General features: G+C 49.1%; 1 protein-coding gene across 2 annotated transcripts; it reads right to left on the minus strand.

Moving 5' to 3' along the window:
* Positions 1-13,445: 13,445 nt before the first annotated feature.
* On the minus strand, positions 13,446-49,603 carry Slc25a37 (solute carrier family 25 member 37). Of its 2 annotated transcripts, XM_026397562.2 has the most exons (4): positions 49,261-49,603; positions 19,033-19,261; positions 17,081-17,137; positions 13,446-14,626 (listed from the first exon to the last, which is right to left on the minus strand). In XM_026397562.2, the coding sequence occupies exons 1-4, from the start codon at positions 49,474-49,476 to the stop codon at positions 14,106-14,108; spliced, it is 1,023 nt and encodes a 340-aa protein (XP_026253347.1). In that variant the 5' UTR covers positions 49,477-49,603; the 3' UTR covers positions 13,446-14,105. The 2 variants fall into 2 exon arrangements, with proteins under 2 accessions (XP_026253347.1, XP_026253348.1); XM_026397563.2 differs by lacking the exon at positions 49,261-49,603 and having other exon boundaries at positions 18,625-19,121.
* Positions 49,604-60,948: the final 11,345 nt, after the last annotated feature.

The raw sequence follows: 60,948 nt of genomic DNA on the forward strand, positions 1-60,948 counted from the left end.
AATCAAGAATCAATAAATGGGATGGATTCAAATTAAAAAGCTTCTTCTCAGCAAAGGAAACAATAATGTGAGGAGAGAGCCTACAGATTGGGAGAAAATCCTTACCACATGCACCTCTGATAAAGCATTAATCTCTAGGATATATAAAAACTCAACAAACTTAACAGCAAAAAAATACCCAATCAATAAATGGGCTAAGGAACTGAACAACACTTCACAGAAGAAGAAATACAATTGATCTACAAATATATGAAAAAGTGTGCAACATCTCTAGCAACTAGAGAAATGCAAATTAAACTACTCTAAGATTTCATCTCACTCCTGTCAGAATGGCAATCAAGAATGGAGGCAACAATAAATGGCGAGGATGTGGTGAAAAAGGTACACTGTGCAATACATTCCCCACAATTTGCTGGTGGGACTGCAAATTGGTACAACCACTATGGAAAGCAGTGTGAAGATTCCTCAGAAAACTGGTAATGGAAACCACCATTGGACCCAGCTTTCCCACTCCTGGGTTTATACCCAAAGGGCTTAAAGTCAGCATACTACAGTAATGCAGCCACATCGATGTTTATAGCAGCTCAATTTACTATAGCTAAACTATGGAACCAACCTAGGTGTCCCTCAATAGATGAATGGATAAAGAAAATGTGGTATATATACTCAATGGAATATTACTCAGCTTTAAAGAAGAGTGAAATTACGGCATTTTCCAGTAAATGTTTGGAGTTGGAGAACATCATGATTGTCTTATTGAAATAAGACAATCCAACAAAACCAAAGGCCAAATGATTTCTCTAATATGTGGATACTAATTCACAATAAGGAGGGGGACACTAAGGAACAATGGTGTTACCTTAGATTAGGTAGAGGGAAGTGACGGGAGGGGAGGGAAGGGGATGTGGGGATAGGAAAGATAGTAGAATGAAACAGACATTATTACTATATGTATTGTATATATGTGACTGCATGACCAATATGATTCTGCAACATGTACACTCAGAAAAATGAGAAATTATATCCCATCTATGTGTGATCTATCAAAGTGCATAAATGCATTCTTCTGTCATTATAACTAATTAAAACAAATAAAAAATTCTAAGAATGATGCTTTAAGAGAAATGAATACCATTGGATACACATATTAGAAAAGAAGAAAGGGCTCAAATCAATCATCTAGCCTCCGCCTCAAGAAACCAAAAAAAGAAGAGCAAGTTGAGTCCAGTTCAATAGAGGGTTTGGATAAAGATGACAGCAGGAATCAATGAAGTTGAAAAACAGAAATCAACAGAGAAAAATCAGTGAAACCAAAAGCTGATTGTTTAAAAACTGAGAAGCAGATAGCCAGTTAACTAAAAAAAAGAGGGAGCAGATAAATTACAAATGTGAGAGATTTAAGAATGGCCATCACTCCAGATCCCATGGACATTAAAAGGATAAGAAAGGGCTGCTTTGAAAAACTGTATGCCCCAAAATTTGATAAATGGATGAGTACCTTGAAGACACAATCTACCAAAACTCACACAGGAAGAAACAGATAATAGACCTCTGTCTAATAAAGAACTTGAGTCAATAATTAACCACCTTCTAAAAGAGGAAGCCCTAGGCCCTGAGGAATTCACTGGTGAATTCTACCACATGTTTAAGGAAGAAGCTATATTAATTTTCTATAAAAACTTCCAGAAGTACAAACAGAGGGAATACTTCCAATTACATTTATAAGGCCAGAATCACTCTAACACAAGAACCAGAATAAAAAAGAAAAAAAGAAGAAAACTACATAAACACAGGTGCAAAAATCCAAACAAGTTATTAAGCAAATGAAATGCAACATTGTATAAAGTGAATAGACACCATGACCAAGTATGTAAGACGGCTCTCAAAAGTCATTAATGGAATCAATCACATCAAAGCCTAAAGAAAAAAAAAAAGCACATGATCACATCAAAAGATGCAGAAAATGCATTTGATGAAATCCAACAATTATTCCTGATAAAAATTCTCATCAAACTAAGAATACAAGGTAGGTTCTTCAACTTGATAAAGAAAATACTCATGAAAAAAAGTTACAGCTAACATCAAGCATATTGTTGGAAAACTAAAAGCTTTCCTGATAAGATCAAGAGAAAGGCAAGCGTGTCCCAGGTTCTTTACTCCTTTTAGCATTGCACTGGAAGGACTCAGCTAATGCAACAAGATGAGAGACGGAAACAAAAGCTACAGTGGGAAGAAAGGCAAGACTGTTTTCATTTACAGATGACATGTAAAAAAAACATAGATTTTTGTCTATGTGAAAAAATCCCAAAGAACTGAAAAAACATACTCAAAAGACCGTCCTGGAACTAATAGCAAGGTTGCAGGATATAAGGCTAATAATATACAGAACTCAATCGTCTTTCTATAAACCAGCAAAGAACAAAGTGAAATTTGAAATTAAATACATGAGGCAATTTACATTAATTACATTTAGTTCATCCAAAATAAAATATTAAATAAATAAAATACTTAGGTATAAGTCTATCAAAATACATATAAGAGCTTGATGAGGAAAACCACAAAACTCTGAGTAATAAATCAAAAAAGAACTAAGGGAAAAATTTAATGGAAAAAAATTAATAGAAAGCTATTCTATGTTCATGGATAAGAAGATCTAACATTGTCAAGATGTCAATTTATTTCCCACTTGAACTATAGAGTCAATGCAATCCCCCCCAAAATCCCAACAAATTATTTTGTTGATATGAACAAACTGACCCTTGAGTTTATTTGGAGTGAGAAAAGATAGAGAATATCCAACTCAATATTAAAGGGAAAAAATAAAGAGGACTGATACTATCTGACTCCAAGACTTACCATAAAGCAACAATAATCAGGACAGTGTGGTACTGGTAGAAGAAACAACAAATAGAATCAATGGAACAGAATAGAGAGTCCCACCACAGACCTGTATAAATTAGTCAATTGATCATTGACACAGGAGCAAGGCAATACAATGGAAGAAATTTCCATTACAACAAATAATGGAACAACTGGACATACACACACACACACACACACAAAAAAAAAAAAAAAAAAAAACAAGAATCTAGCACAGACCTTACACCCTTTACAAATATTAACCCAAAGTGGATCCGAGTCCTGAATGTAATATGCAAATTATAAAACAGCAAGAAAATAACAGAAGAAAATCTAAATGACCTTGGGTTTGGAAATAACATTTTAAATGTGACACCAAAGATACGATCCAAGTAAAAAAAAAATAAGTTTGACTTCATTAAAGTTAGAATTTCTGCTGTGCAGAAAGACATTGTCAAGAGATTGAATAGACAAAGCCACAAACGATTAAAACTCAACAAGATGAAAGTGAACGATTTTAAAATGGACTAGCACTTAAGAGATACCTTACCAAGAAGATCTACAGATGGCAATAGACACGTGGAAAAGTGCTTTGCCTCATATGTCCTCAGGGAAATGCCAATTAAAACAACAGTGAGATACCACTACACACCTCTTAGAATGGCTGATGTCCAGAATGCTGACGACATCGAATGCTTGTGAGACTTGTGAGGCAACAGGAATTCTCATCCATTGCTGGTGGTGATGAAAATAAATGGTGCACACTTTGGAAGATATTTTTTCCAGTTTTTTACAAAACTAAACATACTCTCACCATCAAATCCAGCAATTGCACTCCCTGGTATTTACCAAAGAAATTAAAAACTTGTGTCTACGCAAAGAGCTGTACACAAATGTTTTCAGCAGCTTTATTTATAATCACTAGAATGCAGAAGCAACCAAGGTGTATTTCAGTAGGCAAATGGAGAAACTGTGATCACAGCCAGACCAGGGAATGTTACACAGCTCTAAAAAGGAATGAGTCATCAGGCCACAAAAAGACATAAAGGCATCATCAATGAAAGAAGCCAATCTGAAAAGGCTGTCTACTGCAAGATTCCAATTATATAGTATTATGGCAAGATAAAACTATGGAGAAAAAAAAATCAACAGTGGTTGCTAGGGGTTGAGGGTTTGGAGGAAGAATAGATGGAGCATAGAGAATTTTTAGGACAGTGCTAGATATTCTGTGCAATACTATGATAGTGGATACCTGCAATGATACTTTACATGAACTCTCAGAATGTACACCAAGAGTGAACGCTAATGTAAACCATGCAATCTGGGTGACAATGATGTGTCGGTGTAGGTTCCTTGATTGTAGTCAGTGTGCCAGTCTGTTGGGGAATTTTGATAATGGGGGGGGGGCTACGTACATATGGGGACAGGAGCTGATGGGAAATCTCTGTGCCTTCCTCTCAATTTTGCTATGAACAAAACTGCTCCAAAAGAGAAAAGTATATATATTGTAAAGTTTAGCCGTGTGGATCTGTGTTAGCTTAGCATTGCTGTGACCAAAATATCTGACTTAACAACTGAAAAAAAGTCTATTGGGGGCTCATGGTTTCAGAGGTTTCAGTCCATAAATGGCCAGCTCCATTGCTCTGGGCCTGAGGTGAGGCAGACGATCATAGCAGGAGGGTGTGGAGGAGGGAAGCTGCTCTACTGAGGGCAGCCAGCAAGCAGGGGTTGGGGAGAAAGAGGCCGCAGGGAAGATGCACCCTTCCAGGGCAGCCCACAGTGACGCTCCTCCTCCAGCCACCCCCACCTCCCTCCCTCCCCACAGTTACCACCCAGTGGGGCCATTCAAACTAGATGGACTGATTGGGTGGCAACTAGATGAACCTAACCAGGCTACAGTTCTCTCAATCCAATCATTTCACATCCCTGCATTAGCAGGAGATTTGGGAGGACACCTCATATCCAAACCACAGTAAGATTCTATGATAAAAAGTTGCCACAGAGAACAGTTGTGTCTTCCTTTAATAATAGTCTATGTGAAAATGAGAGCATGACATTCCTCAAGCAGCAGAAACTGAGCTTGGCCCGTCCTGCTCTGGTGCTGTTCTCGAGGGCCTTAAGTGCCCAGGACAGCAATGGTTCCCATTCTGAATTCAGACAGAAGTACAGGCAAATTAATGAATTATAATTGCACACAGGAGTGTAGCAATTAGGAACATATAAAAGAGGAGGCTCTGAAATACATCCACCACCTCCCTATGCCAAGTTCATGGATTTTTCTATTTGTAGAATAGTCTGAGAAGTAAGGAGTGAAGCAAAATGATAATGTGTGATTCTTTATGGCAGGTAGGCTAAAAGGCCTGCAGGACTTTCCTTCTAATCTCATATAGAAAGCATATAATCACACTGTAATTACAGACTGGATAGAGCCTGCATTATCTGGACATTATCATAGCCTGTGGCAGCTGGAGGAGCTAATACCTGTCATCTGGCCCAACCCTTTCATTTTGTAGATAAGGAAACTGTAGACCAGAGAGGTTAAATGATATACCCAAGGTCACTCAGGACCGCCCAGTCAGTGACCTCCAGGACTAGCTCCCAGGCCTCTGAACCTAGTGACCCATCCCATGTGCTCAATGGTTAAAATGGGCCACAGCATATAAATATCCTCATTTTATTAAAAAATGAAAAAGTCTTCTTGAATTGGAATTCACTAGCAGGTAACTGAGTTTTCAAAATTGGATTTTAGAAACTTGCTGATCTTAAATACTAAAATTATAGAGGCAAGGTGGAAATTCAAGATAGTATCAATCAGCAAACATGGTGATCTAAATCAACCATCAAAATCATCTCTTCACAACAGGAAGTTGGATCAGTGAGGCATGACGGGAGGATCCAGGAACCCTCCGCCACAGGGTGCTGTGCACCTACCTCCCTGCTTCATGGGAGCCCCAGGAGCCTAGGAATCCCGTGTTCTATTTAGTGTGAAGGAAGTTTTCCTACCAGCTCCAGGTTTGGTTCGCTCTTCATCTGAAGATCATTCATTTCCTCCTGGCTGCTCTCCCCTGAGAGGCTGCCCTCTCAGTACCACTGGTCATGACACCCTGATTGGGCCATTTCTCCACATTTCATGATGCCATCGGCCTGGGGGGACCCAGGAGAGGGAATCATGTGTGACTGTTTGTCCTCAGACCCTCGGCCCTGCCTGAAGATGGCCAAATGATCACAAGGTTTTGTGGTTACAAACACTGAACCTAGATAAGATCGCTAGAACGGTTACATAATAAGAAGGACTACAGGAAATTTCTCACACTCAGGCTCTACCAGTTTCCAGGCTGGTGATGTTTTTCTTGGACCAAGACCATTGAAGCAGGAGCTCCGCCTGCAGTCCTTGGGTATTTCTGCTGTCATTTTGGACCTTTAATGCCAACAGTGTTTGCAGAAAGCAACACCGTTGGAAACCTCCGGAAGCCCAGAGCTGTGGCAGAGGAGTGGTGGATAATCATAATCATTTTTATTAAAATCTGCACGATTTTATTTCAAACTTTACACAGGTACAGGCAGAGAAAGGGAGAGGATATGCTGCAATTTCTCAGCTGGTGACACTAGACTCTGATCATGATTTTGGGGATAGGTATTTATCACCTGGAGCCCAAGCTAAAGGCATCCACCAAGGGAGTATTTTCCCTCGTCAGCAAGCCGCTGTGATCTGCTTGCACACACCCACATACAGGTGAGAACACCCTGGAACCACTTTCTACTTCTTCATTAATGGTGTCTTCCCTCATGAGGGCCAGAGTGACAGGGACAGGGAACCCAGGTGTCCACATTCCTTTCTGCAGCTCTGGGCTTCACCAGGTTTCTGAGGCTGCTGAGCCTCTTCGATCTGGTATCCTGACAACAGCAAAAATACACAAGGTCTCCACGGCAACACCCAGGCTTCAACCGTCCCAGGTGGAAGACTGAATGTCATCCGTGTGGTCTTGATGGACAGTTTTTCCTCTCACTGAGGAGTTTCCAATGACCGTGGACGTAGGCTGAGCTGGCCCTGGTGTCCTCCCAGCTGCAGTGCTGGTGGCTCTTCCCAGAGGGACCACTCACTATGGAAAGTGACACCTTGTGACCACCATAGGTAAATAAGGAAACAGTGAAGGAACCATCTTTTCTTTTTAATATTTTTTAGTTATACCTGGGCACAATATCTTTATTTATTTTTTATGTGGTGCTGAGGATCGAACCCAGGGTCTCACACGTGAGAAGCGAGTGCTGTACCGCTGAGCCAAAACCCCCGCCCCTGAAGGATCCATCGTCCAGGAGCCATGCCAACAGGAACCTGGAATTCCAGAGTGTTCTATCCAGGGCTCACAAGAGCCAGCTCAGGTGTTCCCCAGGGCAACGTTACCTTTGGGAGTCAAGGCTAGAGGAACAGGCAAGCTTGGACGTACTCTCAAATTTGGTCAATGCATGAAGTCCAGATTTTAAACATGAAATCTGGCTGGAGACCCTGATGAAACTTTCCTTTCTGCGAAGTTCCTGGAGAGCTTGGGTGTTCTAGAAGTCGTTTAACTTCTTGATACCAAGTTTATTTCCCAGCTGTCCACTTTCAAGCCTGATATGTGCCCTCATGAGGACTTGTCCACTTTCTGCCTTTGCGTGACTCCTAGAATCTCCTGTTACCTTAGGAGGGTGCAAGAGGAAGGCCACTGAACTTGATGATGGTGGGATTTAAAAGGGAATTAAAAAAAAAGAGAGAGAGAGAGAAAGAAAGCCAAGGACAAGGGGAGAAAACACAAACCAGGGACGGAACACAGCATCCAGGAGAGACACCCTAGGACTTTTAAAAACAGCTCGAGTTTCTTTGACTTTCCACCCATGCCAATGGAACTGACACCACCTTCTCCATTAAGCCTCGGCCCCTGGCTTCCTTCACCATTCTCTGGCTTCTCTCTTCGCTATTAGGTGGAAGCATTCCACAAGGTTCTTTCTCTCTCCTGGGACTCTCACCTGTGCCCTGGCTTTACCCATTAGACCCCAGAGAGAACGGCTAACCCTGAGGTCAGCCCCAGACTTTTCTTCTGAGCACCCACATGACTTTCCTTTTAGGTGCATGCACCTGCACATCCCACAGGGTTTCAGGACTTTTCTAAATACAATTAATGACTGTTGCTCTCATGCAGAGGGGGAGATGTTGGGCTGAGAAGACTGAACCAAGTCGTCCCTCTCTTCACTGGGCAGACATTCTGGGTGGAAGGCAGCAAAACCGCAGAGAGGCCCCCACGCAAGGGGAGGCTACAGAGAGCACATCTGGTGGGAGTCAGGAAGTGCCATCCTCAGGGTGGCCTTGAAGACAGGACTTTGGTGGGCAGCCAGGGGAGATGGAGAGGAGGAACGAGAGGGAGAAAGACATTCCAGTGAGAGCAAAGGTCCAGAAGGAATGTGGCACTACCCACTCAGAGGACTCTGCACCTCTCCTGGTTTCTCTTCCCGGATGCAGGAAGCTGGGCAGCACCCTGTGTAACAGAGCCTATTCTTAAACTCAGTCAGCAATCGGAGCCCTTGAAGGTTTTGAGCAAGTGGATAACATGGTAGGTCTCTGCCAGCAAGGAGAGGCACAGACTCTGGAATGTGGAGGACAAGTTTAAATCTGGGAGATCTCCTGCAGGCCACGGGGCACTTAGATGTGGTGCTTAGGAGAAGAGTGGGAGTGCTATGTGCCCACATCTGAGAATCATCTCCCCAGAGGTGGGTGGATTAACACCTAGAGGTTGTGGAGAGACAGGGGCAAAACCTTTCCGAGCAGAGGAAGCAGCTGAAGCTAGCAGGGGACCAGAGAAGGTAGTCACAAAGGCAGGGATTGGGAGGAGGGCAGGGAATTGGAAGCCAAGAGTGAAGCAGCCCTCCAGCCTTGAGAACATGGGGCGGGAGAGGAAGGAGACAGGTGCAGGGCATGAGATGGGCACCTGTCACCACCTGCTGGTCCTCGTACCAGGTCTTCCTCCCTCTCAGATGTGGATTCCAAGTCTACCCTCTCCTCTGTCATTCTTCAGGACAACCTCACCGTGACACCAAAGCAACCACCTCAGTCTCCCCTGGTGCTCCTCCCCCACTGGGTCCTGTGCGCCTCTGCTGGGTGACTTTTTCCAATCATGGTATGCTCTCATGAAAGACCCTGGATGACTCCCCATAATCGACAACTAAAAGGTCAGGCTTCTTATAAAGGCAGGCAAGGCTCTTACGCAATAGCAGCTTCCTGTGAAAGTATCTCCCCCAAAACTCTTAGGGCTACAAACCAAGCTGTATTCCTCCAACTGCACTGATTACTCTTAAGCCACTCCCCATATTCAGCCTTAGACCAGACACACTGCTTTCTTCCCCCATAAGCAATAATCCTCCACCTTGGTTCCCTCCTACCGGTGTCTCTCCCTCTTCTACAACACTGCGGTTATTATATTCTTCCCGAGGTGCTACTATTAAGGCCACTCCTGTGGGCCGGAGGGAGGTCTTTCCTGAGAAGGGTGGCTAATCTACCAACGGCCTTGGGGACTCAAGACAGTAGGGAGAGATCGCCTTTATTCATGGATTTTCTAGGGCTGGAATTGAGTTTGAAGACTGAAGAGGGCTCCAGAGAGGAGGTGGCAGGCTCCCAGGCTGAAGATGAGCTGCCACATCTGCTTCCCTGCAGACCTTCACTGAACACCTGGACACACCAAGCACTATGCTACTCTTAGAGAAGCAATGGCCTTGATTAGTAGGTGCACACCTGTTTCTGTGGTGTAAGTATCCTCACTGTTGTCAATTTCAAGTCACCCATGTGACATTACCCCACGTGAAGCTGGGAAGAAATGCACACCATCAGCACCAAAGAGCTGAGGCAGGGGCAGCTCCAGCCCCCAGCTGATGGGGATAAAGCAGTGACCTGGAGGACAAGGGGACCTAAAGGAGCCTGGGCCAACAGGCAGGATGCTGCTGTTTGAACTTCACTGCCAACTTGCGGGGAAGGGGCCAAGATGTGACTGTAAAGAAAATCCATGTGGGCGTCAGACAACCCCTCACCTCCTGCCTGACTAGCACCTCCACCAAGGGCTTCAGTGGCTGTGCTGACAGGAGGTCTCTGACCTTGACTCTTGATTTTTTTCAAAGGGGCTCCCCAACTCCTACCTCCAGTTTATATTTTCCAGCTTAGACTGTAATCTTTGGGGAACATGGCCTCTGGTTACTCTCAGGGACTTCTCCAATCAGAGGGTCCTTACAATCTTTGCAGAGGGGTGCGTGAGAGAGGAAATGAGAAGCCATAGCATGCTCTAGGCAACACAGGCAGCTTGCCACACTCAGGCTCCCTCAAGAAGAAAAGCCACCACCCTCCCAAGATGGGGAGTGAGGTGAGCAGGAAACTCCCAGCTGCTGCCCTGCTGTGACACCCCAAGTGCCCTGGTGCTGGCCAGTTGGGGCCCTGCTTCCAATCTGGGAAGAGGGCAGTTCCCATCCAACCTGGTGATGCCCGTCTTTCGTGAGTCAGATGGAACATGCACAAGCTCTGCCCACACCATCTCTCCTGGCCGCCCACCTCTGTCACCTCGCTATTCCCACCACAGAGCCCACAACACTTCCAGGATCAATGCTTTATTTTCTGTAGCTCCAGTGATACAACTGTAGCAGCATATCAGCAACATTCCCACGCATGAGTGCACATTTCTCCGCTTCTCTGAAGAGTTGGCGGCAACTGTGAAGCAGAGACCATCTTGACTGCCAAAGACACTTAAGTAACACCTTGTCCCCCTCTTATCACATACACACACCATGCATCTTGCAAGTAGGAAGCAGCAGTACATTTCTATTTCATAGACACAACCATCCTTAAATAAAAAAATACAATCTCAAGGCATAACAATGTGTTGGAGATGCAGCTTTAGGGGCCATTGGAGGGTGGTGGTTAGACCGAGACATCAAGCATCAGAAAACAAAGAAACAGAATAGCTAGATTCAATCCAAAGGAAAAAAAGTCCTGGATGGATGATTCTCCCATTTGGAAAAAAAAAAAAAGTTTTATTCTAAAACTCTGATGTACAAGTGATTGAACCTCCAATCAGGGTCTGAGCAACAGCTAATGCACGTGACACACACACACACACACACACACACACACACACACAGTTAAACTATGAGTACTGCACACTTTGCCAGGCTGCGACGTCACTCCAAAGATGCTCGTGACCAAGAATATGCCGTGAGGAAGGTGGTCACTGGGAGGGGGCAGCATTCTCCTATTTCACACTTTACTATGTCAAATCACAGTCAGCACATGGGCTACCGTCTGCATGGGCAAAAATAATAACAACTTTCAAGCTTAGGGTAAGAGGGAAAAATTGCTACAAAATTAACAAACACTTTTATCTGTTTAGTGCTTCATGACTTGAAAAGGCATCTACTCACTCCATGACGACCTGGTGGGGCAGGTGGGATAGGAGACTAACCTCTGACAACCCCCATCCACCATTACAGTGAGGGGAGGGCCAGGACAAGAGCCTTGGACCACCAACCCACAGAGAGTCAAGTCCCAGCCCTGCCTCTCCACCTACATCCCCTAACCAAAGAGGCTCTTCTGGGAAGCCAAGAGCTTCTGGTGTCAATGTATCACTGAGAACAAAATCCTATAGGAAGTAGGGAGTACCTTGCAGCAAGGTGGTGTACTGAGTGGATAAAAGGGGTGGTCGCAAGCATTTGTTAAGGATTTGATTTAAATTCTACTTTAGGATCTACCATCTGATTTCCTCCTCCACCTGCAGCACTGAGCACTACTTCACATTAACCCAAGGCAGCCCCAGAGGACAGATGTGCACATTTCCGGCAGCAGCCCTATGAGCACAGAACACTGCTGCAAGGGGTTTCTATGGAGGTCAGGGGTGTCACCTCAAAGAGGGGGCAGGTCAGCAGCCAACGTGCTCATGGGCTACACATGGAAAGTCACTAAAGTGGCCGTCTCTCCTCCTTGATCTGAAAAAGTGTGGGGAGCCATTCTCACACGTGACTGGGCACCTCCCGGATTGGGTGTGAGGTGCTCTGGCTAAACTGTGTCGGAGCTTTCCCAACCCTCTCCTGGTGCGAGAGCCTGTCTGTGTGGGGGTGTGACTGACCACTGACCCTGGGGCCAATCACCAATCACTGACCCTGACCTTGGAGTGCTGCCCCCCTCAACCTTCATTGGGTGGAATTCTCCCCTGAATTTCTTGTTCCCCAATAAAAGGCCACTCCCTGGCGTGCTCTCTCTCTCTCTCTCTCTCTTGCTGGCCCTAAGTAATCCTTGCTCCCTATCGGGTGGTTCGAGGTGGGAGCCAGAGCGGGAGCCGTCTCGGACCTGGTCATAGAAACAGGTAATTGAGTCTGTGTGTTTATTTTGATCTCACTCGCTAACTTTTATGCCAAGAACCTCTTTCATGAAACCAGTGTGCTGGTCGCATGGTGGAAAAAAAGGAAGTCAATTCTTGCATTATACAACTTCTCATAGCTACTGGGACAAAACCTACACCCAGAGGCACTATGTGCATGGTCCCAAGGTGACGCTTCTCCAAGTGCAACCCGATTCCCAGACGGTCACGCCATCCAAAGGAGCCCAGGCAGAGCCTTCTGGCGAGAGGCGCCGCACTGGCTATTGGCAGAGCAGCAGGTGAAGACCTGGTCCACCAAAATGAAGACGCACATGCTTCCTGCTCACTTGTAGTCAGGCTGAAGAGCGCTAAAGAAAACTTCGAGGCCATCCAAGTCGTCCCATGAGAGTGGTCTGGAAGCATGTGGAGTGCTGTGGCCAGAGGAAACAGGCTTGTATTTTCTCTTAGCAACAATCTGACTCCATTTCAGAGAACAAGGTAGCAGGGCCTGGTGTTCTCAGGTGCCAGGAACCAGTCCATGCTGAAGAATGGATCTGGGGAAATCCTTTAGCTTGCAAGTGAGGGTCCAGGTCAGGGTTCAGCAGTAGGGTCCCTTATGGATGGCCGGTCTTGTCACTGTGCATTGAGAGGCTGTGACAGGGGAATTGATGGTTGGAACAGGGCAGGTGGGTGGACAAGGGCCAGAGATATGCTGCCTCTGTTTCTTTTTAAAACAGATTAGGAGGAGACTTGGTCAAAACACATAGAGACCAAGTAACCTGATGTGCCTGAGAAAAATGGCTGACATAGAAATAAGTCTGGGATAAAGGTAGGATTTGTCCCAATGACCTGCTCAACCTAGCCAAATGCTGGCTTGTCAAGGGCTTCTAAGTGCTGACCCAGGGAGGCAGAGCCACACCACTCACAAGGAAGGACCAGTCTCAGCAGGTTTAAGACTAGTCAACCTAATGCTACTGAAGCCACCAACCTGCAGTGTGAGCAGCCCACCGCCCCATATGTGTGCGTGTTTGTACACAGTGGGAGAAAAAGTGCCAGGGCCTGATCTTTGGTCCTGGAATTTTTAGGAAAAACAAAGAAAAAGGCACATGAAGGTGATTGATTAGGTTTAAAAAAAAAAAAAAAAACTGCAAGTAATATATATCATTATTTTGATCTTTTTTTTTTTAACGTACCTTTTTCCCCCAGTAAAAGAGAAATTCAAAATATTAACTTAATATTTATTATTTTACATTCAAGTGAAACTTCTATCTGAGGGTGCTACACAGTTTCAGGCCACACTCAGCCATTTATTACTTTGGTGCCTCTGAAATGAGCAGGATGGAAGAATTCAGCACTCTTCTTTTTTTTTTTAAAAAAAAAAACAACGCGATCATCCCAGCTGTAACACTATTTATGGACACGCACAAGCACACACACAAATTCAAAAACTTCTACGTAGAAAAATAAAGGATAAACATTATCCACCTATTTTAGACTGTAATGGAACCTTTATATACATAAACTCTTCCTTTAATGTGACTGGTCACTGCGCTTCCTCTTCCCTGCTGTGTGATCTAAGGATCTACGGAGGAGACTGTCACAGTGAAGCAGAAAAGCTACATTCCTTTCGGGGCAGGAGGAGAAAGTCTTTTCTCGCATCCCTTCCAAAAGTCCTTCCCAACCACTGCCTCCTTGGATGTCCCCAAGGATGTCCCCACGGACAGCCATCAGGTCAGCGGGTGTCCGGTCCTCCCCTATTTCTAAGGGCCTGCCGGGAGCACCCTGCAAGAAAGGACCTGGGTGTGAGGGCGAGGGGACTGAGGCAGGCAGGAGAAGCCTTCTGAGAACAAAAGATTCTGGAACCACTTCCCACAGCCTGTTCCTTTAGTATGGAGTTCGAGTCTCCAGCTGGCGCTTGGTGAGGAAGTACTTGAAGAACTCGTAGACGGACCAGGAGATGGCAGTGGAGGGGATCTGGTAGATGACGCGTGCCTGGATGCCTTTGAAGTAGCCTGCCAGCCCGTTGAGCTGGTACACCGTCCGGAAGGCATTGACCATGCCCGACAGCCGGCCGCTGACATTGGCCAGGGAGAGTGCCATGTTCTCCTGCGTGTTGAGGAGGGTCTTACAGACGTCCAGGGGGGTTGTGGCGGCCGCAGCCAGGGCCCCAGCCAGCCCTCCTGAGATGATGTGCGACTGTGGGTTGTAGTCCCGGCGAGGGTTGACCTGCTCCTGCAGGAACTCGTAGGTGATAAAGTGGATGGACTGGAAGGGAATGTTCATGGTCAGCTGCGTGGTATAACTTCGGTAGAAGGCCCCCAACCCCTCGGTCCTCCACACGGTCCGGATGCAGCTGAGGGCTGACTGGTGCTGCGAGTTGTACATCTGCAAGCGCTGTTTCACCACTGTGTTGAGGCGGGGCGGGCCAGACGGGCAGCAGTGGACAGGTGGTAGGTTTGGCCCCACCCCACGTCGGAGTGAAATGGGAGGCCAAGCCAATAAAGAGAAACAAGCATATTAGACTTACTGGCAATAAGTAGGAAGAACGAGCACTCACAGCCCAGCCCGAGAAGCCACAGAGGGTGGATCCTGGTGTGACACTTTATCTCCAGGACCCAGGGCCAGGAAGACTAGTTCCTTAAGTGTCTCCTGCCAGAATCTTGAGTAAGGTCGTCCCCAACCCAGGCAGCTGCTTTAGGCCAGATGAGCCAAGCTGAGCTGCCAGGTCCTGGCTTCCAGTACCTCCTGCACCCACCACAGATCCAAAGCCTTCCCCGAGCTCACTCCAATGGTCATTTTAGCTTCTATGTCACGGTGCACTTGGGACAACACTGGAATTACATCTGCCCAAGTTCAGTGACAATCTCCAGGGCAGACCCTGGCTTTATTAATACAAAAGTAATTAGTGGGTCACAGGCCAAGAGTGAATGAGGCCGTGCTCCCAAGACTTCAGAGTTTTAACACTGTCTTCCCACTGCCAAATGAACACATATGACTCGCTTCACTTTAAAATAAAGACCCTAAATCAACAGTAATGACAAGGGGAAGGGCAAGAGTTGAGTCTCACTTTTTTCTCCTTTAGAAAGGATAAATCCTCCCTCAGTTAACACAGGCTGACTGGTAACTGGCTAGGTTCCTTCATGAATCGTCTTAAAATTTTTTTAAAAGGAAGCATAAGACAGAGAGTTGGCCCTCCACACTATCTAGATTAACATCTGCAGACTCAACCAACTGTGTACCAAAACATTCAAGGAAAAAAACTGTACTGAACAGGTACCAACTGTTTTCCTGTCCTTATTCCCTAAACCAGACAGTACTACAACTATTGACAGAGCGTCCACATTGAATTAAGTCTTATAAGTGATGCTAGAGATGATTTAAAGGTGGGAGGACACTCGCGAATACTCCACCATTTTATATAAAGGACTTCAGCATCTGTGGATCCTGGTGTCCAGCCAGCACCAGTGAACACCAAGGAGTGACTGTAGTCGTGTTTATCTATTTGAAGATTTGGAGTTGCCTCTAAACTACTTCCTGCCAGCCCAAGAAGACCTCTTTCTTGACCTCAGAGGATCTGCCTTGAACAAATCACAGGATAAGCCACAAGGACAGGTAAATAGACTTCAGGATATTCCACCTCTGGAGAAAGTGTGTGAGAGATAAACTGGACACAGGCCACCTTCCGAGCTCTCTGCTTTCCAAATACACGTGAGACCCCGGTGCCTGTCACTCAGCATGCCTCCCGCTTGCTCATGGGGAGGGAACCAGCATAAAAGGAGCCTGCATCATTCCTCCCACACCTGTTGCCCTCAGCAGGGTTGAAAGACTCCTGCCCCGCCTCCCACTGTGACCCAGCCTAGCCCTAGGGTAGGAACAAGCCCCTGTCTGCTGAGACATGAGAAGCAGCTGAGAGCAAGTGAGAAATTCCTTCAAAGACAAAAAAAAAAAAAAAAAAAAAAGACAAATTCATCACCTAAGACTCAAATTGCTAAACTTCTCTCTCAATTCTCCCTTCTGGCAAGGGATCATTCTCAGGTGTGCAGTATGTGTGTGTGTGGGGGGTCTGTATGTCACCCGAGGCCACCACCAAGCAGGGAATGACCCAGCTGAAGACACAGCCAGTATCAGGCCCCATACTTCCTCACTATTCTGACTGCTGTTGGCCGAGGACACAGGGATATACAAAAGAGCTAACAGAACTCACGTCTGCATGGCTGTTTACTTTAGAATACTCCAAAACCCAAATGAAAAAAATAAATAGAGCCCAAACAAAATGGCTGACTGCTAATTTTTGAAGCAGAAGCAATGGATACACAAGGATTCATAATACCATTCCCTCTTCAGTCACCCATGCCTGAAATCTGCCATCATCAATTCAAAGTTTTTAAAAAGCAAACTGGACAAAAGGCCTAATAGATGCCCCCCTAAAATTTGTCTAGGGTTGATAAAGGTTAACAGGGGCCAGGTGGGTGTGAGCATGCACCTTTGCACACACCGGTAGCCACACGTGCATGTGTGGAGTCCCCAGGGCACTTATTCCAATAGACACTCAGTCCTTTCCAAGGGGCTGGCTTCAGTGGGCCTGAGGTAGGTCCTGAGAATCATCATTTCTAATACCTCCCGGGTGGCTGCGGGTCTGGGGACCACACCTCCGGTATTTTCCACCGCAGGAAGACCACAGAGCTCCAACGCTCCTGCTCCTTCTTGAAGTCTGATGGACCGAGAACCCAGCGCTCCTTCTGGCTCTGGTGAGGGCCAGGAGGCCCTGGCGCACTCTCTACACCCCCGTTCCCGCCCACCTGTTCTCCTGCCCCTCTGTACGTCCCCTACTGTCCCTCTGTGGAACCATGGAACATTACCTTCTGCCGGATTCATTACCGCATCGTGGAGCAGGGTGGCCAAACTCCCAGCTATCCCTGCAAAACAAACTCCAGAAAATTACACTCTGGCACCAAGTGTTCCGAGGAAGTCCCTGGAACTCAGGGGACCCTAGCACGCTAAGGAGCGAAATCTGCTGACTCCACTCAGTGAGCACTGAGGCTTCACACCCTGAGCCAATACCAAGGTCACTGGCGATTTCCAATTACTTGGAAATGCTGAGTACAATGGGGAAGGGTGACACAGGCAGAGGTCCCCCCTTGCAGAAACCTCATTCCTTTTCTTGTCCTCAACCCTGGGAAAAGGCTAGACCTGCTCACGTTGTCGGTGTTCAGAAGCCACACCTCACAGTTTTCTCCACTGCCAGTTTCTCTTGTCCCTCGCCTCTGTCTGCATTCTAGCTGACTGTACCCTCAAGCTAAGCTCATCTAAGGGGATAATATGTCTGTGGTTGACAGGGGAAGACAGCAGAAGGGAAATCACTTAGGAAAAAACTTTTAGTGATGCCCAGGTATTTTTAGGCAAATGAGTAAGAGAAGAAGTTAGGAAGACTGGCATCTAACAGAGTTCCAGGGTCTCCTGAATGACCAACCCTACCTGAGGGTCTCCTCTGGTCAGGCTTCAAGAACCAGGAATTTCAAAAGTCTAGACTCATGCCTGGAATTTTGCTTTTGGCTTTGCATTTCTTCCCTCTGCAGGGCCACAGCCTGGTAATCAAAATGACCCCTGGAAGCTGGGGGGCTGAGGGACGGACAGCAGGCTCCCTCCTCAGAAATGCACATAACAAGGCCCTTCCCCTGTGTACACACTTCCAATTATCCCCCAGAAAAGCCAAAATGCGACCACAGCGTAAACCATGATGCTTTGGGGACAGCGCAGGGCAGACGTGGGTCTTAACAAACCTCCCTCAAGGAGCTAAACCAGTCCATAAGGCACCTAGGGTCAAAGGAGGGCCCAGTGTCCTGGGCTCAGGGGAGAACCAGGGCGTGGCTCTTAGTGACCTTCTCAACAAATGCAATGGAGGGCCAGTCATTTACAAGCCAAAGAAATGATTGCAAACCCCGCCTGGTGCCCTTATTTCCAAGGCTTACTGATGGGAGGAATGCATTTTGGGTCTCTAAGAACAAAAAGAAGGAGGGGAAAAAAAAAAAACCACATTATTACTGGCCCTGTCTCTCTACTGCTGAAAAATGAACTGTCAAAACAAGCACACTTTAAATTGATATCCACGGTGCCCCTTCTACACCCAAGCAAAAAAACAATGGAAGGTGACACCACGCGACAGGAGCAGGAGCCTGTCGAGCGGCACAGTACCGCGTGCCCTGCATAAGAGCTGCCCGCCACCACGTCACCCCACCCAGCCCTGTCTCCCTCGGATCAACCACGCAAAACCATCTCGCTCGCAGAGATGCAACTCGGACACACGGAAGGGTGGGGGCAGAAGTCCCCGAGTCTCCCGAAGCTCAGAGTGGGAAAGGCCCTCCGCAGGGGCACAAGTCCTTTGTCAGCCATAAAACTTCTTGACCTTTTAAAGCTTAGTTAGATCTTGGCGCTGTGGAGACCTGCAGTACCAGTTTTTAAACAGTCTCAAAGGAGCTGTCCACATAACATTTGCTTTTTTGAATCCAGCATTCAAAGGTTTTGTTTCTATTCGGGTTTTTTTTTTTTTTTCCTAGGTCTGATCATTAATTGTTTTTGGAAAAAAAAAAAAAGAAAAAGCCAAAAACCAAAAAGAGCCCACAACAACGAACACCGAAACACACTGCCACCGGCTTCCCCCGGCTTCAGAGCGCGAAGGAGCGGACGGGACAGCGGCTCCCTAGAGTCCTGTGCTGCGCCAGCCGCTGGAGACGAAGGCTGCGGGGTCCCGGGAGGAAGGCCCCGGGAGCATGTTCAGTAGAGAGCTAACTCCACACAAATGCTTTCAAAATACCATTGGCTAGGTGGCTGTTTCCTTGGTGGTTGAAAACATCATTTAAAGTCCTTTTCATGTTTTCATAGCAGGCAAAATACATGGCGTGGGCCGGCCCTGCGCCCGTCATCATCACATTGAGGCCCCGCAGGGGCCTCCAAAAGCCTTCCGTCTGCATGATTTTCTTGAGGGCTCCGTAAATACTTGTGTACTGGGCTTTGGGATCTGGATACAAACTCTGCATTCGGGTCTGTGGAGGAACAAGAAAACATAAACCGCGCTCGTTAGTAAGGAGGCCGAGAGAAGAGGACCCGGGACCCAAAGCCGCGGAGGAAACGGCATCACTGGGCTCCTGGTAGGAGGTGTGTTTACTCTCTCCCCCCTAAAGTGCCCCCCCGCGCCTCTCCTGCCGCACAGCCACAGTCTTCATGGTGTCCCGTCATGGGGGCAAAGGACAAGGGAAGGGCGCGGGATGTGGGGGAGGGAGAGCCTACCAAGCCCGCCACTGGCCGGCGGCAGGACTGCTGACAAGTCCCTTCACCTCTCTGGACCTCCGACAGTCCATGAAAAACACCTTTGTTGCATGTGGCAGTGACACAATGCGTGTGAGGACCTTCATAAAATCGGAGTCCCAGGTAAACAGAAGTTCAGCTGCCCCCCCACTTTGTGGGAACTGGTTCCAGGACCCATGGGATATCCCAAATCTGAGAATGTTCCAGTCCCTTCTGTAAAAGGTGTAGCATTTGTATATAATGTAGGCACATCCTTCTGTAAAAATCATCTCTGGGTCACCTACGATACCTAACACACTACAAAGGCCACCGACGAGGCTATGCTGCATTGGGCCCTAGGGAAGAGTGACAATAAGTCGGTATACTCCGCACAGACGAGGCTTGGACAGTTTTTGCTGAGGACCTCCGCAGCGCTGCTGGCATGGAGAGCGGCGGGCGGTGGGCTCCCATCCTGGGCTCCCACTCTGGCTCTGTCGTCTTCTGCACTCTCACATCTCTGAGATGACCTGAAAACTTCGGATCAGGCCCTGCCTGGAAATCTCCCAGAACCCCCTGGGTCTCACCCACCTCATCTCCTCTAAACACTTCACATCCTTTCATTTTTACAAGGTAACACTTCAATATAAAAGGTCTTGTTCTTAATGTACCCCTGCGCACAGTCTTGCCTGTTGGAGGCCAAGACCTGGCCTTGGTTTTCCCGACGGCTGCTCAGGCGTCAACCGCACCCGAGCAGGTGGGAAGACCAACTTCCTGTTTCAACCTGGCCAGCCCAGGGTACCCAGGTCAAACATCAGTCCAGATGATTCTGTGAAGGTAGTTTTCAGATAAGATGCACCTTTAAGCACTGACTTGGTTTAATTAAGGGCTGCTTTTGAGGCATTTTCTCTACTGGATGCCACTATCTTTATAAATTACTGAGCTCTTGTGGGTGGGCCCGATCTAATCAGTTAGAGGCCCTCAGGAAGGAAGAAATTCTGCTTCTGGACTACCTTTGGACATGGGCTGCAGCATTAGCTCTTCCCTAGGAGTCTGCTGCCCGCCCTCAAGATTTTGGACTTGCCAGCTCACACAGTGATGTGAGCCAATTCCTCAAAATAAACTGGGGACGCACACACACACACCCTATTGTCTCTGCTTGTCTAGAGAGCCCCGACTAGCACAGAGGTAAGAGGTACTTGCCAAGTGGAAGACCCAAGTAGGCTCCACCCTGCCACACAGAGGGATTCTTGCCTCCTTTCCTCTTTCCCTCCCCACCCCCTCATCCTCCAGCCTAGAGGCAGGGCGCTCCAAGTTTTGGTAGGAGAATCCTTTCATCTCCAAACAGATCCGTACAGAACACCTAATATATAAAAAGGAAAAAGGGCTTCTCTGATTAAACACAAGGCAAAGAACTCTGGACCCCCAACAGCAGGGCTCCCTCCAGGTCCCCAAAACAGAGACCCCTGACACCCAGGGCCGGAGAAACAATGTGAACACCAGTGATCTACCTTTGTGGTCACTTCCAGATTTCAGGTTTTGCCAGCTATTAAAAGCACAAAGAAAACGGGCAGGCTCTTGCCAACTTGTTGTTTCGCCAAGAAAGGACATAAAAATAATAACATAAGCAACGATCACCAACACCCTGCCACCATCACCACTTCCTCAAAGAAAGGGCATTTCTTAATGCTTAAAAAAAAAAGGAAGATTGTCTCCGCTTATAAATCTGTTCTTTAAGTTGGGTCCAGCCTTATTAGAAGCTCAGCGCTTGGCCACCTATGGCAAGTGGAAGACCCAAGTCGGGGTAGACCTCCCCAGCCCAGCCCTGAAGGAGGGAGGCCTTAAGTTTCAGGAGCTCACGGGACCTGGGTTCTCTTATCCCAGGGGTTTAAGGGAGCCCTGGCCTAACCCCACAAGCCACCTGACTCCCTTTCCCCATTCATTCATTCAACATAGTCCTGAGCCCTGCTCTGAGCCACGCCTATGGAGGGTGACACTGAAGACACAGAGATGCCTCAGGCCTAGACGGACCCACAGTGAAAACAGAGACAGACAAGAACATAGAAATCGCTGCCCAAGGGGATCAGGGTCCTGGGGGGGCCTCCGGGAGGAGCCTGTCAGCATCCCTAAACCTTTATGTTTCTTCAAGAGGATACAGAATGAGCAAAGGAGATCAAGAGAAAGAGAAGCCACGGAGTGCACCAGCCCAGAAGCTGCTAGGCCTCAGTCAGACACCTGGGCTCAGTGCTGGGTGGCTGCCAGCGACCCCTGAAGGGGAGGGAATGCAGAGTGCTCTCGGGGGGAAGTGGGGGATGTCTGTCCCTGGGAGTGCCGGTGCTCCAGCACTAATTTCTAAAGGATGCCTGAAATTGCTCAAGGTTTCAGGCAAGAGCCTAACGGGCCAGTGTGTGGTCAAGAGCCTGGGCTTTGGCATCAGAGAGCCAGGGTGAATTCAGATCCTGTGGCTCCTGGTGTGACCCTGGACATGTGGGCTAATCTCTCTTGGCCTGGGTCTCTTCACTGATGGGATGACCAAATGAGAGCATCAAATGAGACATGTGTCTATTTCCACCCTTGTTAGTAATAAAGGACTCAGAGAGGGGCCTCACAGAATCTAACATGGTCTGGTATATGGTCTTCCAGGGTACGAGTGTCTGTCTCATTCACAGATCCCCAGTGCCTGCTAAGATGGACTGATCCTGGGGCCCCAACAAATGTTTGCTGAAGAAGGAAGGCACCTACCCTCCGGGGTGGAGGGCACTGTGTCTCAGCCTGTCTCCCCCAGTAGGAACCACATTTCACAGACTGCACTCGCTGGCTGGTCACTGTTCATCTAGACCTTTCCTTATCGCTGTAAAGGAAAGATTTCACTGCATTTCTCAAGCCAGGACATGACCTGCCGACTCAAGCAGAGCAGAGGTAGCAGCCCTTCCCTGGGGACTATCCTGGGACTCTGGACAAGCAGTGTCTCTGTCAGGCCCAGTCCAGGGCAGAGGTCCCCATGCCTTGGGGAAGGGCTGCTGCAGCGCCTCTTTTCAGGTAGGAAAGCCCTGGCTTCACTCGGAATTTGCCTCTGTTCCTACAAGGACAGGTATCCGAGGGCTGGTAGTGGGCACAGAGGTGGGCGGGGCCAGAGGCGGTGTGGAGCCAACCCAAGGTACAGCACTCACAGTCCCGGGGTGTGGATGTCCCCGTCTGTCTTAATCCCTAGAGCACTAGGAAACATGAGTCCAGGCTGACAGTTGACAATTGCCATCCCTCCTCTACAGAGGTGACATGCCAGGAAGGTCTCCTCCACAAACCTGGCATTACACGGAGACTTACAAGGAAATCTGAGACTGATTCAGCACCTCCAGACCCTCTTTTTAAGTTATACAAATGCACTGAACCCAATCGCACCAACCTCAAACGAAAAAGGAAAGGCCTGGGCGTCTCTGCACTCGGGATTTCCCTGTCCTCAGGGTGCTCAAGGGCACTGATATTTAATGACACTTGCCTGGGACAGAGGCAGGTCGGCCGTGAGCAGGGCGCCCGCGGCCACAGCTTTGCAAAGAGCCTCCTTCCTCTTGAGCACCTTCGAGTCTCCACCTGCCTGCACCGAGCACCCGCCCAGGTCGGCACCAGGACAGAGGGAAGGATGGACAGTGGGAAAAATAACACAAGTGGGTGATAAGAGGGAGGAGGATGGCCCACCCGGGGGCCAAAAAGGAGCATAGAAAAGAGCAGAGGGCGGAGCAAGGCGCACCAGCAGCAGAAAAGAGCAAAGGCAAGCACGTAGGAAGTGAGGCAGAGCAGCTTGCTGGAGAGACGACAGTCAATTTGGACTTGTGGACCAGAGGAGAAAAAGCGAGGGAGGGAGCAGAAGAAACCCAAATGTCCACGAGGGGTGAAGGGTGGTCTACCCATACTGAGGAATATTACTCAGCCTTAAAAAGGAAGGAAATTCTGACATATGCCGTAACATGTGTGAACCTGACATTGTGCTGAGTGAAATAAATCAGTCATGAAAAGACCAGTGCTTCCCAAGTCCACTGAGGGGACATAGCGGAAGTCAGATTCAGAGACAGAGCAGAATGGGCTGTTGGAGGCTGGGGTGGAGGTATGGGAAGGTTCGTGTTTAATGGGTGCAGGGTTTGGGTTCTGCAAGGTAAAGAGGTCTTTGGCTGAATGGTGGCAAGAGCTAAGTAACAACCTAAGTGTAGCCAATGCCACTGAACTGTATGCTTAAAAACAGCTGAGACAGGGCTGGGCTTGGGGCTCAGCGGTAGAGCCTTCACCTAGCCATCGTCTAGGCACTGGGTTCCATCCTCAGCACCACATAAAAATAAATATATAAAATAAAGGTACTGTGTTCAACTACAATGAAAGAGAAATATTAAAAAAAAAGAGCTAAGAAACAAATTTTGTTATTTCACTTTAGTTTTTTAAAATACAAAAAAAAAAGGAGTGAGGATAAAGAGGATGAAAATGGAAATTAATGGAGAGAGAGGAAACAGCACGCACCCCCAGGGACAGTCTCCCACCAACCACTTTTCCCATCTGGGCTGTCCCACCTAGCAGCAGGGCTCTCCTCCCCGCTTCCAGCTCTTTCCATCTGCAGAGATCCGCACTGCTTGGAAATTCACAGCGCAATTATCGTGCTGAAGGCCGGTGGAGTCCTTCAAGAAAGAAACCTGTTTAACTAGGTTGAACAAAGCCCTTCCTAAACCCGAGCCTGCTGGCCCGGCAGGCTGTCTTCAGTTAACCATCAGTCACACTTTGCTGAACACACTTGTGAAAGTGCAGCTGGAGCCAAGGGGCAAGCGGAACCCTGAGGCAGGAAGCGCAGCCATCAAGCAGGTGCCCAGCTGACTCTGGCAGTGCCAGGGAGCAGGCTGAAGCCTAGGAGCTGGGCCCAGGCAAAGGAGGTCCCCTCGTCTCTGCCTGGGCACTGTGCCCCTTCTCCACACTCCACCTTCACAACTGCAGCCCACTCTCAGGGGTGGAAAGGAGAATGTACTGGCCCATAAATCGGGGGACCTGGTCTCTGGCTTGGCTCTGCCACTCGCTATGTGACCTGTGGAAGCTCTCAGCAGCCCCAGAACCATGACTCTACAGGAGGACCCAGGTACAAACCCAACTCCACACCTGTGTTACCCCGGCTCTGGGCACCGCCAACAAGGGACCGATGGGTCAGCCTCTACTCAGATTCTCCCCAAGATGACAGACAGGAAAGGCCACCTCCTCGGCCTGCTCTCGCTGAGGAGAAGAGGGAGGAGGGAGGAGAGTGGAAAATGCATTTCTGTCCCAAGTGAGATCAAGGATCATATAACGGGAGGTATGAGGTCCCTGAAGAGGGACAGCATGCAGCCCAGTCTCTGTCTCTTCAGATGGGAAACTGGGACGGCAAGAAGGAAAGCCACTTGTCAGGGTCCCATGGATGGGGAACCTGGGGTCCAGGCCTGGGCAAGCTGAGTCCAGCAGGGTGTCGTTAGCTGTCCCTGAAGATCCTGCCAAGGACATGGCCTAGGCCAGGCCCCACGGTACCCATCACCGGGCCGCTGACTCTCTGCCTGCTGGGGAGCAGCTGGTGACTCCCAACCCTCCCTTCTCAATTTCTCATGAATAAAACACCTCCGTGTCCAAAGCACATGCACTTTTAGGATCAGGGAAGATAATGTAGAATCCGCTCATGTGGAGCCAGGGACTCTGGGGTGCAGGGCACAGAGGGGACACCCGGGCTCCCGGGTCATGGTGTGAAGAAGAAGCACCCAGCGATGAGCACGCACAGCTCCTGCGAGGAGCCAGGCCAAGCCATCTCTGCTCCTGGCCTCCTCCCAAAGACAGGAAGCAAGGCTTAGGCACCCAGGAAGCACCAGAGAACTGCCGAACAGTGGTAGCCTCTGCCTCCAAGGTCTTGCATCCTATCCTGCCTGATCCCGAGCAGCCCTGATGCTTATGAAATCCAAGCCTGGGAAAGCGCCTGACCGTGGGCCCAAGCCCAGCCACGCCCTGAGCCCAGCCAGCTCTCCCACCTGCCCCCTCAGCCCAGCCACAGCGCTGCGTTCCACTGCACTTGGGAGCCCACCAAGGAGATGACCAGCCCAGGAGCCAGTCCTCGTCCTGAAACACCACGCTGCAGATCACAGCGCAGGCCAGCGGGAAGAGAGACCTCTGGCACAGTGCGCGGTGGAGAGATTCCCTTCTGCAGCAACCTTCATCCAGGATGTGGACAGCCCTGTCCCACCTTCTAAAGTCCTTGAGAGGCCCACACTGCAAATGCAGAAGCCCAAGCCACATCAAGGAACACTGAACACAGTGAGCCCCTGGCACTCACCCATCAAAGCTACCCGCACCCTGAGTCAGAACCCACTCCTGGTTACGCTCTGGGCAGGAGAGAGGCTCGTAATAGGGCTCTCAACGGTCACACCCTGGTCCTTTGAAATGCTGTGTAGAAGCTCACCACAAGGAAGCACGGGGCACCATCCAGCAGCCTTCCACACGCCGCTCACCAAGAGAGAAGCTACGCAAAGGACCCTGAGGGGAACCGCGACACCCCAGCAGGCTCAGGCACATCTGAGTTCAGTCAGAAGGTCAAAATTCCAAATCATGCCTTTAAAAAAAATCTTCCAAAAGACAGACAGACACACACACACACACACACAGCCAAAAGGAAAACTGGGCCTTTTAAAATGTGGACAGTGGCTAGAGAAAATACCATCCCATTAGTTCCCCCTCTGCAAAGAGCAGGTGGGTGGGAGGATGGCTACTTACTGTGCTGTCGCCGGGAGGTGCACTGGAAGACGCTCCCCCACGCGCTCCGGAGATTTGCTGCTGAGGACCTCCATGTGTCAACATAGAGGCCAGCTCACTGGAAAGAGCCAGAAAGGGATTCAAGAAGGAAGGAAGACATGCTTCCCCGTCAGGCCACGCCGGGTCAATGTCCCTGCTCACCTACGGAAGCCACGGCCCTCACCTGCTGTCTCTGAAGTACGGGGCAGGGACCACAAAGGATCAGTGGCACCTGTCACTCATGCTCTGCAGACAAAATCCCTGCAACTCCCAGGGCCCCTGGGGCGGGTTTTGAGGGACACTGCTGTTTGGGGAGGCAAAGGACTAAGTGAAGAGCTCCCATCGTGTGTTTGGTAGAAAATGATAATTCCACATGACAAGGATAGCCAGGTTCCTTGGGCTCCCTCGGAGGAAGCCCCACAGCACCAACCCCACCTCCCCTGGACACTGGCCTCAGCGGTGGCCATGGTGTAGGGGTTCAGAGCCTAGATCATACCCAAGACAGAGGGTGGCCAGAAAAAGAGCCACGTAAACTGCCCTTATGAAGAGGGACAGTATGTGGACCTATAAGAAAACAAAGAGCTGTCACTATGGTCCCTTCTGTTCTCTTTGATTCTTTGGACTATTTTACTTTGGGGGGGGGCAAACATGGCCTGGAGGGGAAGAGAACAATTCTGAGTGTGGGGCGTGTGGACACTGGATGATTCTGGCAACAGGGCCTGGTGGCTGGGCGTGGCGCACAGGGGAATGTCACACCAAGGTAAGGCAGCACCACCCAGGCTCAGGAGGCTGCTGGGGCATTCGATGGTCGCCACGTGTCTGCTAGAAGAGAGGCAGGTTGGGGCCAGACTCCAGGAGGCCCTGAATTCCTTGCTGAGGAGTCTGGAATTTAGTGTCGGTCAGGTGTTTTCCGTGGCTACATACAGCTCACGAGAGCAATGGGGCAGGAGCTACAAGACGCTGACAGTAAGCAAGACAGGCCTTCCCGCACCTGGTGGAGGGTGGCCCAGGCAACAGAGGCCCTGCCAGAGGGGCCACTGGACGGGCCGGCCACTCTCTCCGAAGCTGCAGCCACTCACGAGGTCCTGGTAACATCACAGGCCACTTAGGCCTCGCTCTGTACAGAGGGCAACAGCTCAGCAGCCTCGCCTATAGCTGGAAGGATGCCATTCCTACATTCCTGGCCCAGGAGCCAGACTGGCTCCTCCCCCTCTCTAGAGAATCTACAGCAGAAGCCGAGAGGATGACAGAGCCCTACCCGGCCCAGGCCCGCACACCCAGGATACTCTCAGAACATCCTGTCTATGGCCTGCTCCAAAGGGTTAAATGATCTCTGCCCTACAGGTGGGGTAAATTCCCAGGATTCCAAGTAAAAGGGCTGGGATTTCATGGGTGAAATTGGTGACCTCACCAAATGGAGAGTGGGCACTGGGCTGGAGGGAAACCTGAGCTGCAGGTTCACTCCTACCTACCTGCCCGGCTCTGGTAAGAGGAGCAGGGGGTTGGGTCACAGGTCCTGCAGCTGCACTAACAGATTATGTGCCCTCAGGCAGGTTGCTTGCTTTTCTGAGCCCTCAATGTCTCCACTTATAAAATAATAATAGTAATATTAGCAGCATTTTACAAATGGAAAAACTGAGGCACAGAGTTGCTAAGCAACTTGCTTCAAGGGCACAAAGAAGAGAAGCAGGACTGGAAGCCAGGTGACGTGGCTCTAGAGCCTTGCTCCCAACCACTAGGCTACCCGATCTCTTACAAAGGGATGGATGCTGAGGGATCACTGTGATCTCTAACTCCCCTTCTGTCCCCAATGTGCTCTGCTCCTATGTTGTCACCTCCTATGTGTCCGGCCTGAGGAAGAGGGAGCTGCCCTGTGTCAGCTCACTTGCTAAGTCATCCTCACTTGCTAATGTTCCTGCAGTCAAGGTTAGCGGGGTGGGGCTTCATCTATGCTCAGTCTGCAAGCAGATGCTCAGAGGCAAAGTCAGCAGCTCACTCCCAGAGATCACAGGGCTCCACTCTGTCCCATAACCTCTGCCATCGGCTTGACCACTGGTCCCAAATGGGACTGAGAAATGGTTCAACACAAACCTATTCTGCCTCCTGAAAAAGAGTGTGAACCACTCGCCTGCCAAGGTCACAGGCAGGCAGGGCATCTGGAGGGTCGGGAGCCTGGCACTCGTATTTCTCTCAGTGCATTTTCCGCTGCTATAACAGAAAGTCGCCAAGCAGACAGAACAGGAGCAGCCCATCTGAGTCAGGCTCTGCAGGCTGGGAAGTACAAGGACGCGGTGCCAGCAGCTGGCAAGGCCTCTGTGCTACATCCCAACATGACGGAAGGCAGAAGGGCAGCGAGCATGGGCAAGATGCGAGGGCGGAGCCAAACTCCCACTTTCAACAGGACCCACTCCTGTGATAACCAACCCACTCCCACAATGATGGCACGGATCCTCAACACTCGTCACCTCTTAAAGATCCTGCCTCTCCATGCAACTGAATCTCAATGTGTTTAGGATGGGATATTCAAATCCTAGCAATATTCAAAGGCTAAGACTGAAATGCGCAGGCAGGCTGCTTCCAAGAAGGAATTTAACTCACCGCTAGTAAAGTGGACCACTCAGGGCCTCCCGCTGACTCAGCCAGTCTTGTGGCTGTCACTGGCTTATAAACATCCACTTACTAGTAAGGACAAGATGTCCGAGGAGAACTGGAGAAACGCCTCGCCCTCAAAACTGTTTTATTTTCCTGGCACATAGGTGGACTCGCCGTGATGAACAGGAGCCTGTGTTGAAGCCCTGTAGGAGCACACCAACCCAGCCGGGGCAGGTGGCCCCCGTGACCCTGCCATCGTGTTTGGCACGGTGGTGCTCCCTGAGGGCTTGCACTTGCTTTCAGAGTTCTGAACCCCTTTGTTTCACTAATGAGAAAACAGTAATGTGACTGGCCCAGGGTCCCAAAGCCAGTCAGTGAGGGACCCTGCCCCTCTGTCAATCATCCAACCACACTAGGCTAAGAATTCCAAACACAGAATCTTATACAACCTAGCTCAACCACCACACAGGGTCTGGTGTTAGGGAATGGCATCCTGGCTGGGAAAACCAGATTAATAAAGAGATGCCACAGAGATGGGGGTGAGAGGAGGGGATATTTCAGGGCACTGGGCACACGGCTGGGGCAGCTGAGTGTAAGAGGACAGGCCTGAGGTTCGCCCATTCACCAATCCAATCACATGGGAACTGTGCAGTCATAGTCAGGCCACATGTCATGATTAAGACCTGAGGACACAGGACGGTCCCAGTCTTCAAGGTCCTGTGATGGAAACCCTACTCTATTTTTTAGCTGCATAAACTTGGGTAAGTTACTTCATCTCTCTGAACTTGAGTTCCCTGACTACAAAAACCCCAATTCCATGTGTTCCCTGAGATGAAGAAACAAGAAAACACAAGCACGTACATTACCTTGTACAGTAGGTGCTCAATAAATGCTTATATTCACTGCGATTACCCTCGGAAAGGCTCCAGTGTGTTCCTTGCCTGGGAGAGGGAACCACTACCTCTCTCTGTTGACACACACAGCCCGGACTCTCACACTAAGAGGACTGTCATGTGTGCCTGAGTGGGTATTTTTCTTTGCTTTTCTTTGCTTGCTGGTAACACACAAAGGACCTCACTGCAGGTTTAGAATGAATCCTGTTTGATAACAGAATAGGATCAGGGCTCCAGAGGACGGACACCAGCCACAGGGCACTGTTTTAGGGATTCCAGGCCACAGTGTGAATTTCACAGGAATGAAACCCTGATCCAATCCCTTCTGATGAGCAAAGCTCACAGGGTGCAGTGACCTGAGTACAGGCCCAGCAAGGCCGAGGGCCAGCAGGACAGGCTCTGGAGCTGCGCATGCATCTGGAGCTGGCAGCTCCGGCTGCTTCCTTCTCCTCCTTCTCCAAGTGTGACCTTAGGCAAGGGACTTATCTTGGAGTGACTTATCTGTAGAGGGGCTCACAGTAGCGCCTACCTTCCAAGGTCTTGGTGAAGATTCAAGGCCCTAAGCTTGGGATCCGGCCTGCATCTGCCCATGGCTTTTGTTTCTGGTTGTTTTGGTTTTGATAAATAGCAAATTCCTAGAAAGGGGCCATTTTTACTCATTCCTTCATGAGTAAGGAATTCCCTCACTGCTTACTGCATAGCAAGAAGATGCCCTCAGAGCCTGCCCTGCGGGGGAGCGAGCCCACCATAAGCACTGCTCACCACACCAGCTCACACTACCATGGCCCAGGTGGCCATTCCACTCTGCTGTTTCACTTAACAAGAAGTAGTCCAAGGGCAGGAGGGGCCCTCTGCTGCCCCAGGGACTCAGAGGCTCCTGCATTCACCCTTCCCTCATACTTTCTAAATGAATGGGCAGGCCTACTTCAATCAATCCTGATTATGTAACAAAGGAAACTCAGTTAGCTAATGGGGAGGGCACTCACTGGTGTTGGTTTACACAGGCACAGAGAATCCCAAACAAAAGTGCTGTGGGCAGCTCGCTCACCTGGCCTGGCTGCTAGGGGCCAGGGGCCACTCTGGGGACCTCTGACAGGTACTAATCAGGCCAGGCTGACCCTGAGGACCGAGGTTCCCTGGCATTGCTGCTGGATCTGGTGCAGCCAAGCTCACCACCATGGACAAGGCCCTCACCACTGCTCAGGGCTCCCTGCCCTCTGAACCCTCGGGAAAGAGCCCCAGGGCAACAGCCAGGTGAGGGCTAAGGTCAGCTGAAGGACCTGGCACAGGGGAGTCCTCAGTGGGCTCGGCCCCCCTCATCCATGCCTCACAGTAACCCTGGAGGACCGGGACTTCCCGGCTCAGGGATGGGGTGCAGGGAGTCAGGGGCAGGCTCCCTGAATTCTGGAAGAGGTCCATCACAGTCCACAGGTGTTACACCACACATCTCACTCTGTCAGACAGGGGTGATCCTCCAAAATGTGTGCCTAAACAGGGAGAACCATTCTGAGAGTCAAAGACTAAATTCCTGCCCACTTCAGCCCCTAAATCCCAGGGGGACTCTGTGCCATCATCTCACCTCTCTGGTCACCTACTTCCCCCAGCACACAGTCCGATGGGATGGGAGGTTTCTTGTATTTTATTCACCATCTATTGCAATTGCAAATACATGTTGAAAGAATAATAAATGGTGCTAATAGATTGTCTCTAAGGAGGTTCTTTCCTGTCTTGAACATTCTGAATCTATGACTCTGGTGGAGCCTTTGAAAAACAAACGTGCCTGAGTGTGCATTTCATTTAGGGGAGTACGTCACTGTGCATCAGGCCTACTCAAGGCTTAAAAACACCTGTGTCAAGACACAAAACCTGGAAGCCTTGTGCACTGTCAGGAAAGGGGTGCAGCTGCTATGGAAAACAGCAATGCAATTCTCAAAAAATTAAAAACAGAATGATCACAGGGTCCAGCAAGTCCATTTGTAGGTCCATACCCCAATGAGCTGACAGCACAGTCTCAGAGATGTTTGCAACCCCACATTCACAGCAGGATTATACCCAACAGCCAATAGGAAGAAGTGATCCAAGTATCCATCAACAGATGAATAAAGGCAATGTGGTCTATCCATTCAATGGAATGTGATGCAGCCTTAAAAAACAACACACTACAACATGTACCAACCTCAAGGACCTGATGCAAAGTGAAATAAGCTGGTCCCCAAAGGACAAATATCATGTGGTTCCAATTTTATGAGGTATCTAGCTCTAAGAATCAAATTCAAAAAGTCAGAAAGTGGTATGGGGGCTGCTAGGGCCTGGGGGTGGTGAAAATAGGCACTTGGCTTTTAAGGGGTAGAGCTTTAACTGTGCAAGATGAAGAGACTTCTAAGATTGGTTGTGTTAACAATGGAAGAATTTAACACTACCGAACTGTATACTTTAAAAAGGGAAGAGCATTAAATTTCACCACAATTTTTAAAAATCCTAAGTCTAATCAACAGCTCACTCCAGATATACCTCAGGATCTGAAATCCCAGCACAACCAAACAGTCCCCTAGGGTTTCCTGTGACACCTGGGAGAGTAGGGGTTTTGCCTGTCTCGGGTGAAGGCCGCCAGGGGTCTCAAATGCACAGTGTAATCTGTGGACACAGCAGCACTTAGCTGCTGAGCCTGTCATGGAAGGAAGCTTCTTGAAGGTCAGCCCAAGGGCTCTTAGGCAGAAGGCAAGCTTTAATAGAAGATAAAATGCTGAGGACACAGCTGATCCTCTTCCTTCCTACACCCCACCCACCCAAGGGTGCAGCACTTCCCTCCCCAGCATATGCTGGCCATGCCACCCAGAGAGGCAGCATCCCAGGAACCAACACACCAATGCTCAGGCATAGGGGAGCCAACGAAAACCAGTCAGCTGTGTGTGTGAGAGACAATGGGCAGCACGGCCAGTGGCTCTAGACACTGCCCTTGGTGTTGGCAGAGCAGCAGGGCCTGTAGCCGCATGAGCTGGGCGGGGTGCTGGGCCCTCAAAGCCCCATGCATGTCTCCAAGCCAGGCGTGGCCCTGCCAGCTTCTACAAGACCAGCTTCCACGCCCTTGACAGACACCACGCCTCTGAAGCCTGCCCATGATGAGCCTATCATCCATTGAAAAAAGGATTTTACAAAGCAACCCCGTCGCCAGCTGTCTTGCTCATTCCTCTACTCATAATTATATCTGGTGATGCGCCTGTGTGTCTGTCTCCAGTGAGAGCTGGGAGAGAACCAGGAAGGAAGGGCAGCACACTGCTCTCCGCTGGCACCTTGGATCCCAGGACGCAGCTCGCTAAAACATCCACTCGATAAACCACACGAAAATCTCAAGACCAGGTACGTGTCACCCACAGACACCACAAAGCAGGACCTTCAGCCCTCCCCACACTCTGGCTGATTGCTGCGGATCTGTGTCACCCCCGCAGGGCACACCGGGAACCATCTGGGGCCTGGCACACAGGGAAATGGCTGAGGATGCGACCACCATCAAATCTGCACCCCAGAGTTCAGGGAGAGCTCGAGGCCTAACCAGGGGTCCAGATGTTTCCAAAGACAGATTTCCTACAGTCACTACCATCATGTTATGTGCGTGACACAGGCTGGTGTAGGGAGCGTCAGGGACAGTTGCGGCTTACAGGGACAGGCATTCTTTCTTCACACGCCTTCTACCTTCACACCAGACAAAGGTGACAGCGTACCAGAAACACCAGCAGGAGCACCCGGGAGACAGCATTCAGCCTCTGACCCACCTGCTAAATTTAAGCTAGACTACGTGTACAAATGACTTCCTATGATTTAGGGAGAGTCATTTTTAGGTTTTCCTGGATGCCAGAGCGAATGTCAGGAACCTTCCACTGTGGGTGGGATCTCAGGTTGACAAAAACTCTCTCCTGGAAAGTAATTTAAAACAAAGTCACCTGACAGCAGGGTTCCCAAAGAGAACAAGACAGGAACCCAGAAGCAGAAGTCTCAGTGGTAAAATGGTAGGCTCCTTCTGCCCCCAAAGACCCACCTACCACCTACATGTCAGGGTGCTGCTGGAGGCTGGAGGTGACGGCCTAGGGGAGCCCTGGCCCAGGGGTGCTCAGAGTCTAGCTGGGGAAGAAAAAGGAAACCAAATTCATACAAAGAAAAAACTTCAAGCTCTGAATGGCATGAGGCAAAAGCAAAAGGTGCAGGGGACCTACTTTACACCTGGAGGTCCTGGAAGGGACATCAAAGTGGACACCTAGGCTGGGCAGGCCACGAAGCACAGGAGAAAGAAAAGGGCTTGGGGCAGGAGGAGCAGGTGGGGTGAGGACCAGGCCCTGAGAGGCCCCTGGGTACAGCACAAGGACATGGAGCCTTTCTGGCACCACAAGAGGACTCATTTCACCCCGGACACTGTGCTTACTTGGCTCTGACCTTGGCCTTGGATTTAGGAACAAAGAGAAGAAATGAGGTGAATGAAGCAGGAGATGGTTTCTTGCTGGGAAACCCCCAGGGAGGGCACAGCCCCGTGTGGGGAGACCTGTCAGGAACCTCTGCAGCTCCTCCACCCTGCTGCTCCCCCCAAATGCCCGGCCAACCCGTCTGTGTCTGTGTCTGTGCTGCTGGCAGCGCCAGATGACCTTTGGCCATGCCGGCTGACCCCTCAATGACTCAGCTTCCTGGTGGTGAACTTGTGAAAGGTCCCAGCAGGAAGGAGTCAGAGAGCTATAAACAGGGCTTTCCAGAAGCATCTGCCACATTCTCCCCTGGGTTCCAGGTCAGGGCTGTGGCCTCAATATTCAGCATTTCTGAAATTGCCTGAACGAAAGGTCTGCAGTCTCAACAGTGTTGGTGGCGGTGGTTTCAAGTAGAATAAACTATCACTTCTAGGCAGGCAACTTGGAATTCAGGGACAAGCAGGGCCCCAAATGGGACACGGGCAGCTGGCTCCTCTCCCCACGTCTTGGTCCCCCCACAGAATCCACACAGATGTCTCCTTGGCTTCCTCTTCAGTGCAGAAGTGCTTCTGTCTGTGAGTCCATACTTCATCCCCCAAGTTCAGACAGCACCCCAAAGGAATAAGGAGTAGAAATTTTACAACAGGAAACTTCCCAGGACACCCCTGAGTTTGACTCAATCTTGCCATTTCACAGATGTGGACAATGAAGCTCAGGTAAGCTACCTGCTCTTCCCAGGGCCACTCGGTGGACGGGCCCTGATTATCTCAATCCAATCACCATGTTCCCTAAAAAGCAAGGATCTGCGTGTGTATACAGAAAGGCCCACCTCCCCACCTCCCTTCCTTTCCTTCCCGGATCTCCAGGGCCAGGCACAACTCAGCGCCGGCCAGCTCAGGGTGGAAAGAGGCTCCCGATGCTCTCTGGTCCCTTCAACTCTGGCTGCTCCAAGAGATCAGAAATCGGCTTCCAATTTGAAGCAGCTTCTGCTGAAGGCCCAGCTTTCAGGGACTGAGAGAGGATTTCAGAAACTTTCTATGATTGGATCATCAGAAAAGACAAAGATCCTTGAAAGGAAGCTCAAAACAGGAATGCCTACTCAAGGCCAGGCAAAGTGTCATCGTCACCTCTCAGCAGTCTGAGAGGGAAGGAGCTGGCTCCGATGGTGAATGGAACCTGCCGCCCCCACAGCGGTGGCGATGTGTACCCCCCAGTGGCAAATGGCACCTTCACTTCTCTACCCGTTTCAGGCTTTAGATTTGGGTGGGAGAAAAGAAGGAGCGAGGAGTCATTCCAACTTGCAAATGTGTTTTTTATTGTTATCACATCACAGCTCCAATAAAAACTCAGATGTTCCTGATGCTCTGGGAGCCAGCTATAAATCTTCAATTATTTCAGAGAAGTGAGCTGAACACTCCCCCTTCCTGGGTACATGAAGACTCAGGTGTGGCCCGAGAAGTCAAGGTTCAAGAGAAAAAAAATGTTGCTGTTGTAATAATACTTTCACCCCCCGAAACATCTGGGAGTAAACCTCTGTGGAAGCCCAGGGCTGGCTGCAGCAAATGTTTCATGGCTCTACCAGAAACAGGCCTGGGCTCCATTCACAAGGGTGTAGACACACAGTTCACGCAGAAAAGAACATTTTGAGTACAGTCCCATGAAAAGAGAGCTCCCCAGCCTCACCCACTCTCTAGGCTTTGACCCTTTCCAGACTCTTCTCCTTCTCCAGGGCATTTTCCTTAGCTGCACGTCCGCCAGGCCCAATCTTCACTTTCTCCTGCCAAACACTGCCAGCCCCTAGAGAAGGCCCCAGCCTGCCCTCCTTCAGAGCTCCCAGGGAACAGACGGCAGAACAGAGGCGTGCTGTCCCATCCTGGGGACTCCATGAAGACACATGCAGAAGGAGTGTCAGGGTCAGCAGGCTGTGCCTGTGTCCCTGGACTGGCCTCTTGGAGGAACGGGACTGGGTCTCGAGAAGCGGTTAGGTGCGGGAGCTTCTGTCTGAGAGTGGCCATGTAGAGACAAGGGCAAAGTCCTCACAGCCTGGTCTTCACAGAAGCCTCCACACTCTTAAAGAAGAAGGCTGAAAGCAGAGAGAGAGGACAGGAGGATTTGTCCAGCTGTACCACTGGCGTCCAAAAAGGACAAAGAACCCACATACACTGAGCTCATGGTTCCAGATCCGACTCTGTCCTTTGAAAGACACAGCTGTCACCTACACTGTCTCTCTCAAGTGTCTTTTCACCCTACAAGGTGTGACCTGGCTGGTAAAGCCACTGGGGCAAACCCTAAACCACCACGGGTCACATGACGGCGTTTAATTTTTAGCTGCTTATCCAAACGCGGCTGTAGCTGACATTTGTCACTCCTGCTACCCATTAAATACGAACCATTATGTGCAGAAGAGCTCGGTGTGACAGCCTGTCCTGCTTCCCTTCTTTGTCTCAGCCCTCCTCAGCTCTCAACCTCTGAGGGGGCTGGCTTCCTTGCGAGCCACCAGGCAGTCCTGAACGGGGGTTCGAGACAAGGAGGAAAAGAGGGGCTGCCACTGCAGATCCCTCCTGGAAACCCCAAGCCACGAGAGCTTTCTCAGGTGGCACCCCCAAAGCAGAGTGCCAGGGGTGCATGCCTCCCAAAGATGGTCAGGTGTCTCAGGACCCACTGTGACACTCTCAGAGAAGTCTAGACACAGACATTGAGACATTACTGTACTTGTCAGGCCTTTCTGACTCCTCCCCACAAGCTTCAGGATGGTGTGTCATCCTTAGAGGAATGATTCACTGACACATCTGTCCTCCCTGCCGGGGGATCCATGTGGTCATAACCCCCCAGCCCCGACTTTGTGATTAGCATGGTCATCTGGTGATGGCCAGGGGAACAAGTTCCATCTCCACAAATGCCTTTCCACTCCTCTGAGGCAGGGGCATTGCCGAGACTCTGCGCGGCAACACGGGCAAGCCAACAGTTAGACAATCACAAGGACAGTGACTAAGGAAAGCAGCTCGGGACCTTCAGCTGGCAACACCCTCCACCCCCACACGTGCAGGGCTCGGGCAAAGGCTCTGACTCTGTGGAGCTGGTCATCTGGCCACTCAGCAACTTTAATCCCGGCTCCTGACAGTCTGGGGGCACCCACAATCCTCACTCCTGGGCTGGGGCAGAGAGCAGGGAAGCCCCAGGAAGGTAGGGCACCTGCAAAACCGGCCCCAGGAAGGTAGGGCACCTGCAAAACCTTCAACCTGGCCACGGGGGAAGAGGAGGGCCAGGTGAGGGGGGTGGGGGACACAAAGGCACCTACATCCCCACAGAGAAGCCAGCAAGGGAAACAAACAAGAGCGCAGGAAGGAAAGAGCCCAGGTACCCACAACATGCAGAGGCTCAGTCACCTTTGTGCTCCAGGGACCCTCCCCACAATGACATCCCCAGACTCATCTGCATAGCCCTCAAACGGATAGATTCTCACAAAAAAAATAAGTGAACCTGTAGGCTGGGGTTGTGGCTCAGTGGTACAGCGCTCACCTAGCCTGTGTGAGGCCCTGAGTTCAATTCTCAGCACCACAAAAACGTAAATAAATAAAGGTATTGTGTCTATTTACAACTGAAAAAAATATAAAAAAAAAAAGAGTGAATAGGTAAAACAATGATCCCAGAAGCTCCGCCCCAGCCCCAGGGCACTCTTCTGCCCTTCCGTCCCTGGCTTCCTCCTCCCTAGCACTCTTGGGTTGAGGAACCTCCTCTCCTGGTCCCCAGCTGAAAAGGCGGTGACGGGACAGAGGAGATGGGAGACCCTGGGTAAGGCGAAGCGCGGAGGCCTCACGGAGCCTCCAGTCCTGTGGGAGGCAGAATCTGGATATTCCATTCCAGTGAGCTAACCTACACCTTTACCAGCGTGATGACAATACCATGCCCCGCATCGCAGTGACTTTTGCACTTTTTAAACTATTTTCCCTGCAACCCGGCGATATTTTTCCCCAAAACGAAGTAAGTGTACTTGAAAGGCAGATGGGGGGCAGTGTCACTCTTCCTGATTTCTGATGAGAATCTGCAGCCCTACGCTGCCATGTTCTTCCCAGTAGGCCACCTTCATGCTGTCATCTGGATAGGAATCCGCAGACAGCCCCGAGTTCAAATCTCCACATTCAGTGCAACTTCAGCTCCCTGCTGTAATAAGAAGGGACCAAGGAAATGCAATGTGTTCCCTAGAGAGAAGCCAGAGCTAAAAACATTCTGCAGCAACAACCATTCGTCATGGTCCCCTTGTCCTCCTTACTGGAGGATGTGACTGAAAAACTCCTAACCACACATCAGAGCCCTGCTGATGCTCTCAGGACGCCGTGATTTCCTGCTAGAGCTCCTTCCCAGAATGCAGCTAGGCCCACCGGCAAGCCCAGCCCTTACCACTCATCCCCCAGGCCCAGCTTGAGGTCCGCTGGTCACTTAGTCTGCCCGAGCCCTGCACCTGCTCGCACCCACAGATGCCCTTCCTCACACCTCCACCAGCCACTGTGCCGCAGCAGGCCTGCGACTCGGGTGTGTTACTTTCCTGAAGCTCAGTTTCCTCATCTATGAAATAAGAAATAGCCCAAGCTTTTTCCTGTCTTCCAGGGAGAGCTTAGGGGATCAAATGACAGACTGGAGATTAAAATGTTCCAAAAATACTGTGCCATGCAATCTCAGCAGCAACAGACAACGCACCCAGGCAGTCCGGGAATGACACTTTGGGAAATGACAGCAGGAGCCGATATTAACCAAGCATTTGCATGTTCCTGGAACTGCTCTCAACACTGGCCGCACCATCTCAACGAGCTCTCCCAGCAACACTCTGGGTATGAGTACCATTATCCCCATTTTACAGATGAGAGAGAGAAGGCACAGGAAGGTTCCAGAGCAAGTTGACCCCACCCCCAACCCCAGCAGTCTGGCCCTAGAGCCTGTGCTGTGAGCCCCAACAGCTCCATTTGTTAAACACGTTGCCTCTGATACAACCTGTCATTCGTTTCTGTGTTAAGATTTACAAAAGCCATTTGCGAACATGATCTCACCTAAGTTTCCCAATAGCCGTGTCACAAAAGTAAAGCAGAGTCAATGCATGTAGTTTCACGAGGAGAAAACCAGCCTGAGAAAGGATTGGCCCAAGATTTCCAAGCTGGCTAGTGGCAGGACCAGGACTTAACGACAGAGGGCCTGCCCCCTGGTGTGGTGAGAAGCCTCAACTCCAGCATAAGCTTGACAGGCACACAGCCCTTCCATCCCCTGAGCACAGCAGCATCTCAAATGGACCCTCCTGGTCCTGCCAGGGGGCCACAGCCGTCCAGCCCAGCAAGCCACAGGGGCTGGCCTTCACCAGCAGCAGGCTCCCCAGGCTGCACAGCCAGCCTCCAGTCCCTGCCCTCCGGTCCCTGGCTTGAGTCTCTGCTGTCTGTGTGGGATGGATCCAGAGGCTCAGAGGATGCAGAGGAAGGCCTCTCAGTGACACAGGCTCAGGCCCTGGGCTCGACCCTCAGGGGCCAGACATTTCCTAAAACCTGTTTTGCAACTTGCTTCCACCAGGCCACGGCTGGGGTTTCTCCTTATTTCAACATGTTTTGTTTTCTCTACACAGAAAAGCATGAATGTGAAACCGCAACACCTCTTAGTGAGCAGACAGCGGCCCTCCTGGCCTGTCCGGGGTTGCAAGCAAGGTGGGGGACATCTTCTAAGGCCCCCACGTGAGCCAACATGAGCTCCCAGAAGGACCAACAACCTCAGGAGGAAGAAGACGGGGTGCACGGGTGAGGATCACTGACTCCTCCGGCAGAAGGAGCCCCACACTCCAAGAGGCACGGGGCCACGGCTCCAGGAGCTGTCTTCCTAGCCCAGGTGAAAGCACAGCAGCCCTCCCCCTTCTGCCATCTCACTTTCCGTGGTTTCTTACCTGCAGTCAGACATGGTCTGAAAATGCTAAATGGAAAATGCCAGAAATCATTCATGAATTTGACATAACTGACTACAGCACATTGTGACGACTGTTCTCTTTATTATGAGTTGCTAACCTCCTGCTGCACCTGATGTGTACGTTAAGTGCCATCGTAAGCGTGATGCACAGGAGAAAGCGCAGTGTGTGCAGGGTTCCTTAACGTTTGGGCTTTCAGGCACCTGCAGAGTGTTCTGGAATGTGCTGCCTGAGCATCAGAGGGCACCACGGTGCAGATCCACTCAGGCAGTTCTCTCAATTCTCTCTCCTAGGGGAGCCAGCCCTGTGGCCTGAGCTCAGGGTCTAATTTTAGGGAGCATGCTTGCTTTGGAAATGTGGGCCAAGAACTCTTATTTTTGTAGCTCAGTGACTAGCACAGGGCCTGGCAAAGAGGGGACTAAATAAATGAGGAATGAAATGAGTGGCTGAATCAAGCCATGGTCTCATCTCGGGTAGCTGCTGCTTTCCAGGTCCTGCTGGAGAAAAAAAGAAAGACAAACCAAAGTGCAGAGGTGGTCTTTTTTGTGGCCAAGATACATTATAGACTAAGAAGAATGCAAAATAACAAGAAAAAAAGACAAAATAAAAACTAGCCCTTGGTCTGTTTGGTTTGGTTTAGTCTGCTGGTGTCTTGCATCTCACTAAAACAGCCCCGCCTTCGCTCACTCAACCCCAGTGCCAGACAGCAGTGGAGGATGAACTGCAGAAGGAACTGCAGTGGTGTATACTCCCCGTGCCCTTTCTGAGCACCTGCTGTTTGCTGGGTACTCCTCCACCTGGAGGGGACATGCTGGTCATGTAAAGCAGTGGAAGATTATCGGGTGGAGAAAGCACCAGCTGTGAACAGCGGAGACCAGAAAGGCAGGCCATGCTCAGCCCGCTGCAGGCTCTGCTCCCCACAGAGGATGAGCTGGGTCTCTCAGGCCAAAGAGCTGACCTTAGCTCTAGAGAAGGATCGCAGACTGATCATCAACACCATGACCTCACACTTGCACACAGAGCTTTCTACAGTGGCAATGGTGCACACTGCAAACCTGGCGGTGTGGTCTAACTAGATGCAGTACACAGACCTGTACAGAAGGCCGGACTGTCACTCCTATCAATTCAGACGGGGAAACTACAGCCCACCAGGAAGCTGGAGGGCTCTGAGACTACAATGAGCAGGACCAGCTATGAATGATCTGCAGAATGAACTGCAGTGGTGTTTACTCCCCCTGCACTTACTGAGCACCTACTATTCGCTGGGTACTTTTTCTGGCAATGGGTATACAGAGAATAAAAGAGCAAAAGACCTCTGCCGGCTTGATGATTACATTCTAAGGAGGAGAAAGAGTCCATAAGCAATATAAATAATATAAATAAAATACAAACAACCTAACTAAGCAGACCATAGTGCAGGCTAGAAGGGAATAAATGCTACAGAGAAAAACAAGGCAGAGTAGAAGAGGAAAGTGCAGTGTGTGTGTGTGTGGGGGGGGGGTGCTTACTTTGGATCAGATCAAGGAAAGCCCCCAGGGTAAAGGACAAATCTGAGTCCCCCTAACCAAGGTGGGGGGCCGGGATTAGGAAACAAATACAAGAGGTGTTGTAGACACACAGGGACCTTCTGTGCTCTGGGGCAAGGGTAGGGAAAAGCCCCAGGTGATGCCCAGGTGCTGAGGGAGGGCACAGTCCAGGGACAGCCTGAGGGAAAGGTTGAGATGTCCATCTGGCCCTGCTCCCTCTGGAGAAGACTGTGAGGCAGCCGAGGGGACACCGAGCAGAGCCACTGGAGCTTCACTCCCCAGAGAGCACGCACCCCAGATATGGATCTGGGAGTTATCAGGACCCAGGAGGAAACTGAGACGCAGACACTCAGGGAAGACAAGAGACTAGAGGACAGAACTGTGAGGACCCAGGAGGGACAACAGGAACAAAGGAAGGGCCAGACTCACAGAGGGAAACCGGAAGGGAGCAGACCCTATCCGAAGTGCCCTGGGGAGAGTCAGCAGTGGTGGGCCAGGAGACTAGTGGTCGGGCTCAGCAAGATCTCTAGGGGCTTCCTTGTCCTCGAGGTTTGGAGGGGCAACAGCAGAGACAAGTGCCCGTCGTCCTTTCATAACGCTGGTGATTTTAAGGAGGAAACAAAGGAACACACAAGTTTACTTACAGGAGGAAGAGCTGGGGTGGCCTCTGGACATGGAGACCAGGTGAGAAGCTCGTGGTTTGCTGGGACAGGCTCAGACCTGTAGAAATACTTTTAAGAAACCAATGGAAGGGAGTGGCTAAGGACATTGGAACTGCATCACCCAAGAGAAAGGTGACAAGAATGACCACCACTGTTCCCACTTATGGACAACTTAGGTGCCAGGCTCTACAGCAAAAGCTTTATAGATTAAATGAAATCTTTTAGTTTTTTCAACAGCCCTATGAGGCAAGTGCTGGTGTTAATGTCCCCACTTTGCAGAGAAGGACCCTGAGCCTGCAGGGGTTAATCCTGTGTCCCATGGGTAGAGCCACAGCTCCAATTAAGGTGTGTCAGGGTGGTTTGTACACATCACCCTGCCTCTGCTGATTCACCTTAGAGGAAGGAAGGACGCCTGTTCCCTTGTGATGGGGGCAGGAGACAAGACAGCTTGGAAGGGCAATGATGGGAAGATGAATTTGCTTAGGGCCCTGGTCTCTCTGGGAAACAGGAAGGGAGACGTCTGCTGAGGCTGAAGACAGGGAGGGCTGGGAAAGCTGAGGAGCAAGACAGCCAAAGGGGACAAAAGCAGCTGACCAAGCCATGTGGAAGGAGAGACAGCAGAGCTCAGGGCCTCTGGCACACCAACAGAGGAAGAGTATGAGCTGTTCCTAAAGGGCTTGGCTGCCCAACTAACAGATGGGGTATTCGGGGTCAAGGTCAAGGCTAGCTGGCATTGAAGAAGCCAAGGGCAGAGGAACTGAGGACCCAAGAGCAGCTGCAGCAAAGGACCAAGGGGTCCAGACTATGAGGCGTCTAAATTGAAGATCCCAGAGCTGGGAAGGTTCTGGGTTAGGACAAGACCACATGGAGGCAAAGGCCATGGATAGGGACATCATCTGGTGGTGTCTGCAGTGGAGAAGGAATCTGTGCAGCAGGTGTCAAAAGTCCTGGAGAGTGAGGGGACATAACTATGACCACCCTGTTGACAGGAGGAGGAGGAGAAAGAAGGGCAGATCCCTGGAGAGCAAGCTGGGGAGGCAGGCTGCAGGCACAGGAGGCCTCCTGGAGAGGCTGCAACCCCACCGGCTGGCTGAACCCTCCGGCCACCTAGAGAACAGTACCCTCTTTCGCCTTCCACAGGTAGGCCCAGGGAGGTCAAGAGACTTGCCCATGGTAAAACATGGGTGGGAACTAGGGCCCAGTCCCAGGCAGCTGGCACTAGGGTCCATGCTCCTAACCATTAAGAAGAGGAGCCAGTCTCCTTTCAGGATGGGAGGTGGAAGGAACATTCTGTGACTAGGGGAGGATATTCACAAGGGAAGAAGGAATGGAGCAACAGAGAGTGGGGTCAGCAAGAGAAAGCAAGAACCCCCATTTTGCAGATAAGGAAATTAAAACTCTGAGGAGCTAGGTGACTTCTGCCCAGCCAGGTAAGCCAAACACTGAGATGTGAAACCCAGCGCGGGAGGAATCTGGCTCAGTGGGAGACCTGGGGTGTGTGCAGTTCAAGGAGGAGGAAGTGACTGGACCCATCCCGCCTATGCAGTCAGCGGATGGCAGGCCAGGTGGGCAGGCTGTGGGCAGGCTGTGGGCCAAGGAGGCCTCCTGAAGAGGATCGCAAACCCTGCAGCTGGCACTGACACACAGATTAGAACAAGAACAAAAAAAAAAAAAATTCTCCAAGAAGGAACTGAGTGCTATGGGAGCTAGGAAAACAGCCAGAAAGTTCTGGGTTCCAGACAGACTGCCACGGGCTGCGAGACACACAGGTAAGTTCACTGGAGAGGTCAGAGAGGACAACTGCGCCAGAAACCATAAATCAGGACCAGTGGGACTGAAGCCCAGGGATGGGTCACTGCTCCACACGGCAGATGGGACAAAAGCCCTCCTCAAAGACATGGCCACAGGTCAAAAGAAAGGACCCAAATGAGAGTTTAAAAAGGTTTGGGAAATGCTCCCCTCCTGGTCGGGCACGGTGGCACACATCTGTAATCCCAGCAGCAGGGAGTCTGAGGCAGGAGGATCAATCATGAGTTCGATGTCAAACTCATCAATTTAGCAAGGTCCTCAGCAACTCAGCAAGATTTTGTCTCAAAATAAAAAATATTAATAGCTGGGGATATGGCTCAGTGGTTAAGTGTCCCCAGGTTCAAACCCAGTACCAAAAAAGAAAAAAAAAAAGAAAAGAAATATACCCCTTCCTTCCATGCCACACAGGTCCCCAATCCCTAGGCACATCATCTGTGTAGTTAAGCAACATAGCCCATTAAATCTCTCCACTGAGTGCCATTTCCTTTTCAAAAGCTGAGGCTTATGTATCAGTTAAGAGAATAAATTAAATTTAAATTTAAAAAAAAATGCTGAGGCCCCCTCCGTTGTTAGTCCCGAACACCATCTTCCAACTGTCGTGCCCCACCCAGCCTGACCCACCCCCACATCTGGGCAGAAGAAATGGTCACTTGGAGGCCAAGTGGCGACTCTGGGATGGGGTGCATATGCTGAAGATGGGCACTGCATGCACTGGGAAGTCGGGAGAGAAGGGCTAGGTCTGAATTCAAAAATGCCTGTTTTTACTCCATGTCACCCTCCCAATTCACCTTTTAAAAAAGCACTTTCCAGTGAAGAAGGACAGAAAAGAAAGGAGGAGAGGAATTCAGAGGAGAGAAGACAGGGGAAGGGAAACAGAGAAATCACTATAATTTTGTTCCGGGAACTAGAGCAATTTGGGATTTCACGCCCTCTTAAAGTTGAATGGTGTCGCCTGGATTGTACTTTGTTTGGAAAGCTCCGAGGTGGGTGGGAGGGGGCTCTGACAGCTGCTGGCACCCCAGGGATTCCTACCAGTCAGCCTGCTGCACTGCAGAGGCCTCAAGCAGAGAACACACAAGTCAAGGAGGGCCCTGGCACCAGCCACACCCAGTGCTGCCCCAAGCTCGGCTCAGCAACCCCTGTGGACATCATGAGGTCACCGAGGAGTCCAGTGTCTCTCGGCAGCCACCAGTACCAGAGCGAACGTTGTTAGCTCAGCCGTGCTCCCTCTACACCCTGCCTGGAGGGAGGGTCATCCTAGGAGAGTTAAAGGGCAGGGCCGCCCCAGGAGTTGAGCAGAAGAGCCGTGAAAGGGTCAGGGAAGTCCCCGTTTCCAATCTTTCCTGTTTCCTTTTGCCCCTGCTTTCACCAGGCAGACTGCACATGGTCTACAGCGCTGTACCTAATGTGGTTGGAATTTCCTCCTCCACCCACCTGGCATGCTCCCCACAGACTTGAGCACTCCTGACCAGGCCAGGGGTTCTCACTTCCACCCCAGGTGCTGGTCGAGGCCACCATACCAACTGCCACTTTGGAACACTGGTTAGTGGCTCCTGGAGAACCTGCTGCTCAGTCCCAGCTGGAGAGTGAGTCACGACCACCATTGAGCAAGTGACCCACAGAGACCTTACACTCCCTGTCTTGGTATCCCTTTGCTGCCCACTATAATCCTGGGGGCAGCCAAAGGGCCCAGCAGCCTGGCCCTTGAGCACTCATGTCCTCCACCTGGTGTGGGGACCAAGGGAGGAGAAGACACAGGAAGGGGCAGGAAAACTGCCTCAAGTCTTCCAAATAACCACAATCCCAGGCTGTTGACTGTGGGAGCGACAGAGACACTATGGAGCATGAGGCTCACATGCTTCTGACCATAGCCCCCAGCCAGGAGTGCAATTCACACTGCGGCCAGGGACACACACACAGCCCAAATGGAATTTCACCAAGCAGCATTTCTTACTGCATGCCATGCCTGCTCGTATTTATGCTCTCACCAAACTCTTTTTTAAAAACGCTGAGCCCACTACTGAACCACAGTTTCAAAAACATGGGCCATTAAAGTGACAATGGGAGGTGAGAGGGATCTCATGAAAAAGCAACTTTAATATCAAAACCTTAAGCATTAGTGAGGCTGCCTTTCTGCACTTAGGACAAAACCAAGCAGCTCAGCAGACGAGGGCTGGGTTCCACGACCCACACTTCCAAGAACAGAAAAATGGAAGAAAGCAGGCCTACTTAACGCACTCATTTAACAATGACAAGATTAAAGGGGAAGCCAGGAGCAGTAGTGCACACCTATAATCCCAGCGGCTTGGGAGGCTGAGGCAGGAGGATAGTGAGTTCAAAGCCAGCCTCAGCAATGACAAGGTGCTAAGCAACTCATGAGACCCTGTCTCTAAATAAAATACAAAATAGGGCTGCGATGTAGCTCAGTGAGTGCCCCTAGGTTCAATCCCTGGTACCAAAAAAAAAAAAAAAATTAAAGGAGAAAAACAAGCCTTTCAAAACTCAAGGAAAACTTTTCTTCCTTCCAAAATACAATTTGCACTGATTCTTTCAGTTTAATAATTTATTTTGAAATTTCAAAACATTTAAAGGACAACGGGCGCTCTGTGTCCAGAGAAAGCAGTCATGAATCAAAGAGGCACAAATGCTGAACTTGTCCACAGCTCCCACTGCACCCTGACAAAGCTACGGCACAGAACCATACCTAAGGCAAGAAACAGGTCGGAAGCTGGGCTGGCAGTCCAACACAGGTCTCCTGACTCGATTACTCATGGTCTTCCATCCTCCAGAATATTTAAGAGAAACGCAGCTGGGTCTCCCAAGTGAAGCTTTTCCATCACTGAATCACAGATGTCCCTGCCACCTTGTGCTGGTCTGGTTAGACCCTGGCACTCAGCTGCCACCCTGCCTAAGATCATGCACTTTTGCTTGTGCCATTTACCTCTCTGTGCCTTTTGTCTCTGCAAAAAACTAATGAATAAAAGAATTCTTTCTACCCTTCCCAAGAAAGTTGCAGGGGAAAACAAGAGACTCTTTACAACCAACCCTGCGTGCTCAGGAACAGCAGAGCCCCCAGAGTCACTATCTGGAGTCAAAGTCAGAAAGCCATAATGAGAAGATTTTACCACCTCACTAGCCGGAGACCTTACTTTATGACAAGCCCTACACAGCAAGAGACAGTGACAGCCTCTGACAGAACAGCACCTACCACACACACCATGCTAAGCCATCCACCGGTGAAACTGCTGGGAAAGCAGCGCCAGGAACACAGGCAAGGTCTGAATCAAAACACTAAGGTCTCCAGGCAGAAGAAGGAGCAGGGAGAACCAAACCCAGACCACATAAGTCAAACAGAGACAGAAGCCTCCAGTGTCAAATGCAGCTCAAGCGCATGACTATTTCTAACCCTCAAAATATGCTAAAATGAAGCTCTGAACTGACTCAAGGCAAAAGAGATCACGGGCCAAAAAAAGGTGGCAGGATTCCTTTGACAGAGCTTTTGTCTCCAAGACACCAGTGGGTCTGGAGCCTGCTCAGATTACACCTCCCCGCTCCTAATTTTCCCCAGACTCTGCCCAAGGTACTTGAAACTACAGTTTCAAATACTGGAAGTTTTACTTCATTTGAGGGGTTCTTTCGACACCAGTGCCAGCTGGCATCTATCCTAAATCTTTCCTGGAAGATCTTGGTAAATTTAACAGACAAGGTCTTCCCCCATCCCCTTGGTAACAGTGGCAGGAAAAGTCATCCCTCCAATTCCCCACTGGGACACTGGAGGGACAGAAGGGTTGATGACTCAGACCACTCAGTGCACTGGATGTAGGCCTCTTACTTACTATGAGTGCAGGACCAGCCACTGACAGCCACCTTTGAGAAAACCCTGAGTTAGACCTCTGGTCTTCAAACTTGCTCCTGTAGGGCCAGCATCCACTACAGGGCACAGGTGCTGGTGAGGGCGCTCTGCCTTGAAAGATACTTGCCCACTTGAGAAGGTCCCAAGTTCCCCAAAACACACTGGAGCTGCAACCAGAGGACTCGGTGGCTGTGAGTCAGGGAAAGCTAACCAGTTCATCTCTCTGTGCCTGCATTGCTTCATCTGTTAACTTCCAAAATTGCTTTACACATGAGATGAGCTATGCCTCTAAAAGTGCAATGTGTAAGAGTCAGCACTAGTATTACTCGCTGTACCTCTCTCCTGGCCATTCAGTTACCTGGAGAGACAGCTCTCAGGATAACAGGCAAATCCCACCTGTTGAAGTTGCCTTCTTACAAATAAATGCATATAAAACCACCCGGGGAAGTGACCAGGTCAAACTCGGCGCCCATGACACAATCCACAGTACAGGATGTATAGAACAAGTTCTTCCCCCACTCCTCATCTGCCCACCTGCCAGCAAGCAAAAGAAGGCAAATGTCACTGCAGGTCTCATTGCCTCCCAGTTGCTCAACTGCCAGAACTCTGGGGAAGAGGCACAGGGGGATCACACAGGGCGTCAATGAGCCAGTACCCTCCCGCAAAGTGCTGCCACGAACCAACCAAGAGAACCCCTGCCACCCGCTGGTCCCCCAAACCAGCTGGGGCGCAACAGGCACACTCTGGGGCCAGCGGGCGCGCGGCCCGACTGGGGCCACGTTTCTTCTGCTATGGTGGTTGTGGTTAAAGCTTCCCAATCGTGAGCTCTTAGGAAAGGAAACCGCGCACGTGAGGGCAGGCTCACCCACCGCGCACCGCAGGCGCGGTAAGACAGTGCAGGGCTGCAGCACCCGCCTCCCTGGAGCCCCATCGCCGCCACCACCCAGGCCAGCGGCACTCGCCACTTGTCCTACCCGGCCTCAGCGCCGCCACAGTGGGGCCGGGCACGCGGCGGGAGTGGCTGTGCCTGGCGCCGACTGCGGCTCCCTGGCGGGGTCGTGGGCGCCCCCGGTGCCCGGGTGAGCAGCAGAAGGAGCGGCGGCACGCCTCCCGGAGCGCGGGCTGCGCGTGCCCACTCCGGGAGAGACCCCAGCCGGGCCCCGGCCGACAGCGTGGTTTCGGGGCGCTGCCCCAGGCTGGTCATGCGCGGGATGCAAACGTGCGCGCGCGCTCCTCCTCTGCTCTCTGAGTCCCTAAAGTTTGCCGGCGCCTCACCTTCACCGAGTCCACCGGGTACATGACCGTATGCTCCAGGATCCCGGCCATCGCTCCGGCTGTCATGTGGGTGGATACGGAGGCGCTGGTCGGCAGGTTCTCATAGTCCTCCGACCCGGCGTCCTTGCAGCAGCCGCCGCCGCCGCCATCTCGGCTGTCCCCATCCATCCTCCGCCCCACAGGCTGGCTGCCCACGCCGCCACTGCGTAACTCCATCCGCCAGCCCCGCGCGCCGCGGGAGGCTGCAGGAGGTGGGCAGGAAAGGGGAGGGGGCGGAAAACTTCACTTCTTAAAGTGGGAACCACCTCCCCGGCGCTGAGGCTGCTGACGCCATGGCGGGCTGGGGTGGAGCCAACGGGCCGGAGACACCAATCACTGGAAAAGAAGAGGCCGGCCACGGCCGAGCTATTGGTGCGCCGTGCAGTGGGCACCGCCTCCCTGTGTGACGTCACTGTCCAGTGCAAATTTCCAAGCAACCGGACGGGGGCGAGAGCAGGCGTTGGGGTGTCCTGGGAAGTTGTGCTGCCCAAGGGTCTGCTAGGGGCGGGTAGGGGAGTGGACCCTGAGGAGGCTCAACCAGGCCTCAGGGGAATATGCCCAGAGATGGAGGGAGATCAACAACAGAGTCGGGGGGGGGGGGGGGAACCCGCCTCCAGAGCTGTTTTTGCAAACTGCGATACTTAGCAAGCTTTGGCATTCCGAAGGCCAGACGCAGGATGGCGGGGAGTTGCTGGGAATGTCAGTTATGAAGCAGTTATGGTGGTTGGATGGGGAGTGGTATTGGGAGGGGGAGTTCTAGAATTGAAGACAGGTCTCCATATCAGTGGGTACACCAAGAGGGAACATGTTTAAAAGTTCAAGCTCCCTTCCTAGTTGACTTTGTTGGAAAGAACCCCGTTTATTTGAAATTGTTTCTCTCACTGAATACATACAATGAAGAGCTGAGTATGTTACACCTCTTGTTCTCCTGAGTAGGCCAAGTCTACCCTTCTCTGGATTGACTGAGACTTTGGTAACCTGAATGGAGCCCTTTGGGTTAGGTGTCACCCCCACATTTTCTTTGGATTAAGAAGGGCTTTAGACACCTGGTTTCGCAGAAGGAGTGCCAACTGGCTGAGTAAAATCTTGCAATCTGGGTCTGCCTGTCTGTCTTAAGACTGGTTTCCTCACTCTTAAAAGTCATCTCACACTGTAGATAGGGCAAGGGGAAAAGGGAAGGGAGGGGGCATAGGGGTAGGAAAGACTCTGGAAAATGATGGTCATCATTATCCTAAGTACATGTGTGAAGACACAAAGGATATGATTCTACTTTGTGTACAACCAGAGATATGAAAAATTGTACTCTATATGTGTAATATGAATTGTAATGCATTCTGTTGTCATCTATAACAAATTCAAATCTTAAATTTAATTTAAAAGTCATCTCACTGGCTTCTATAAAGGCTGCTTTATCTTAATATTGTTTTGCTCCATCTGGGAAAAAAGGAATCAAGAAATCCATCTACATGTGCATGAGAACTACTGAGGTTGATCAGCTTCTGCAGCACCAGGGCCTCCTTGCCTTATCTAGACAAGGCTTCTGGTTAGGAAGGCTGGACATTGAGATATGCAAGGGTGGAGGAAACTCTGAAGATGCTGTTCCTGCCAAGGTCCAGGTCATGGTGTTATAGGCAGCTCATAGGGATTTGATATACAGTGATGTGTGCATCAATAGAGGTCAACAGGCATCAGGATCAAGGGCACAATTTTCCCATTTTTGGTAACTGCCCATAGTAGGTCCTATGATGAGTGCTAAGGTAGAATACCTTAGTGATAGGTAAGAACATGCTCACAGTGTCTAGTGATAGCTAAAGAAAAATGTCTGTGCTTTGTCAAAGGTGATTTGTAAGAAGCAATGGTCAGAAACTGTGGACACTCCTTTAAAAATAGCTGCCCTTTAACTAGTATGTTTGAATCCCTTGTCTTGCTTCTGGGAATGTGACATCAAAACCCTAATATTTGTAAAGATCTTTATCAAAGTGTTATTTATAGTAGTAAATAATTAGAAGTAAACTATTTAATCAGGGGAGACTGGCTACGTAAATTATGACATGAGTATTAATGAAATCTTAGATAGCCATTAAATATCGTGGTTCTGTTCATGATAACATAGGAAATTATTTAATGCTTGAAAAAAGCAAAAACAAAATTCTATAGCCATTACATTCACAAAGATATAAATATGCACAGGAAAAATGAAATGGTTATTGTGGTGGTGACCAAGTATTATAGGCAACTATTTTGATTCTACTTTCAGATTTTAAACAGAACTGGTATTATTTCTAATTTAAAAATTAGAAGAATGAGTCATTCTATTAAAAAATATATCTATACATATATCTCCTAATGAATGAGAAATCGTTCAAACTTTTCAACAATGATACTGGTAGAAAGAATTCATCTTTTGGATGGTGAGGCAAATGGTGATCCTGATTGTCACAAACACACATATTTAAATTTTTTTCATTAAGTAAATGTTAAGTCAGAACCAACTGAAAATTTTTGGATTATTTATTGTAAGTATCAATTTCTCTCCCTCCCTCTCTCCCCCACCCTTACCCTTTCTCTTTTTTTTTCTCTCTCTCTCCTTCCCACACTCCATATCATATTTATCATATATATATATATGATAAATATATATATATATGATAAATATGGGGTTGGGCACTCATCCTTCATCCTACACTCCTTGTACTGCAGTAGCCAGAACATTTAAAGCCACATTTCTCAGACCCCCTTGTAGCCAAGGGACTAGATGCAAGTTATTTTCTTCCAGTAGATGAATTAGTGAGATCTGGAAGGTAGAATTCAGAAGGAAACTATTTTCCTGCTATTTTGATGTTTTCTGCTGCCCGGGAAGATCATAGACACTTGGGGTAGGAGCAGTGGGAAGGACAGTGGCTTCTTTTACAACAACGTCACAGTGTCTTCATCAGATTCATTGGTGTTAAGAGATGCTTGGTGACAGTGGGTGCCAGCAGTGATGGTGGCATCCTCTTTCCTGCACCATAACTCCAGTTAGTGGCCTTCGATTCCTCCCCTTTGAGAGCTGGTCAGAGGAAGCTGTTCCCTTGGGAAGCCAGCTTGACCTGTGGATCTGAGAGTTATCCCTGGAGTCTGACCCCACCCCTCCTACCACTATTGTGCAGAGGAGCAGAACCTCATGATAATGGTGGAGCCACTCAGGAAACCCAGCCGCCGTCCTGTTCCTGGACCTCTGAGAAGGCCTGTCAGAAGAGCAGCATCCAAACACTGTAACCCAGTGCTGTGGCCACAGGATCAGCAGGGAGGGAGCAGCTCTTTCTTTGAATAGCAAGAACCCAGGGACCAGGAGCACAAGAGTGGGTGCTTATTTGAGTCTTTCCTTTGGGGCAGGCTGGGAGACTCAGGAATGACTGACAAGTTTGGCCAGAGTCTTACACAAAATTTCTGAAGGTTGAAGTTCTGATGAGGACATCATACTGCCCTCCACCAATTGGAAGCAAAGTTCCACTTAGAAAGGGGAAGTGACTGAGCATGGAGAATGCAGAGCTCGCACCTCTAGACAGGAACCCTTGCAAATCCCAGTTTCTCCATTTATTAGTTGTGTGACTCTGGCTTGGGCTGGCTTGCTTCCTCCTCTGTAGTCCAAGAACATTAGTACTTCCCACATGCCGAATGAAATATAGAAAAAAATAGACCCAAAGTGAAAACTCTGGTGAAATGTATATAATTTGGGGGTGTTTGGAAGAAGAGGCTTTCTCCAAAATCTTACTTTTCCACAATAATTACTCAAACCCTAACATCTGCCAGATCCCTACCCCCATGCAATGCACAGATAAGATACATTTCCACCCTCCCCAGAACCTAGCCAATGCTGGGACCATGCACTCCTCCACCCTGTTCCAATGAGAAAGTCCTCTGCTGGGAACTGAAGCTGGCATCATGTCTCCCAGGACACTGGACCCAGGGTGGTGGGCTATACTTCAGGTCTTTGTTTTTAGAATGGATGCTCATACGCATGCTGGTTAATTTTAAGTCAAGTGTAAATATTGGGAGGGCCACAAAGCCTCTGGACATAGGGTCCGTCCCTCCTGTACATGTCTGGCCCAGTAATCCAAGATTCTTTGCTTTCCCTGGAACAGGATTCTGTTTTTCTTTTTCTTTTCTTTATTCCTGTCTTCCCTTTTAAAATTTTTTTAATTTTTTATTTTTGAAGTACTGGGGATAGAACCCATGCTGAGATACATCCTCCCAGTATTTTTTTTTTTTTTTTGAGTCAGGGTCTCACTAAGTTGCTTACTTAGGGCCTCACTAAATGGCTGAGGCTGGCTTTGAACTTGTCATCCTCCTGCCTCAGCTCCCTAAGCCACAGGGATTATAGGTGTGCATCACTACACCTGGCCAGTACTCTTTCTTAGAGCTCCATCTGTGATTCATATCCAAGGATAAGTCTCCCAATAAGACAGAAGAAGAAATGAAGGTAAAAGCTAGTTGAACCCTATGACAAAGAAGAGGTAGGAGAGAGCCATCAGATAAAAAGAATGCAGCGCTGCCTCACTTTACCAGGCTTCTTTATACAAAATGTGACCAGTACGTGCAGACCCCAGGGGCAGAAGTTCATCAGTAGGTTGAGAGAGAGGTGTTGACCTGCCCTACCCCCAAAGCCTTCCCCCTGCTGGTGATTCAGACTGCTCAAGTCCTCTAGGAATTGTGCCATGTGCCATCAGCTGAGCCCCCTGCAGTTATACAGTCCCCTTGCTCCTCTTCTGGGGACTCCTGCACTATCCTCCACGACCCAAAGATACCAGCTCTCTCCGCACTCTATGGAAGGGTCACTGTCTTTGCACTGACCCTCTCACTCCAGAGCCTGCCTCCTAGCAGATGGCCCAAAGCCCAGAGGGGGCCAGAGGGAGTGACAGAGGAAGGCTGAGTCCAAAGAAGCAAAGCACTGGAGAGATACTGGCCGGAGTGTGCTCTATGTGTACATTAGTGTGGGTGGGCGGAAGGCCATTAGTTGTCTGCCCACCACAACAGCTGACATCTGTAATTTTCCATCACTTCACCTATTTCCACAAATATACTCAGTGCCTCCATCGCCTAATAAAATCCCTCTTCCCTACTCCACACCTTAAGCTATGGCCTATTTCTCTCCTCCATCCTGAAGTCCTTGGGAGAGTCATCTCCCCACCTCTCCTAACTCACAAACGCTCAGTCCTTAAGCCTTTATAGGGTAGTGTCTAACCCCTTTAATTTTCCACAGGCATCCTACAAAGGTCAACAATGACCTCAATGCCAAATCAGTGGGCAGCTCCCACCCTCCTCCTCTTGAATTCCTCCCTCATCTTGGCTTTTGCTTCCTGCCCTTCTGCCTCCTGCGTCTCTCCATCCTTCCCACACTGTCCTTGGAACTTCTTTCCTCCCTTCCCTGTGGATCCCTCTCTCAATTCCTTGCCCCAGTTACCAAACCCGACCCTGTTTTAAATCCTGGTCTCTCTCTAAGCTCGGTTCCACAGGTTCATATGCATCCACAACAGCACTATCTGGATATTCTACCAACCAAAACCTTAGAGAATGTATTCACGTCCTGGTGCCACCATAACAAAATACCATAAACCAGATGGCTTAGTAAAACAGAAGTGTATTGTCTTGCAGTTCTGTAGGTTAGAAGTCCAGGGTCAAGGTATCAGCAGGGCCACACTCTGAGATCCGTTGTGGAAGATCTTTCTTGCGTCTTCCAGCTTTTGGTGGCTCCCAGCAGTTCTTGACATTCTCTAGCTTGTGGACATATCTCTCCAATCCCTGCCTGCCTGCCTATGTGCCATTCTTTCTGTGTGTCTGTCTGAATTTCTCCCTTCTTATAAGAACAACTGTCATATTGGCGTTAGGGCCTGCCAGTGTGAGCAAACCAGTATGGATCTCACTTGAACTTAATTATGTCCAAACAAGATGGCCTCACAGGTTCTGGGTGGGCATGAATTGGGGGGAATACCGATAACTCAGCGCAGTGAGGTGGTGGCAAGGGCTCCTCGTGGTCTGAGTTCTGTTCCTGACCTATCTTTCTTGCCCTCATCCTTTTATCTGGGAAATGATGATCTGGGTTTAGATTCAGTGATGGCAGGGCCCCCTCCAGCTCAGTCTTTCTGATCTAAATTTATAAGATTCTTTCACAATCACCAACTCTTCCCAACACCATTTTCTCCTTGAATTTTACTTCCTTTATACCAACCAGCTGGTAGGCTTGGTTCCTCCTGACTGTCTTTTTCTGCCTTGCAGATTTTATTAGCCATGTGCCATTGCAGCCTTTGCAATAGCCTCACTTAGAGCTGCAGCCAACTATGGATCTTCACGTCTAAAAAGTAGAACACATTTTGAGAGGGATAAGTGGCATTGTCCATACTTGTTTCAGGACAGAAGGCATAAGCTGAACCATCCTAACAAAGTCAGGACATAGGCCCCTAATTCTAGCTAGCCCTTGCTTGGCCTTCCCAAAACCATCTCCTCTTCAATGGGAAGATTTCCAGGTGGAGCTTAAAATTCATTTCCCAGCCCAGATGGCGCCTATCATGTAGTCTGACCCCTTAGAAGGGGGACAAGCCCTGGAGCTCTTCCCGGCCTCTCCATGGCTCTCATGACCTTGCACTCTATATTACAGTGCTGCTACCTATGTCTTACAGCTCCCTTTACAAACCAAGTTTCTTAAGGACACATGCTGAGTAAGTGTTATTAAATGGCTAGGATCTTCTTCAGAAAAGAGCTCCTTATTCCTGTATAATAGCACTAAAATATCACAGACATCCATGATTTCCAGGAAATTTAAAAAAACATGTTATAACTCAGAATCTGGAAGTTCTGAGCCCAGTTTGTGGAGAAGCAAGGAAAAAAGTGATCTTTTCTTATATAACAAAGTCTATATCACAAATACTAATTTGGATGCTAAGTTTTTAGGATAACATGAATTACAAAGCAGGGGACCTGGAAGAGATTTAAAAAATGAAATCATCTCTAAGTCCCATCTTACAGGGCAGCAAGAAATTCAAAGTAAAATAATTTGTTCATGGACATCGACATGACTGGTGACAGAGCTAAGATAAAAGCCCAGATGTGACATCCAAACTTTTACTCTCTCACCTTTGACATAAACTCTGAGGCTGATAAGACTCCTCTATTGCCGTCATTAGTCATAGTTCATGTGCCTCTGTGAAAATCAATAGTAATCAATCCCCCCACTCTGGCCAAGTTCAGTTGGTGGCTTTACACAGAGCTTCCACGTCATTGTTGAGAGAGCACCATCCCCCGGGAAGCTTGGGTACCCTAGCTTCAGGGCCTCAAGCAGACCATTGAGAGAAGAGATGCTCTTTGGGAGAATGGAGATGATATAGCACAGAAATCAGAAACATGACTTGGAGACAGAATTGAGTAAATAAATACCTGCTGCTTCCCAGAGTTGCCCTTGTGAGAAGCAGCTGGCTGGAAGTTTGGAACCCCAGCCATTGTGATTTTCCATGTGAGTTTCATGTTTCCATGTGAGTTTCATGTTTGTTTTCTCTGCCCAGAGCATCCAGTTATGAGTGGCATGTCTCTCAGTTAAGGCTGGGCCCCTGTCTCAACAGTGACGGGAGGACAGTTGTGAATTTATAAGAGAAAGATGAGCAAAGAGGCCCTGAGTTACCACGAGACCAAGTTGGGGCTCAGTTGGCACCAGCAAGTGAAGGAGAAAGTTTATCCAAGGACAAATACTGGGTTGTCCATCTCCAGAGTCCCTTCAGAAATGCAGGATGATAGGGATGAGCTCTGTCTCAGAGCACAGCCACTTTCTCTTCTCTGGGCTCCCAGACTGAACCTTAGTCTGCTGTGCAAGAGGATGGAGGACCAACACTTGAGACTCCCCATAGGACTGTGCTGAATATAATGGATGGTAACTTTTCCTTAAATAAAATCTCCAATCACACACCAGCTGTGAAGTTCTAATTCTGCTCTGTTAATTTCCAGAGTCCCACTTGACATAATAAACTCATCCTTCTCAATTTAGCTGTTATGTGCTAATTCACAAAATTTGTCTAGATAACGGAATTAGCAGATTTTAGTGGAATTTGCACTATGGTAGCAGGTTTTCCTAAGAAATCTACCCACCCAGGAAGTTTTATCAAAAATCAGGGTGTTGGTGAACATAATCAGGAGAAACAATTTTGGTCTGGTTTGGAAAAGTGACACTGATACAAGCAATTGGAAAGATTCTCTATCAGTGTTTATTAGAGCTGAACAAACACATGACCCATGGCCCCACAATTCTAGTCCTTCTGTACACCCAGCCAAAGTGCATACTTTGTGGGCCAGAAGACATACACAAAAAATGCTCACAACAGCACAATTTACAATTGCCCCAAGCTGGAAATAACCCAAATGTCCATCCATAGCAGAATGGATCAATAAAGTGTAGTATTCGTGCAGTGGAATGCTACATAGCAATAAGAATGAATGACACCTCACTGTAGACAAAAACATCAGGGACTCTCACCAACACAATGTTGACTGAGGAAGTCAGACATGAAATAGTAGGCAATTCTTTAAAAATAAAGTTCAAAAACAGGCAAAGCAAATGGGGAGTGTTGGAAATCGGGTAGTAATTACCATTGTGGTAGTAGGGAGGCAAAAGGATCCCATTTGTGTTGTTTCTTACCTGGAAACTGTTTGCACAGGTGTGTGCATTGTGTTAGCAGTTCATTGAGCCAGGCACCTTTGATTTCTACACTTTTATAGCATATATTATGTAAGCCAATATATAGCCATGAACCTAGAAATATCTTTATATTTTGGAGGAAAAAATATAATTAACATCTGTTGAATTTACTGAGGAAGGAGAACATGGTAAGATCAGTGACCTCTGAAGTCAACACCCCTAACTTCCCCCCTTTCTATCTAGTTATAGGTCCTTAGTAAAATCACTTATCATCTGAGCTTAGTTTCTCAATTATAAAATGGGCACAGGAATTCTCACACTGAGGAATTGAAAAAAGAAGTTACATAAGTTACCTGATTCATACAAGCATATTATATGTCTATGTTCATATGTATGTATACCCAAAAAAGTCAATTTCCTCTGTCAATATTCCTCAGCTCTTATTGTAAGCATGAACATTTTTTCATAGCATGGTATGTTCACCTAAAATTTTGTGTTAGAAAAACTCTTAATCAGCAGTTAGTTCTGTATTTGAAGTGTTCTTTTTTCCAAAAATCAAAATGTTTTTGATAAATGTAAGTTGGGGCATGAATGTGCCTTGCAAAATTTAATAGGCTTGATTTCAATATATAGACCAATTTGAATTCTCACCATCTGGTCACATCCATAAAAGTCACTTCAATGCAATAGCAGTGTCTCAGAGTTGATTCTGTTGGTGTGAGAAAACCACGCTTTGCTCAAGAGTCCCAGGCACCTGTCCAGCATGAGCACAGGACATTCCAGCCCATTTAGACAGGGGTGGGTGGGTGGGAAGGAAGCAGAGATGCACAGTGCCTTCTTTCAGCCTGGATGGATGTCCTCTGACCTTCCCTCAGTCGTCTGTTCCAGGACAGCAGTATATTCACTAGTCTCTCTACTCCCAGAAGTTGGTGACTGGATCATAACTAAATAATAGCAACTTGGATCACTCTTTGACAACTTCCAAACATTTTCATGTATCTTATCTCATTCATTGCTCCTTAGGGCTGTTATTAAGGAGTAAGAAGGAGAAATCAGGCCCCATAATACTATCTGATGATTGGAGCAATGTGTGGTTGTTCCCAAGAGGGTTGATTAATGGTGACACTATCAGCAGGAAGCAAGTATGACAAAGGTCTCTGTCCTTGATCAGGTTCAATTAAACTTTTTTTTTAAATCAACTGTTGGATAAAGTTGTAGCATACAGACTTATCAACCTCTTAGAAGAACACAATACCAACAGGATTTGTTTCTTAGAATGTTAAAATCAAGATGATTATTATTTATTTATTATTTATGAGGGAGGTTACTGGGGATTGAACCCCGGGGTACTTAACCACTGAGCCACATCCCTAACTCTTTTCATATTTTATGTAGAGACAGGCTTTGAACTCATGATCCTCTTGTCTCAGCCTCCTGAGCTGCTAGAATTACAGGCATGCACCACTGTGCCCAGCTAAGATTATTTTGAAACCTATAAAAATAAAAGATTTTCCCCCTGCATCCTAAACATGAGGGATGCACTGTCCAGGGGGAAGCACCCTGTACTGGAGGGACTTCATGTAATGCTGCTGTTGCCTGCAAGCTTGTACAAGGTCCAGCTCCCAGAACACTTTTCTTGGCTCTCTTCACCTGGTTAGCTGCTATTCATCATTCCAGGCCCCATTTAGATGCAACCTCCTCTGGGAAGCCATTCTGACCTTGCAGGTTTGTTTCTGGTGCTCAAGGGAAAGCCCTTGAGTCATCCCTAAGTCCCTTCATTAGCACAGAATATCCCATCTAGGAGAAGCAAGCAGGCTTGTCCTTCAAAACATTACCTCCCCAAAGACAATATGGTTGCCCCTTTTATTGATGTATAATTGGATTTGGCTATCTATTATGCATGTCTGTTTATTGTCCAGTCCCCCTCCCATAATAAAATATATGTTTCTCAAGAAAAAGATCTTTGTTTTGTTCACTAATATGTCCCAGAATCTTTACATGGTTGGAAATTAAGAAGGATTTATTTTTAATAAATGAATGAGTGAATAAATTAGAGTGAGTGAGACGCTGCACTTTTGTGCTCCCGTATCACAAATACACACTGTAGTGCAATTAACTGAGGTTTATTTCTCCATGAAAACATGTCTTTTAATTACACATTTGCCCACAAATAAATCCTTGTTGTCAAGCAGTGGTTTGCTTTCTGACCATTTCACTAGACTGAAAACCACACACAGGCCGCAGCTGGTCAGCCTGGCCAACTGCTGCACCCCTAGCACCCGGGGAAGGGCCCAGGTCAAAGAAATGACACATTTATGGACTACCAAACACTCTCCCTACATTTTACATGCATCGGTTCATTCAGTCCTCATAGCAACCCCATGAGGTAGATACTGTAATGTATTTTATAGGTAAGGAACCCGAGGCCCTAAGAAACAAGAGATGTGCACCCTGATACAGAGTAAGGGGCAGATCATATACCGTGACCTAGGAAGCTGGGTCCAGAAGTCAAGTTCCAAACTCCTACACTGAATTGCCTCTCCTTCAGAAGGCACCCAATAGAAATTGTTCAGTGAGTGAATCAATGAAATATGGAAGCCAAAAAGGGAATGCACAGTTAAACTGTTTTATCAAAGTCAAGATAAGAGAGGTTGTAATCCCAGAGCAGGGTTCAGGTCAGCTCAGTTTAGTGTGATTGCATTCCAAAAAGGGATTGGTCAACGGAAACGAGTCTAAAGACCTAAACCACATGGCAAATGGTCTGGAAATTATGAAATAGTCAGTGAAACTTCTGAGCCTTTGAAGAGTGGTGTGGCAATTTAAACGCTCTCTTCAAACCTAGTGATTCCTCTGGGAACTGGACTGATGATGCTATGGAGCTCTGAGTACAGAGCTGAGGGGTGGGTGTAGTCACAGGAAGGTGGATTTCAGCTCACTATGCAGGGGAACTAATAGTTGGAAACATTCATAACCCAAGGCTCCATCAAAAG

This window comes from Urocitellus parryii, chromosome 14 (genome assembly GCF_045843805.1).
Source record: "Urocitellus parryii isolate mUroPar1 chromosome 14, mUroPar1.hap1, whole genome shotgun sequence".
Classification (NCBI taxonomy): Eukaryota; Metazoa; Chordata; class Mammalia; order Rodentia; family Sciuridae; genus Urocitellus; species Urocitellus parryii.

Coding starts and splice junctions, on each gene's coding strand:
- Slc25a37 (XM_026397562.2), bottom strand. CDS start 49,476: ATGGAGTTACGCAGTGGCGGCGTGGGCAGCCAGCCTGTGGGGCGGAGG. Junction 17,138..19,032: donor AAACAGCCACCTAGCCAATG/GTATTTTGAAAG, acceptor TTTGTTTTGCAG/GGATAGCTGGGAGTTTGGCC. Junction 14,627..17,080: donor GGTAATGAATCCGGCAGAAG/GTAATGTTCCAT, acceptor GCCTCAACACAG/TGGTGAAACAGCGCTTGCAG.